Here is a 58,653-nt window from a genome sequence, read left to right on the forward strand (position 1 = left end):
ATGTGTGCTATATAGACGGACCTTATATTGGTAATATGTGAATCTTGTTATGTTAATTGTGGATATATCATTGTAAATTCTGTAGGAGTAACTTGCACATTAATTTTAGTTTTGCTAATCACATGAACAATGTATAAAGCATGGCATGAACGAATCGATATTATTTATGAATGTTTTACTATAAATTTCATTTGGATAATTTATACCCTTTTGAGCTATTAAACCACATGAAAATTGTATATAAATGGACTTTTTGTTGTTAATACACAAACATTTTGATGTTATTTATGAATGTTCTGTTATAAATTTTAACACGATAACTTATACATTCAAGTTCTACTAAACTATATAAATAATGTTCAAAGTACAGATCTTGTTATTAATTTATAAACCTTTTGATGTTATTATTATAAATATTTTATTGTAAATTTTATCATGTGGACAATGTATAAAATATGAATTTTGTGTTGTTAATATATGAACCTTGTTATGTTATTTATAGATGTTATGTTGCAATTTAACCTAGGTAACTCATACATCTCGTTGAAAATAATTTTGCATTTTACACCACAATGAGTGTCTTCCAAATATACGCTATAATATTTGCCCCTACATCCATTTACAAAAAAGCAACTTAAGATAGCAAAGGTACAATTGTCGAATAATCCTAGTTGTGATTATATTTTGTTGATTCAATTAGCTAGATCATCCTATTATTTTTGTTTTCCTTTTGAAGCTATTGTGAGTCTCTCTTTCCTCTTCACTCATATCATTTGGTCTGTTAGTTTCTCGTATAGCCCTTTATTTTTCTCTATATACACTATCATGTAAAAACTTTATAGTAGCACATACACGAGGCCATGGCAATTGTGACATCTACCATGTCACCTCTTGTATGAATATGCAACGGACCAATTGATATAAGAAAATGTTTATATACAAAAACTTAACTTTTATTTTCTCAGTTAAATATTCAACATAAATAACAATGTTCATGATTAACTGTAAATATTAACAGAAGGGGATGGTGCCACGTCAAGAAGGGAGGAATAGTGTCATGTGAGCAAAGAGGGGAGAGGGATGGTGTAGCGTCAGCGTTTGTTAGTCAAACAAATATATCTAGCAGTCAATATTAACGATCGGTTAAAATCATATTTTTTTTAAAAAGTTTCAGTGAGAATATTCTAATAAAAATTTAAATAGTAGACATTTTTTATAAAAAAATTTAAAATATTTTTGACCTTTTAAATATAAATAAATGATGAGATCCAAGTTGAAAGGTATGAAATCTTCGTTCATTGAGACAGTTATCATAAATTTTTTAAATTTCAATTTTTCTTCTAAATAAAAGGTTGAAGAGAACATGTCAATGTGTCATCGTCGAAGAGGTCACCAGTGGGCCCATGTATATGATCCGTCATGGATAAGGAGGAGTCGGATCCGGACATTCAGTGGGGGTCATCATAGCTTTGCGAAACTTTAGTAGCTTTTTTTTTTTTTTTTTTTGGCTAAACGGAAACTTACTAGCTAAGCCAACCAAATCCCATGCAACACGGAAATGAATTTGCTTATATTTTCAATTTTAATATCACTTTTGTTAAAAAATATAAAATATTTTTAATTTAATCTTACTATTTAATAAAATAATCATTTATTTTTAAAGTAATTTTTTTTATATTTATCTTTATTAAACACCCTGTAATAAATATAAAGTTTTGACCAAAAAAATATAAAGTTATTATTAATAAAGATATTTTAAAAAAAAGCATTGATTACACTTCGAAAGACTAAAATGCTTTATGCTTCTAAACATTCAACTTCTCAAAAAATATTTTATATTTTTTAATGAAGAGAGTGTATTTTAAAAAGATATATGTTGAATAATACTCTATTCGTTTTAAATTTTAAGGTAATCTTAAAAAATATTATTTTAAAATATAAAATAATTTAAAAAAAATAAAATTTAATTAAGGTTAAAGTATATTTTTGATCTTCTAATTTTATATAATATTTTAATTTTAACCTTTAATTTTGTAAATTATTTTTTTAATATTTTAATTTTAATTTTAAATAATTTTTTTATGTTGATTATTGTTATTTTTAAAAAATATATGAAAATATTTAAAAATATTTTATTACTGTTTAAAAGTTTAATATAAAAATTTGTTAAAAATTAATAACGTTAGAATTAAATAATTAAAAATATTATTTATAAAGTTAGGGAATTAAAATAAAATATTATATAAAATTAAAGAACTTAAATATATACTTTAACCTTTAATTAATTATACTTTTTTAATATTAATTTTTAATATAGATAACATTAAAATGATATTATAATATAATGATTAAATATAGAAAAGTATTTTTTAAAGTTTATAATTTTATTATAAAAATAAATTTATAAAGTATTACTTTTATATTTTATTGACATGTATCATTTTATTTTAAATTGTTTTATAATTTAGAATTGAGTGAGTGTGATTGTACATATCACTTGGCCTTGACGATAGATATACATATTAAAAAATAATAAATAATTCATGGGCCAGGTACCCGTAGCACATCCTCGTTCAATGTCCTATCTTATATGTCCCATGTGATTAGGTGATGTTAGGAGAAGATTAGGTGATGTATATTTTGAGGGTTTTATACACATAATCCACATCATAACATCAAATAAAAAAAATCTATTATTTTTTTAATTTTAAAAATAATCTTTTTAATATTTAATTTATAATTAATTCATAAAACTGTTCTTTTAATATTTACTTTTTGCAAATACCAAGAGATTCAAAAACAAGAAATATCTAGAACCGAACTCAATGAATGCGAGAGAGAAGATGGAGTTGGACGTGAGAGAGACAATTGTGAGACAACAGACCAATGTGAGCGAGCTATAATCATCATCATGAGAAACAAATGCAAGATGAGATATATCATATATTGACGGTACTTAATAGAACGGAGCACATTGGTGGATAAATAGAGCTATAGATTCATAATTTTTTATTTTATTAGTTTAGGTATTTAACTTTGTAATAAACTAAGAGCTCAAAAATTTTTGTGGACTGTATTTGATCTGTTTTAGACAAGTGATTATGTGTTTTTGTGCTACTGATTCGCGATACCTCATCATTGATATGCTACTGTATATCACTAATATACTACTGCATATCAACATAATTAAACAATCAAGCATAAACTTGTAGTATCGCAGATCAGTAACAAGAAAAATAAATAATCATTTGTCTAAAATAAATCAAACACAGTCTGTAAAAAAATTAATGCAACCGAGAGATGTGAAAATGATGAAAATCTAATGGTAGATAATGAATTTTAGCCTAGTCTTCTACTTTCAAAAATGAAGATTCCTTTTTAATGTCTAATATCCTCTTCATAGTGTTCCTGAGAAAAATAAAGAAAGAAAGAGAAAAAAAGGCTCCACAATAAAGAAAAGCACCGGCAATTTTATATTTAGAGAAAAAAAGAAATGATTTAGAGGAAAAAAAAGATTCAATCAATTAAGAATTAATTATAATAAATATATTATGTTTTAATAATAAATTTAATATGAGGATAAAAAAGTAAAATATATCTAATTAATTTCATGAATGGGTCATGTTTTAAAATATTTAAAAATCTCGTTCATAATTTATAAGAGTTGTATTTTTTAAGATTATTGAATTGATTTTCTCATATGTTTTTGTAGTTAGAATATTAAATCTCACAAATATTGAGAAATTCGTGTTACCGATAAGCACTCCATCGATGCGAGTTGCATCATGCAACACAAAGACTTGTCCTATGACTTATAACCCTCCATTTAATTTTTTCCCCCCATTTCGTCGAAGCTTAAAGTCGTGAAGTTATTTTTTGGCTCTTGTCGGTTGGTGATCATGAATGAGGAAAAAGACATTTATCTGCATATTTATAGAGACGACAAATTGCCATGAGTTAAGGGGCTCTTAGCCTTAGAAGGAGGAGGAGATCTCTATACGCGAAGAGAGGGACACGATATACCATTTAAAACCTGTAATAATAAAAATCATTAAATTGATCTAAAGCTCCAACATTGAGTTACAATGCCATAATGTGCCAATAATCAATAAATTATTTGATTCCGGGAAGAGATACGTGTTCGTAAGAAATTAATTTCTACAAAAGAACAATTAGAAAAGAGCAACATGCAATTTAATTAAATCAAGAGAGGGGGAGCGAGCGATTTCTTCTCTATTTTTTAAATGGTTAATATACAATTTGAACTTTAAATTATATATTCAGAGGTGATTTGAATTTCAAATTTTTATTTAGTACATTATAAATCTTAAATAATTAAATTTAGGATAATTTCACCTTTGCTGTCGAATTTAAACAAATGATGTTGCTTTTTTAAAAAATGAGGTCTAATGTGTTATTTTACTTAAAGAAAGGTAGGAGAGAGGGATAATGAAATTTGATAAAAATTGCACACTAGATCCCACTTTTAAAAGTAATTTCTGTTCATTTAAATTCGATGAAAAGTGCACATTTAACTTCATTTTTTAAAAGTAACTGTCGTTTGTTTAAATTTAATAATGGGGTGAAATTATTCTAATTTCAATTATTTAGAGTTTAAAATGTACTTTCTCCGTGTAAAAATATAAAATATTTTTTGAAGCGTTGGATATTAAAAAATGTAAGATATTTTTAATCTTTTGAGGTGTAATCATTGTATTTTTTTTTTCCAAAAAGCCCTTACTGATAGTAACTTTATCTTTATTATAGGGTGTTTAATAGGAATAAATATAGAAATATAGGATTAGTTTAAAAATAGGTAACTATTGTATTAGAAGGTGAGATGCGATTAAAAATACCTTACATTTTTAAATTGATGGAGTGTCAAATAAAAGTTAAGATTTAAATTACCCTTGAACCTTTAATTCATAGTTCAAATTATATATTGAATTTTTTAAAAAAAAAATTTGGAGTGAGGGATGTTGAGGGTTTTTATAAGAGAATGGATGCTCTAAATTTAATTTGTGAATTTCATGAAATTTGTCTGTTTATAAAAGTAAGAAAATATTTTATATTTTATTAAAAAAATAAAACATGGTAAAAAATAAAAAAAATTATAGACATTCATGAACCTCAATCTTAGAAGATTAAGTCCTTTCAGTAAAAAAAAAAATTGAGAAAAATGAAATCTTGATTGATTTAATTAATAAGAGAGTTATCAAATATTTTCAGCTTGGGCCTTAAAAATACAATGACGTTTACAGTGAAGTTTTCATTTGAAGGGATTCATCCTCATTTAATATGGATTAGCATACAAGCCTTGGTTTAGTCTCATTAATTTGATTTGATGTGAGATAGACTCATGATATCGGATAATTTAGACAAAAAAGAATAAATGGAAGAAAGGAGAGGAGATGCATTTCACCATCTTCTTCTCTTTTCCTTTAATCAAATAACACTTCATTAAACTCCTTATTTTTTTTCCCCATTTCCTTTCTCTCGCCTCCCACAACATATTGATTATTGAACCAAAATAAGGATAATTAAAATATCTCCCCATTTTCCAAACCTCCCTCTGCTAAAATTCCTCTCATTCTTTTCACCGTTCTCAATCAAACAGGATTAAGAACACATGAGAGCAAAACAAAGAACAGGTAGTCAACGAGTGTCACGTGGTAGATTCCTGTTTCACCGGTTGATAGATAGATTGCCTGCAAATTCTACTTAATTGAGTATTCACCCTTCACTTCTCACACTTTTCTTTGTGCTGCAACACTCACCCAACTAACTCCCACACTGCTTGCACTTACCGGTCGTCGCTTTGAAGCATCCGCAAGACGATGAGCGAAGACGAAAAGTTAAGCAAAGGCGGAGATTTCTCCGGCCAACAATATCCCAGCGCGCCGCCTCAATATGGCACATTCTATCCTCCTCCTCCTCCGCCGGCACCACACCCGACGACTGGCTTCCCCGAACCTGTGCCTCCGCCGGGCTTCGTTCAGCCCCCTCCCCCTCCTCCTCAGTATTATGCTCAGGACTACCAAGCTGTTCCCGGTATGGTTAGCACTTTCATTCCCTGTGTTTCAAAATCAATGCGTGGCTGATGATTTTCTATTCGAACATTTTGATTTCTGCGAAAGCAAGATTTAAGATTTCTGAAATAATACTGATTATACTGATAGGTACATGGCTTTGGTTCGTCCTTGTTTGTGTTATGTTGTGCTGCACGCTTTAGTTTCTTCTCTGTGATTGATTGCTCAGAACAATAAAATTTTATATTTTGGCTTTATCTAATTTTATTAAAATAATCGTAAACCTGAGGCAGCTGGGATCGAGAAACTTGACAATTCGTGTAATGCACGAGAAAACTGTTTTTGTGTCTTATTCAGAACAAACACGAATCCACAGTTTTACGAGCTTCTTCTTCTTCTTCTTCTTCTTTTGGGTGAATTTGCAGACATATTATCATGTCAAATCCTTGAAAGTTTAGATTTTTATTTGCACACATCGAAGAAGAAATGTAACAGGAATCTCTCCCAAGGGTGTACTCAAGTGGGTACCACTCAATTTCTTATCTCTCGCCTTCTCTGGTTTAAATCAGTTGCTTCACTCGTTTTGTTGGATTAGTTAGAATGATTAGTGTTAATTACTTAATTGTTGATGATCCTAAAATCTATATAAAGGATATCATATTTCATTAGATGTTAGGGTTGGAAGTTAACAAAGGTTCTCACCTCATTGTTTTTACAGCAAAGTGGTTCTGGGGTTTATTTTTCAAGTGAAGGATTATATTGTAATATTCAATAATCATCATTAAAGAATGTGTTCATTTTCTTTTTCCCATTCAACTCTTTGTAATCTTAACACGTTTAACTTGATAAATTTAGCAAACTTACATGAGCATTATGTGGTTAATATTTATAATTAATTTCATAATCAATCAAATCTGAAGTTACTACGACCGCTCATTGCTGAATCTTACAGCAGATCATTGCTGAATCTTACAGCGTTATGTTGTTCTGATATTGCCCAAGCTATGTTCAGTCCTTCAACGTTAGACAGGAATTCTTAAAATGTGCGAACGGTCTATGGACATGCATTGGGAGAGACACATCACTCCATAATCCATTGTTCCCCTCACTACATTATGAAAATATGGTTTCAGGGTATCCCATTGTTGAAGGAAGACCGGCAAGGCCACGGCGTCTCCGTTGTTGTGGTCTTGGCTGTGGCTGGTGCCTGTAAGTAAATTCTCTGTCAAGTGTTTCATTCATATCTTTGGAGCTGCCTTCTGCTGTTTTCTCATTCAATTTTCTTACTGTTGTTAAATTTGATATATGTGTTAGAGATGATATGCTGATTGATTCCTGAGAATCTGTGGTGTGGTGTGAAGGTTTATATTAGGATTCTTCCTGGCTGCAATCCCATGGTATGCTGGGGCAGTGGTTCTGCTTTGTTCCAGAAGATACGGAATGGACAACAGAGAGAAACCTGGATTTCTTGCTTGTTTTGTTGCGGTGAGTCATTCTAATTCCTCCTTCCTCATGTGTTTGTTCAGAGAAATTAGTTTCTTTTGTCTGAAAATTGCTCCTGCTCTCATCAAATGATTATGATATTCAAGATTTTCATATAAATTATACAGTTAAATAAATTGTTTTTAGAAAAAAATTGAAGACACTGATAAATGTATTTAATTGAATGAACAATAATGAAGTGGTTTGTTATTTCTGTTTCAACCAAACGGTGATGAACTTGAGTTTTTATGGTTGAGTCAGTGTCACAGTAAGTAACTTACTCTTCGATCTTTTATATAAAGTGTTTTGAAATTTTTTTAAATAAATTAAGAAAATCTATATTGTTTTATTTGTTAAAAAATATTCGAATATTTGAATTATATCCTCATTAATTAAAAGGAACACCATGATGCCTTGTTCAAGTTACAGGAAAGCTATTCAAATCATAGGAATAAAGATGAAACATTGTTTAATATTTGGACTAGACAGCTTATAATTTAGATTAATTTTTATTTTTAAAGGAACTTCATACATACATACATATATCATCAACATATATATATATATATATATACAAATCTTGTAAAAGATCACTGATTGGTCATAATCTCTTTGATGCTATTGGTCAATTAACTTTGGTTAAATTTTAATTCTCTTCATTTATTGGTTTATTTTATTTGTCATGTATTTCATTATTAAATTTTAAATATAAAATTTAAGTTTTACGAGAGCAGTAACTCCATACATTTTAGCCTTTTCATTTATCTTGCATCTCTTAATATTCTTCAATCTCTATTTTTAAGAATTCATGTATCTTATTATTAAATTTTAAATATAAAATTCAAGTTTTACTGGAGCAGTAACTTCATTCGTTTCAGCTTTTTCATTTATCTCGCATCTCTCAGTATTCTCCAGTCTCTATCTTTAAGAATTCATGTATCTCATTATTAAATTTTAAATACAAAATTTAAGTTTTACGGGAGTAGTAAGTTCATCAGTTTCAACTTTTCCATTTATCTCATGTCTTTTAATATTCTCTTGTCTCTATCTTTAACAATTCATATATGTCGTTATTAAATTTTAAATATAAAATTAAAGTTTTATGGGAGCAGTAACTCTGTCCGTCTCAACTTTTTCATTTATCTCACATATCTCAATATTCTTTAGTTTCTATCTTTAAGAATTCATGTATCTCATTATTAAATTTTAATAACTTCATCTATCTCAGCTTTTTCATGGAATGCCAATGGTATGAGTTTGAGTATTTAAGGAAGTTTGTTGTACCTCTTGGCGAGTATCTTTGTTAGCACTTATATTGGATGATAGAAAATTCAATCTTTTCAAACTATATTTGTAATTTATTATATGTTTGAGAAACAAAGACAAAATGTATATGAACAAAATATTCAAGAAGAAGGAAAATGATTAAATAGAAGAATTTTCAAAAATTTAATAATATTAAATGTGTCGATATAAATAGTATTCAGGGTGTTTGTTTCAAATTTTTTAAATCCAACTTGTGCAATGCATGATAAACTTTCTAATTATTAATAAATCATGACCGATGTGGCTCATTGTGGATAATGATCATCATGTGGGTTTAACAAAAAACTATTGGGCTGGTTTTGCAGGCTGTGATCGCTACTATTGTTATTGTTATTGCTGTGACGAAGGGAACACATGTCTGGTAATTTTCGTCACTAAGGATGTGCTTTGTTAGTAAAGATGTGAAGGAAGCTAAGACCTTATCATGTGTGCCTCCACATTTATATGTTGTTTTCTTGGAAAACATGTTGTAAGAGATTTAACAAAAATTCAGATGCTACCTTAGTTTATTGCCAAATAAGGACTCATGTCATGGACGATGGAACCACGCACTTGGCTTACGATGTAGCAGGCCTAAAATATACACGATTAAATTAATGCTACTTGTAAATTCAATTATTAGAAACACGTTCTATGTGCCGGAATCCTGGCACATCCACATCAACAAAATCCGAGGCATGTAATTCCTTGTATTCCCCTACTGATAATATTTTTTAAACTATTTGTTTGTTTGGAGAAATATCCAATGCCTTTCTTTTTTAAAAAAGTTGGTCGACAAGAACATTGGACACTCACATGATACAAAAAAAAAAAATAATGATTAATAAATAAATAAATAAATAAATAAGTTGAGCGTAAGACCCGCTATACATCTCTCCCTCCTCCACGATTACATATTTACATGTAACATGATTTCAGATTTTTTTTTGGGGCTAAAACAAATTTTATTTGTCGAGGTAGCAAACAATGCTTTCTAACAAGTCGTAAATCACTGGACAAGGAAATTAATTTAAAGCTGAAGAAAGAGATGGGGAGAGAGAGAGAGCCACAAATCAATAATTTGTGTTTTGGTCAACCACAGCAATATAAAGATCAACCCAGTTCTGTTATAACAAGGTATACTTCCAGCCCCACCCTGTTCTCTTCCCGTGCAGCCATGGCAGCCCAGGTGAATTCCATTATTGCTGGTATGGTTATGGCTATGGTAGTGATCGTGATGGTGATTGCAAGAGTGGTGAATAGGGTGTGGCAGAGGCCTAAACGACTTGAGAGATGCCTCAGACGACAGAACCTCAACGGCAACTCGTACAGACTTGTGTTCGGAGACTTGAAGGAGATGGGTCGCATGATTGAACAAGCCAAATCTAAGCCCATCTCTATAGATGATGATATTGTTCCTCGTATCATTCCTTTTCATCATCAATTGTTTCAAAACTATGGTATGCCCCTTCCTATGTTGACAGTTGACCCTCACCCCTCATGATATATGCACTGTTCCTTATTGTTCATTGCATTAATTGGAAGTTTATATGCACAAGCCCCTCGGTGATGAACTAGTTAAACACATCCTAATGTTTTTCAATGATATATAGCTTGACTCCAACATAATAGAATATTAATAACTGTCAAGTAAGAACTCGTTTTGGTGGTTTTGTCTCTATTGATTTGTTTTATTGTAGGCATGAATTCCTTTATGTGGTTTGGTCCATATCCAATGGTGACAATTGCAAACCCTGAAGACATAAAGGAGGTTTTCAACAACATTTCTGTGTTTGAAAAGCCACCTAACAATCCACTGGGTAAACTTCTAATTACCGGCATATTAGACTACAATGGAGAAAAATGGAGTAAACACAGAAGAATTGTCAACCCTGCCTTTCATCTTGAGAAGTTGAAGGTACATTAGTTTCTTTCTATCCTGGCCTAATTAAGTGCCTTTTTCCAATGATTGAAAATTATGTCTCTGTGATCTTTTTTATTCAAAGCTTAACAAGAAGTTTGTGGCAGCTGATGTTACCAGCATTCTATGAGAGTTGTAATGAAATGGTAAAGAAATGGGTGAGATTGGTGAGTGAAAGTCAGAGAGACTATTGTGAGATAGATGTGTGGCCTTTCTTTCAAAGCATGACTGGTGATGCCATATCCCGAACTGCTTTTGGAAGCAGCTATGAAGAAGGTCAAAAGATATTCCAACTCCAATCTGAACAAGCTATTCTTACCATCAAAGTCCTTCAATCTGTTTATATCCCAGGTTGGAGGTAATTTGAGTTACATTTCTTATAATTTGAACTGTCTTCACCCTGCTAGTTTTACTTGAAATTCAAATTGAATAAAAACTATTGGGAAACTATAACTTTGGGTTCTTGTACTTTGCTTACGTTTTGCTATAGATTCTTGTCCCTAAATGAACAAAGTGTAGGGACATTGAAGGGATCTAGAATATCGAAAAACAAAAGTGTAAGCACCTAGAACATTGAGAAAAAAAATGTAAAGACCTATTGCAAAACACAAGTAAAGTGTATGAATCTAAAGTTATGTTTTTTTAAAAATGTTAGTATATTGATCACTTTCATTATGTCTAAATTGCGTTTGTATAGATTTGTGCCAACTAAGCTGAATCGGAGATTGAAAGAAATTGAGAAGGAAATACAAGCATTAGTGAGGGGAATCATTCAGAAAAGGGAAAAGGCTAGGGAAGCAGGAGAGGCCCCAAGTGATGATTTATTAGGTATACTTTTGGAATCCAATTGCAAAGAAATCAAAGACAAAGGCAACAAGAATAATGTGGGAATGAGCATTGAGGATGTCATCAAGGAATGTAAATTGTTCTACTTAGCAGGACAAGAGACAACCTCTGTACTCCTTAATTGGATGATTGTGTTACTTTGCAAGTATCCCAATTGGCAATCTCAAGCAAGAGAAGAAGTCTTTCAAGTATTCAGCACTCAAACACCTGATTATGATGGCTTAAATCGCCTTAAACTGGTATGATTATATGAATATGTTGTTTTATTATTTTTTATTGATTCCATGTTATTTAGAAGTATCATTATTATTTTTTTATTACACTTGATTTTGTGTGTGTGATAGGTAAGTATGATATTATACGAGGTTCTTAGGCTATACCCTCCAACTCCTATGTTGACTAGGGCTGTGTCAAAGGATACAAGGCTTGGAAATATGAATTTACCAGCTGGAGCTCTAGTTGGGATTCCAGTAATTCTAGTGCAACGAGATCCTCAGTTGTGGGGGAAAGATGCAAAGGAGTTCAATCCACAAAGATTTTGTGAAGGAATCTCTAAAGCAACTAAGAGCCAAGGTTCATATGTTCCATTTGCTTGGGGTCCAAGGGTATGCCCTGGCCAAAATTTTGCTTTGCTTGAAGCAAAAATGGCTCTGTCCTTAATTCTCCAAAACTTTTCTTTTGAGCTTTCTCCATCTTATGCTCATGCCCCTTTCTCTATTTTGACCCTTCACCCTCAATATGGCACTCATATCATTTTGCGAAAACTCCAAAATTATTAGTTAAAGTTTCATCATAACACACTCTTGGAGGGAATTTTATGCATGTCTTGGTGTGTGAAAGAGTTGGTTGTTCATAAATCACAAGAATGTAATGTGATTCATTTAATGAACTCTATTTAGTAAGGTAAAGCTTCTTGTTGTTTATATTTCGATGTCATGACAATATGCATGTATATATATTTTTTGTAATGAATAAATAATCATCCTTATATTCCACAAAGTCATATGCTTATAGATATGGATGCCTCAATTAGTTTGTTCTTTGTTTTAATTTTTTTTTTGTATTTAGAAGAAAATCTTTTGTTTTTTGATTCATATTTACTAAAGAAGAAAAGGTTCTTCCAAAAGGGGATATGAGGGGAGGGATTGGGAGAGGAACTTGGTCAACATCTTGGTCCTCCTTTGCTCTTTATTTGCACACAAACAAGTCTCTTTAGAAGTTTGTAGATGGACATTGACAATGACTCATTTTTACAAGAGCAAATTCTCTAATTTTGTGAAGATTTTTTTAATTATTTTTTATAAACAAAAATTCTCTCTTTTTAAAAAAGATAAACTTATATAGTTAATGGATTTTCAACTTCAAAGAATTCATTCCCCAATTTTATCCAAAATTTCACCTTCCGTCCCCTTTATACAATTTCCAAATCTTTCCTTGCCTTAAAATACCATTTCTATACCTTCTTCACCTCAGAAATCATAGACTGCATTCAATTAGACTTAGTTAACACCAATAAAAAGAAAATTGGATGTTACAATGCACCCACTCCTCATCAAAATGAAAATCAAAATAAAAAAAATTAATAATAAATAGAGACAAATGCAAAGCACAAAGAACCAGAAGACGAACAAAATCATTTTAAAAATCAGCTGAGTAAGCCAATACAAACCCGTAACTATTTAAAAGATAAAATTGTTTTTACCATATTTCCACAGTAAACTCCCATGAAGGTTTCGGTCAAGGAACCAAAAAAAAAAAAAAAAAAAAAATCTCATGAAGGTGGTCTGCAAGACACGAAATTCATTTGAACGGCTCACGAGAAGAGCAGCTCATGAAGGATCCACAAAAAAAGAAAAAAAAAAAAAAGCAACGTGGAAAAGGCGGGGCCACAGAAAGCTTATTTTGACATTTTGTTATTCTAAAATTCCAATGTGTTTTGGCATTTCCTTCTTGATTTAGGACGAAGGAGGGAAACCAAAGTTATGAATAAATAGATAAGGTCACTAAATAATTTAAGAAATTGAAGAAAAATATTTACATGTATAAATAAATTATGATCATTGTGTGATGCAACAAGAAAAAATATATATTTACAAGAAGAGATAAATAAGGGAAAAATGTATTTATAAGTATTGGCCCAGAATGGTTGTTGGCCTCACCAGGTAAGTGCCAAAAACGGTTCATTTTTTAATCCAAACAAAAAAAAAAAGAATAATAATAAAAAGCCATTGAATGACAACCATCCAAAGGAAAATGAATAAAAAAAGGAAAAAACAAGGAAGAATAAATTAAAAAATACCTCTAAAACATGCAAATGACAAAGAAGTATCACAAAATGTGATAATTATTATGTAGTTCCTAGAGACTTGTCCAGCATATTTGTTTTTGACAAAAATTAACAAAAAAGTACTTGTAATTTGCTATCAAATTTTAGTCATCATATCCATTGTAATAGGAATTGGATGAGGCTTAAGGAGGTCATAGTTTCTCTTAAACACAGATCCTTTATTTGCTCCATCAGGTCCATTAGATTCGATCTTGTTTTCTGCCCAAACCACATAAGCGAATTCTTCACATTTGTTACAAGTTAAGTTTGGCGAATGGGAGAGAGAACACCATATATATTATTGTTCTTCACAAAACAATAAAAATCAAGCATGTCAAAAATGTGGAGTCTCAAATATAATAATAACGTTTTTAAGTTCTCTTACCTCAGTTCACATAGATATAAAGAAGCACAGAGATTTAAATAGAAGGTGTATGAAGAAGCACAGGGATTTAAATAAAAGGTGTTTTTAATTAATGATAATATAAAGTATAGAGTTGCACTGGTTACAACTTGAAAACTAGAAATAAATCTAAGCCTAAATTGGGAATATAAGGTAAATAATTTGGGGAAAGCTAATAAGGTCAATAATTTGGGAAAAGCTAATAACTCTGGTGTACTGTCTTTTTGGTGATGATCATGATGATGGTATAATGGTCTGCTTGAACACCTTTTATAAGTGTTCATCTTAAACTGTTGAGATGAAGAATCTGAAGCTTATTTGCGAAATATTAGTAACCATTTAGCACGGTTCTGTGAGATTCATGACACATCAGATAACGATGCCATGTCAACTTAACGGTCCTTAACATCTAGTCATTTCGAGCCCTAAGGATCACGTCGAGTACGTGCGTGGTGTGACTCTTCTTTTGAAAATGGACCAAGCTTTGTTTACATTTGAATATCGGGGTTGTTGTTTCATCTAACTTCCTCTTTATGATTTTGGGATGACATTTCGTTTTAGGCTCAAACAATTTTGACCTTACCATATGTTTGAATGATAAGGTTCGTTTGGAGGTTTTTAGCAACATTTCTATATTTGAAAAGCCTACTACAAGGATGAAAAATGGATGAAACACAGAAAACTTATCAACCCTAGCTTTCATTTGTGATAGTTAAAGGTATAATTTCTTACTTTCTTTGCCTTAATTCTCTTAAGCGTAATTTTCCTTTTTCTAATTGCTAACAATTATGTTTATATGAAATGTGTGATTCAAAGCTTAAGTTCGTGGCAGTTGATGTTACCAACATTCTATGAGAGTGTAACAAAATGGTAAAGAGATAGTTGAGACTAGTGAGTGAAAATGAAAGGGGCTGTTGCGAGGTAGATGTGTGGCCTTTCATTCAAAACATGACTGGTGAAGTTATTTCTTGAACTGCTTTTGGAAGTAGCTATGAAGAAGGACAACGAATATTCCTACTCAAATCTAAACAAGCTCCTCTTACCCTCAAGGTCCTTCGTTCTATTTATATTTCAGGATGAAGGTAACTAGTTTGAGAAAATTTAGTATTAAAATTCTTTACCAAAAAAGTTTATTATTATATTAAAGTCATATCTGTCTTAAAGTCTTAGTAAATTATTAGATATGGCGACAATGTTGACTGATTTACATTGTGTGTCAAGTGGGGTTTGCATGAATTGACTAAGCCTTTTGACTTAGTAAGTTATGTTAGCTCCTGCTGTACAAATACATTGAGGAGCATCAATGGTATAGCTTTGTATCCTTATCATAGCACCCTCCTTTTATTTTTAGACAGATGGAAGCTTTAATGGTCTTGCTGCAATAATGGAAAAGTTTTTTCTAACCCCTTAAGTATATACTCTTTTTGACAAACCTTCAAGATCTTTAGTTACAAAGAAGATTCCATATGGACAAAGACATAAAGCCTTCAATTTTTAGATTCTTTATCTCTTGTAACGCAACAAGCAATTGATTCCAAGATATATTATTATTCGAGACAACAGCACAATTTTTTTTTTAAGTCGTAAATCACTGGACAAAGAATTAATTTAAAGTTGAAGAAAGAGATGGGGAGAGAGAGCCACATCAATAATTGTGTCTTATTCAACCACAGCAACATAAAGATCAATGGGGTTCCTCTGTAGACATTAGACCTATCCAACTCTGTTCTCTTCTTGTGCAGTGACAGAAGCCCCACTGAATTCCATTATTGCTGGTATGCTTATAGTTGTGATGGTGACAGTGATAGGAAGAGTGGTGAATTGGGTGTGGCTGAGACCTAAGCAACTGGAGGGATGCCTCAGACGACAAAACCTTAGGGGAAACTCATACAGACTTGTGTCTGGAGATTTGAAGGATATAGGTCACATGGTTCAACAAGCCAAATCTAAGCCCATCTCTTTAGATGATGATATTGTTCCTCGTATCATTCATTTTCATCATCAATTGATTCAAAGCTATGGTATGCTTCCCTTCATATGTTGACAGCTGACCTCCCATTCTCACTTTTGTCTAATAATTAAGATAGTTTATTTCACTTTTCCCTTATCTCTAGGTGCCATATGCACTGATCCTCATTTTTTTCATTGCATGAATTGAAAGTTGATATGCACAAGTCCTCACTGCTGAACTAGTTAAACCCATCCTAAGAAGTTTCAATGATATATTGCTTGACTTCGAAAAAATAGAGTATTACTGTGTGCATCAAGTAAGAATTCATTTAGGTGGTTTTGAATCTCTATGGATTTATTTTATCGTAGGTATGTATCCCTTTATGTAGTTTGGTTCATATCCAATGGTGACAATTACAAGCCCCGAAGACTTAAAGGAGGTTTTCAGCAACATTTCTGTATTTGAAAAGCCACCTAACAATCCACTGGGTAAACTTCTAATTAGCAGACTATTAGACTTAAATGGAGAAAAATGGAGTTGACACAGAAGAATTATCAACATTGCTTTCCATCTCGAGAAGTTGAAGGTACATTTTCCTTCTATCTTGGCCTCGAGTACCATTTTCCAATGATTGAAAATTATGTTTGTGTCTTTGTGATTCAAAGCTTAACAATAAGTTTGTGGCAGCTGATATTACCAACATTCTCTAAGAGTTGTAATGAAATGGTAAAGAAATGGGTGAGATTGGTGAGTGAAAGTCAAAGGGACTATTGTGAGATAGACGTATGGCCCTTTTCTTTCAAAGCATGGCCAGTGATGTCATTTCTTGAACTACTTTTGGAAGCAGCTATGAAGAAGGCCAATAAATATTCCAACTCCAATCTGAACAAGCTCTTCTTACCATCATGGTGATTCGTTCTCTTTATATCCAAGGCCGAACAGATTTGTACTACTTTGAAATCCTAGTAGGTTTAATGTCCTACTTTGATTGCATCCTGCTCATGCATGTACAGATTTGTAACAGCTAAGCTGAACAGGGGATTGAAAGAAATTGAGAAAGAAATACAAGTGTTAGCGAGGGGGAATCACTCAAAAAATGTTGAAGGCCAAGGAAGCATGAGAGGCCCCAAGTGATGATCTATTTGGTATACTTTTGGGATCCAATTGTAGAGAAATCAAAGACAACGACAACAAAAAGAACATGGGAATGAGCATTGAGGATGCCATGAAGGAATGTAAATTGTTCTACTTAGCAGGACAAGACACAACCTCTGCTCTCCGTAAGTATCCCAATTGGCAATCTCAAGTAAAAGAAGAAGTCTTTTAAGTATTCGGCACTCAAGCACCTGACTATGATGACTTAAGTCGTCTCAAACTGGCAAGATTATATGGATACAAATAATAATATTGAACATATTATGTCAGAATAATAGTTAACATATTTATGTGCGAGCAATAGTTAAGCATGATACTGTACAAGGTTCTTAGGTTATAACCTCCAGCACCTATAGTCTACAGGGTCGTAACAAAGGATACAAGGCTTGGAAATCTGAGTCTACCACCTGGAACTTGAGATGGGATTCCAATAACTTTAGTGCAGTAGGATCCTCAATTGTGGGGAGAAGATGTGCATCTAAAGCAACCAAAAGCCAGGCCTCATATCTTCCATTTTCTTGGGGTCCAAAGATCTGCGCTGGCCAAAACTTTTCTTTGCTTGAGACTAAAATGATTCTATCCTTAATTCTTCAAAACTTCTTTTTTGAACTTTCTCCATCTTTTGCTCATGCTCATTTCTTGATTTTGATGCTTTGCTCAGTATGGCACCCACATCATGTTACGGAAGCTCTAGAATTATTAGTTAAAATGTTTATCATCTTACCATCCTGGAAGGAATATTATGAGGTGGGTATGTACACATTTAAGTCATGAAAATATGCATGTATACACACACACACACACACACACACACACACACACACTCTGTACTCATTGAATAGTTATCATACCATCCATATTGAACTATATACAGTGTTCTATGCTTCTAGATGGCTCAACTAGTACGTTTTGAATATGTAGACTAGAATGTCATATGTATATCTGACGAAAATTCAAAGGAGTAGGAAAAGTTCCTTCATATATATCTGATAAAAATTCAAAGTCATACATATCAGTAATCAAAGTATCCCTGCACTCTACTTAATAATAAAATTAAAAAAATTCAAATAATAATAATATAAAAAATTACGATTTTAATTTATTTTATAAGCAAAAAATATTTTTTCCGATGAGAAGGAGAAGAAATAACTATGAAGAAACAGAATGCATAAAAGCTAAACTAGAGAAATACTCAATAATTATTTTCTTCCAAAATACATTTTCATATATGAAAAAAAATCCTACAAACAAAATTAATATTTTAAAAGAATTACACAATCTTAACACGTACTTTTTATAATCACAAAAAAAATTTATTACATAAAATATTTCAATAAAACAGCCCTGGCCTCCCATTCGTAGGAAAAATTGGACCGCCAAGGCGACACGCTAGTTGACGCTATCTAAGTCATTTGTTTAAATCAACTGATTTATAATTGAAGTGGAAAATGGTGACAATTTGGCCAAAAACAAAACAAAAATGGCAAGACTTTTATAGTTAGTATTATATATGTAATATATTTTTAACCAATCAAATCAATTCATTTCTTGCTTCTAATTCAAAGTCGTGGCGTAATGTATATCCTGGGTTCCTGTAATGAAATAGATGAAATAAATAAAAAACAATTTTTTGGTCAAAAATGAAATCTCATTAAAACTGTCCGGTTTATCATTCAGAATTACATCACATCCCGAATATGATAAATTGAGAAGGCATTTTGTAAATACATGATTATCTTAAATATATTAACTATTTTTCAATTTTCAATACAAGTTTTTCCCATAAAGAAAATGGTGACAAGGGTGTAGGGGAGATTAATATTGGACCAAAACCAAAAATCAAATCAAATTTGTGTCATTTGATTCAATTTATTTAGTTTTTTTATTTGATTTAGCTTTCTTTTTAAATATTTTAGTTGATCAGTTTGATTCTATCAGTAAAATTTAAAATTGAATGGACTAAACTAACTAAAATATTATATATATAATTTATTAATTTATAAATTATATTTAGTATATTAATTACTTTATTTTATTTTATTCTTTTTACCTTTATACTTAAATAAAAGTAAACGTATAATTTGATAAGTTAAAATTCTAACCCTTCATTAAAATAAGTTACTATCAATTTATAAGCTCAATTTTATTTATAAGTTTTGTTTGTTTTAATAGAAAAAATAATAAAATTGGCTCAAGTTTGCGGAGCCCAACTTGAAGCCACAAACTGAATTAACTGATTGAACCGAATTGTCAAATTTAAATTTAGTTCTTGTTTTGGTTTCGTTCGATTCATACTTTTAGTATTGTTCGATTTATTAATTTTATATATTTTGGCATCAAAACGAATTGACTGATACTCACCCTATAAGGGTGGAGACTTGAGCGCAATGGCAATAAAAAGAAGAGAAAAAAAAAATTATATTTAAGTTTCACAAAAAAAGAATTTATTATAAAAATATTTTATAAAATTTTTAACATACCCTCAAATCTTAAATCATGTACATTTACAACTGGACAAATGAAAATTATAATTGAGTAATAGACATTTACAACTTATAAAAAAAAATAACAACTTATAATAATAAGTTGTAAATGTCTATTGACTATTTGTGAATGCCCTTTATTAAATTATAAATGTACAAGATTTAAAATTTAAAAATATTTTATAAATTTTATAAGATTATTTAATAATAATTTTTTTATGTAAAATTTAGGTGTAATTTTTCAAAATAAAACAACCCATTTTTTTAGCTGAATAAAATCACCAATTCATTATTCAATCCGCTCTTGTTGACCCCAAAAAAGGAACGATCGAAAAGTCGGGACCAGTGTCCCTATTCTTCAAAACACTTAATTCTAGTAATTAATATATTGTCAAGAGTGGGAGTACACGTCACGCATGCGGAATCCATTGACAATCCACCATCCTGTCTGTTCAATCTGATCTCTTGCTGTGCGGCCATGGAAGCTCCAGAAATACCGTCACTGAGTGCAGCAGATTCCATTTTTGATGCTGTGATTATAGCTGTGATAGTGGTGATAGTTGTAGTGATAGTGAGAGCGGTGAGTTGGGTGTGGTTGAAGCCTAAACGACTTGAGAGATGCCTCAGACGACAGAACCTCAAGGGAAACTCCTACAGACTTGGGTCCGGCGACCTGAAGGACATGGTTCGCATGATTGAAGAAGCCAAATCTAAGCCTATCTCTTTAGATGATGATATTGTTCCTCGTATCATTCCTTTTCATCACCAAATGATTCAAAACTATGGTATGCCCCTTCATATGTTAACCCCAAATTCTCACTTTTATCCTGTTAAACAGTTTTTTTTTCCCCATCACTGATTTTCTGTTTAAAGTATTATTTTTATAGTGACGTGGTCTTTGCATGACGGATAAACCTTACTCTATGCCATATGCACATGCTCCGTATTGTTTAGTGCATTCATTAATAACAGTAATTCATATGTCGCCACTGAACTCATTGAGCCCATACTAATATGTTCTTTTGTTGGGTAAACGCAATACCGCATACTAGTATGTTTTAATGATATGGAGTTTGACCCTGAAAAATAATTCATGACCCTGTGCAGGTAAGAATTCCTTTATGTGGTTTGGTCCATATCCAGTGGTGACAGTTGCAAACCCAGAAGACATAAAGGAGGTTTTTAGCAACATTTCTGTATTTGAAAAGCCTACTGGTAATCCACTCACTAAATTTCTAGTCACCGGGCTATTAACATACAACGGTGAAAAATGGATGAAACACAGAAGAATTATCAACCCTGCCTTTCATTTGGAGAAGCTAAAGGTATATTTTCTTGCTTTTTATGCCTTAACTCTCTCAAGGATAATTTACCTTCTAATTATTAGTAATTATGTTTGTAAGAACTGAGATTCAAAGCTTAAGTTTGTGACAGCTAATGTTACCAGCATTCTATGAGAGTTGTAATGAAATGGTAAAGAGATGGTTGAGATTGGTGAGTGAAAACGAAAGGGGCTGTTGCGAGATAGATGTGTGGCCTTTCATTCAAAGCATGACTGGTGATGTTATTTCTCGAACTGCTTTTGGAAGCAGCTATGAAGAAGGACAACGAATATTCCAACTCCAATCTGAACAAGCTCTTCTTACCATCAAGGTCGCTCGTTCTGTTTATATCCCAGGCTGGAGGTAACTAATTTGAGAAAATTTATTTTTGAAGTCAAAGTCATACCTGGCTTACAGTCCTAGTAAATTATGAAAAATTAAAAATAAACAGTTATATACTCACTTGGATCGCATCGTGCTTTTATATACATATGTGTAGATTTGTACCAACTAAGTTGAACAGGAGACTGAAAGAAATTGAGAAAGAAATAAAAGCATTAGTGAGGGGAATCATTCAGAAAAGGGAGAAGGCCAGGGAAGCAGGAGAGGCCCCAAGTGATGATCTATTGGATATACTTTTGGAATCCAATTGCAGAGAAATCACAGACAATGGCAACAACAAGAACATGGGAATGAGTATTGAAGATGTTGTGAAGGAATGTAAATTGTTTTACTTAGCAGGACAAGAGACAACCTCTGTTCTCCTTAACTGGACAATTGTGTTACTCTGCAAGTATCCCAATTGGCAATCTCTAGCAAGAGAAGAAGTCTTCCAAGTATTTGGCACTCAAACACCTGAATATGATGACTTTAATCGCCTCAAACTAGTAAGACTCTATGAATATTTTTTTTTTAATTTTTGTTGATTCGGTGTCATTTAGAAGTATCATTAATATCTTTCTTCACACTTGATTATGCTAGAATTAATAATTGTGAATATATTTATGTGTATGCGATAGGTAAGTATGATACTGTACGAGGTTCTTAGGCTATACCCTCCAGCTCCTATATTGACTAGGGCAGTATCAAAGGATACAAGACTTGGAAATCTGAGTTTACCAGCCGGAACTCGAGTTGGGATTCCGATAATTCTGGTACAGCAGGATCCTCAATTATGGGGAGAAGATGCAATGGAGTTCAATCCACACAGATTCTCTGAAGGAATCTCTAAAGCAACCAAGAGCCAAGCTTCGTATGTTCCATTTTCTTGGGGTCCAAGGATATGCCCTGGCCAAAACTTCTCTTTGCTTGAAGCTAAAATGGCTCTGTCCTTAATTCTCCAAAACTTCTCTTTTGAGCTTTCTCCTTCCTATGCTCATGCTCCGGTCTCGGTTTTGACCCTTCTCCCTCAATATGGCACCCATATCATTTTACAGAAGCTCCAGAATGATTAGTTAAAAATTCATCATACTACACTCCTTGAGGAATTATATAGATGTGTGTGTCTGTGTGTGTGTGAGTCATGATAATATTCACGTATGTATACGTTCTGTAGTCATTGAATTGTAATCCTAATATTCAGATTATGCAATTTAATATGCTTTTATATGCAAGTTTTAAATCTTTTTATCCTAGAAAATCATATGTTTTTTATTCAAATTTACTAAGGATGGGAAGTTCTTGTGTTTGTTTGGTTCAGCGGAAAATTTTGATTAGGATTATGTATTAACAAAATGGTTGTGTTTAGTTTTGGTCTGATGAATTTGAACAATATATGATAGGACCTTCGGAAGAAGATCAACAACCTGATCAGACATTAAGGCATAGTAAGGGTGATTAAGAGTATGGTTTGATTTGGTTTTGATCAAAACATAAATTGAATTAAACCATTTGGTTTGCACAAAAAATGACACTTGATCAATTTTTTATTAAGGTCAGTTTGGTTCATATATAAATCAAGTTTTAATATTTTTTTGACTCTATTTTTTTCTTTAATATTCTAACATCAAGTCATATTCTCAACATTATTATTTATGAAAGGAAATGAATATCACATCGAAAATAAAAATATTCAAATTTTGTTGTTAATAAACATCATAGTATATGCATTATAAGTAACATTAACATGAGTTAAATTTCATTAAAAATTATCCATAAAAGAAAAATGTGTTTCACTAGCAAATTGTGAAGTATTTGACTCTTTTTAGTCAAGAATTGCAATACACCTCTTCTTAGTTTGGACTATCTTTTACTCTAAAAACAGTAGCAAAATTGAGAAAAGTAGAATTAGAGATTCTATTAAAGTATGTTGAATTTGGTCTGGACTTTAGTTGAGGTTAAAATTTAAAAATAATAAACACTAATTAATACTCTAATATTAATTGTAAAAAATATGCTTAAAAATATAAAAATGTATGGTTTAGGTTTGGTTAAGGTTTCAAAGGAAAAAAAACTGAAATTTGAACCAAGTCATTTGGTTTTTTTTAATTTATAAAACCAAACAAAACTTTACTGATGATTGATTTATTCAATTTTGATTAGATTGGTTTGGTTTGATCGGCCTACTCATCCTTGAGGCAAAGTTATCCTACGCCTCCTTGATATTTTCTTGCTTGCCAAATTCAAGCCAAACTCTATATGCTTGGTTTTGGCATAGTGAACAGGATTGGCTTCAAAGGGCTGCAATTCCTGTGTTATCAGCCCAAATAAAAGGAATTCCTTCAATTTTTACCTGTAATTCCTAGAGCAGACTGATAACCCATTTGTTTGTAGATCTTGAGACAACTTGTTATTCATCTATCGGTAACGCCTCTCCTGTAATCAGCACCATCAAAGACCAATAAAGTGAGAGATGTTGCTAGTCTAACATTATGTCTGTAGTTGATTGTCCGTTTGAGGTATCGCACAACTCCGTTGACATCCATTGTGTGTCAAGTGGGGCTTGCAGGAATTGACTAAGCTTATTGACTTAGTAAGTTATGCCAGGTCCTACTGTACAAATACATCGAAGAGCATCAATGACACAGCTTTATATCCTTTAGCATAGGACCCTCCCTTTAGTTTTAGACAGATGGAAGCTGGCAAGGGCTTGCTGCAACAATGGAGGTTTATTTTTTCTTTTGTTTTGTTTTGTTTTGTTTTTTTTGTTTTTTTGTTTTGGTGAGGAGATCATTGATCTTGAGGTGTTATGAAAGTCAAGTTCCAAGAAAGTATTACAAACCTTCAAGATCTTTTAGTGACAGAGAAGATGCCATATGGGAGATAAGGCCCTCAATTTCAGATTCTTAATCCCCTGTATCAAGCACTTGATTCCAAAATATCTTATGAATAAAATGATATATGGACAACATGATTGGATTAGTTTAAGCATTTGAGTCTTTTTAAACATTTAGATACCTGATACTATATAAATTAAACCATGCATAAATATTTAAAAGTCTGACAGACCTCTAAACCATACAATTAGATCATTTTTAGACAGGACATATAAAAAGAAAAGAAGGGAGGACGAGAAGAAGGGGCCGGCAAGGAATGTTTCAGAGGTAATCTGTACAAATTGGATAATCTACTTTTTTAAAAATTGAAATTTTTAGGTTTAATTTTTTTAAAAAATATCAAATTAGTCATAAAAATATATAAAATAAAACTCATGTCCATTTTTGTAATTATACATCTTAACTAATTTTTGAATCAAATCATTTAAATAAATTTTAATTTGTTCAATTGACTTTTAAAAAGAAGATATTCAAATATAAATTACGTTATAGTCATAGACATTTTTTTCAAGCACACATGTTATTTGAGAACTTTGACTCTCATTTTCTTCATTTTGCCACAGATTCTGTTGCAAATGTAAAAAATGTTGTCTTCATCAGAAGGTAGATGTGAAGTGGGTGTACGGCCATGGCTTTAGAATTTGACACAGGATGTTATTTCTCGAGCAGCATTTGGAAGCAGCTATGAAGAAGGCAGAAAAATATTTGAACTTCTCACAGAGCAAGTCGAACTTCTAAATAAAAATATACCAAGATGTTGTTGATATATCCTGTAAAAAATATGTTCCTAGTTGTGCCCATCCCTCTGTGGAGTTAAGATTGATATCTCAATAGCTAGACTAGGAAGCAATTTTAAGCCTGTGCCTGTGGATATCTGACTCATCCAATGGCCTTCCTTCTTATCATTACATTACTCAGCAACCTATATATAGGTACTGATTACATCAATTTACAGTGTTATATATGCTAAAGACAAGAGGAGGATGAGGAATGCAAGCTGTTCTATTTTGCAGGTCAATAAACCACTTCAGTTGTGCTTGTATGGACCATGATGCTGTTAAGTAGGCACACTGATTAGCAGGCTCGTGCAAGGGAAGAAGTACTGCAAGCCTTTGGCAACCAGAAACCAGATTTTGATGGACCAAGTCGCCTCAAGATTGTAAGTATCTTCTATATATAGTTCTATCCTAATTAAGGTTACAAGGTAATAAATGTTCATACTTTGCCGTTATAGGTGACGATGGTCTTGTACGAGGTTTTGAGATTATACCCACCAGTAGGATGGGTGGCCCGTTCTCTAAATAAGGAAGGACATGAAACTTGGCAATTTATCAATACCAGTGGGTGCACAGGTTCTCATACCAATACTGATTCTTCACCATGACAAAGAGATTTGGGGTGATGATGCCAATGAGTTCAAACCAGACAGATTTAATGAAGGAATCTCAATGGCAGGCAAAAGTGGTTCGATTGCATTTTACCCATTTGGAGGGGGTCCTCGAATCCGCATTGGGCTAAATTTTGCCTTGTTAGAGGTTAAGATGGCTCTGTCTTTGACTCTACAACGCTTTAGGTTTGAACTTTCCCCAGCATACTCTCATGCTCCGACCTATGTCTTTACTCTTCAGCCATAATAACATGGGGTTCATGTCATTTTACATAAATTATAATATAATTCTATTTATGGGATAAATTTAAATACTCACAAGTCCACTTGTTCATACTTAGAAAATGAACCATGAAATGTTTGATTTGCCTGCATTAGTTAGTTATTCTGTCTTTTCGAGCTGTATAGCTTCGAATTGTTCGGCCCCATTCAAGGCAGCAGGCAGAGTACCCTGTTTCGTACTTTTGTTGAATAGCCGTCCTCTCTGTTTTTCACTTTTTCTAGCCATTTGATCTCTTCATTTACCAATATTGTATAAAATAAAATAAGACAAACGATAAAAGTATTGTGCATGAAATCGTTTTCATGAAGAAGGGCTGTTTGGATGAGAGTGGTTGGCGTGACTCACTTGGAAGATATGTAAGGAAATACAAAACAACATTTTATATCTTTGACCAATCATTGAGTTGAGCTTTAATTGTAATTTATTCAAGTAATAATTTGGAAATAATTGCAAAATAAAGCATCACGATGGATGATGCTAGAGGCGACAATTGACATTGTAGCCAATCAAATTGAAGTTGGAGAAAATAAGTAGCTTTCGAATTTTCATTGCACCATTAGTTCAAGATCCTAAAATAAACTAATTAAGCTCCTTCGACAACCCAACTCCCCTCGCTACATGCCTCACATTCTTGAAATATATTCACATACATTTTATCATGATTTAATGCTCGAGTTTTTTAACACGACTTGGATTGCATTCTCTAGTTTAATATCCACTGCAAATAGTTTCACCAAAATCACAAGCATTTAAACACTGATATAGTAATGAATATTTCTAACTTGGGGAAAAATATTTCAAGTTAGTTATATAATTCCTTTCATTTATATATCATTTTAATTAAAACTAACTTTTCATTTGGAAAAACAAGGTGGATGCCTATTCATTTATTTAATTATTTTTTAAGGTCAGACTTTAATAATTAGCTTTAAAATGATAATCAGACTTTTGAGTTTGAACCTTTATAAGTTGAGCTCATTAGGACTTAATCCTAAAGAGCCTAGGGCCAGCCTATTTTTAATTTTTTAATGCATATTAAATAATTTAAAATTTAACAAATTATTAAAATTTATGGCGTGATTTTTTAGTGTAATTTTATGATCTAAATTTGATGTTTTTTGAAAAATAAAATTAACTAATTCAATGTAATTATATATATTTTAGTTCCTTATTTAAATTTGAATTATCAAATTTTAAAATAAATTTACTGTTTTTTCTATTTATCCTTTTAAAATATATAATTTGTTTTTTTGCCACAAACTATGATTTGTTATTTAAATATTATAATTTAAACATACTATATTTGCATTTGTTAATTCTGTATTTAAAAAATAAACAAATATAGGAATAACTTTATAAGTCCTTTTTTTTTTTTGATTTTTCACCCGATATCCTGAAGAGTGTGGGTATTTTGGATTCATTACCTACCCACCCCATTCCAGACTAATTTGGATCCCTGTGTAGGTTGGGTCCTCAATGTGGTGGTTTTGCAGGTACCACTGGCGAGACATATTTTGTGTGCTCAGCTGCTCGTCTGTATATCTTGAGATTCGAACATGAAATCTCAAGTTAAGCTGTCTAAATTCTTAACCATTTAGACAATTGGTATTATAAGTCCTCATAATAAGGTCTAGATGGCTGAAAAAAAAGACTAGATCTCTTTTTCTAAGAACTGGATTTTAAAAATGGGGCTTGTGGACCAGAGTCTTTATAGCCAATTAAGGCTGAGCCTTTTTCGGCCGAAAAGGTGGAACGAACGATAAACTGGGCTTTCAAGATCCAACTATATGGTTACCAAAAAAAAAATTGGCTAGTGGACATTTTGCTTTTTTTTTTTTCACTAAAAAAGGCGAAAAATTAGGAGGAGGTAAGTTCGAAGAACAAAAAATTTAATACAATCAATCATAATTTCTTTCTTTTTTCCCTTTGGATACAACAGAGAGCAAATTAATCATAATTTCAAATACTGAACAAACCATGCATCGAAAATCCAAACATGGTATTAATTAAGGTAAATATAAATATAAATGCCTTCCTTTTCTCTTCTCTTTTTCCTTAGACGAGTATATCAAATAGGAAAACCACCTCCCGCAGGCAGTATTTAAATGGTGGAATGTCTAGCTCATCTCTTTATCTGTCCAAGCGCCTATGTGAGTGGATAAGAATATTGTCCACTTTGCTAATCTATTCATACATATATAATAAAATCGGATAGTGTTGATTCTAAATTTTAATTGATTAGAACAAATATGCATCTTTACATGTCATCAAGAAAATCAAATGATGTCAAATATTACAGAGAACTCTTAGGAAAGAAACAATTATTTTTGTAATTAATTTTTTAAATAAAATTATGAGATAATGAAGATTTTAATTTCTGAATTTGTCTCAATTATTAATTTGATCTCAAGTTACTATATTTTTATCTATTTAATTTCTTAAGTTTCTTTCAATTACTGATTTTGTCTTTATTATTTAAATGGAAGATAATGTTGAGTTTGCTAACAAGGATAACAAAAAAATTGGGTTGGTAATGATATATAAATTAACGACAGGGAGTCTAATTATTTAAGAAAAATGAAAAAAAAAACAATGTATAAGAAAACTAGGAGAACTAATGGGGTTAGATCAAGTGAAAGGGGTTAGTTTTTATAACGTGATGAATCAATGTTTGAATCTCCCTCCGTTAGAATATATGTTCACATTTAATATTTAATCATATCTCAAACAAAGATTATCTTTAATAAAGTGATGTCTCTTAGACTTGAGCAATAGAAAACAAGAAAGATATAACAAGAAAATGAGGCAAAAGAAGAAGAATATAAAAAACAAAGATATTTTGTTTTCATTTTATCATATATACCTATTAAATTTTTAATATACTTTACATATTAAATTAATTGGAGGACTAATTTGTATGTCTCAAAACTTGAAAAACTAACATAATAATTTAAGAAAATATAAAGAATTAAATTAATAAAAATAAGTTAAAAAACTAAATTGATAAATGAGATACACTTGACCAATAAAATAACTTACAAAAAGAAAAAAAATAAGTATATATACATATTTTGTCACTCTCTAAAGAAGGCATTAACTCAAATTTAAAAGCCATTACCAAAATCAGAAAAATGTATAAGACAGACAATTGTCTATCTGTATATACATGCACAGCCTCGTGTCATTCATGCAGACAAGAAACGGTCGACTTAATTGCTTTATATTCAGGTTCTCTTTCTTCCTCCTCTCACCCACCCCTCTCATCAGTGCCTCTGAAAATCACTGACTCAAACCAGAATTTCCAGATCCAGTTCTCTGCAGAAAAAAATGGTGGTTATGACCAGATCAAGAGCCAGGGCCAAAGCAGCATCTCAGAAGGTTGATTTCATCAGCCAACTCCCTGTCGAGGTCTTGGCCTTCATAATTTCCAAGCTTCCGATTGACGAAGCTGTTAGAACGAGCGTGCTTTCAAAGAAATGGAAGGGAATATGGCGTCTCACTCCCCATCTCGATATTGATGGGAAACGAATGATCATGCCCTTAGCTCAAAGAGAAAACCCTGAAGAAGCCTATGATCGTGACTCACCACTTAGTATGGCCTTGAATCGAAATCTCATGCGGTATGGTCTGAAGATTTCTGTCCTCTTGATTCGTCACTCTGGTGATTTACGCAGCAGTAAATTCACCCACTTCCCGTATAGTCTTGTTTGCGAGGAAGTGGTGTCCTGGGTTAAATTGGTAAAGCTTAAAAACACGAAAAATTTAAGCCTAGAGTGTGAGTTATTTGACATCGGAACATTCGAGAATTCTCTTAACCAAGCTGGTGAGAGGAAATCAAAACCTAATTTTCCACAGGGGATTTTCTCAGGTTTCGATTCACTGCAGTTCATTTACTACACACTGAATAGTTCTGAGCCGTTTGAGGGATGTGAAAATCTCAAAACATTGATTCTGAAGAATGTTTATATAGAAGATGAAATCCTCAATGGAATTCTGGAGAACACTAATGGGCTGGAGAACTTTAGTCTGATTGAGTCTTTTGGGTTTAGGAAACTTCAAATCCATAATCCAAATTTGAAGGTCTTGCAACTGAATGCAGTGCAACTTGATGAAATAGTTGTTTTTGCCGAAAAGCTCGGGCTTTTACTCCTCGACACTGTAACTCGTCCCGGGAGTTTGAAAATTTATTCTCCAAACCTGAGGGTTATCCATTCTTACGACAAATCGATAATTGGATCAATTCTTGCAGCAGGGAGACATGTTCTCAAAGCTTCCGAATTTCTGGGTAATTACCGCCATTTTTGGGTAAGTTCTCTAGATAATTAGTGTTGTGATGTCTCCTGTTTATATATATATATAAGTATATATTGTGTCGTGGTGCTAATTGTTTCTTCATTTTCACTTTGTAGTATTCTAGGAGCGATGTTTTCAAGCATTTGTCAAAGCTCTCAATTGATTTGGATTTAAATGATACACAAGCTTGTCGTCTGGTTTCAACCTTCATGAGATTATGCACCTGTCTGGAAACTCTCGAGATCACTTTACCGGTATGTGACATTAACTTCGCTAGCTAGCTCTCAATTCTATTGTGTTGTATTCAATCATGAACAACGAACCTTTAAGTTTATATTTAATTTACCCGATATTGGAAGGAAAGGGAGGGATTTGGATCCTCTCCATGCCCTCTCCCTCAACACATCTCTCTATATCTAATCTCATATACCAATTTATAATTATTCATTTGGTTTAACGGTGTAAGGTTGTTAATTGTAAAATGAAAATAAATATAGTATTAATTTCATGGTTATCATTGATAAGAATTATGATCTTATTTTCATAAATATTCAAGTGGTGATAGTGAATAACTTATTTATTGTAATGCCATAATTAGCAATTTCACACCATTAAACCAAAACAATAATTAAATTATTGGCTGTGATTGGGTTGGGAGAGATGTATTGAGAGAGTATGGAGAGGATCCAAATGAACCTCGAGGCTGAAATTAAATTTCTACTTATCACGTTTAGCTAGTTTGGTGCCCAATGTGCCACTTAAATATTGAATATTAATTCATTGAATGCAAATTTCTATTGTAGTCCACTCTTTTTCGCTTTTACTATCTACTAATGTCTCTCTGCAATCACTATTTCATATGATGACTTATGTGAAAAGTCAATTTTGTTAGTGCCAGCATCCTATCTCTTTACAAGATTCAGTAAAAGATCATAGTCAAATCAAAATATAGATCGCCCCAGAAAGACTAGTACTGGTTCGATCCCTAAATTGATACTTCAAGGAGGGTATGTGTTGTGACTTGTGGGGGAGGTTAAAAGATAGAGAAATTGTTAGCATGGCAAGCTAGGCCAAACAATTTAGTTCAAGTAGAAATATAGTTATGCCCTTACTAATAGATTATAGATTGTTTTTGTTTCACAGATTCGCAATGAATTTATCAATAGAGGTTTTTACTGGGATCTTCGAGTTGCCTGTAACTGCATCCGTGACCACTTGAAGTTTGTGTACTTGAGGGGATACAAAGGTAATAAACAGGAATTTGAATTTCTCAAGCACATAATAACAAAAGGCAGGAAGTTGGTAAGAATTACCATTCTGTGCCGTCAACCTATAGATCAACAAAGATTATTCAGTCTTAAAAGTGCTTCCCCTGATCTCTCCATCATCCTCAAGGTTAGGATACACAGTGAAATGCAAGAGCTCTGGGAAACTCAACATAGGGCTCTAATTACTTATAATTAATAATTATTGTATGTGATGTGCTTGCAATCAGTATGATTGAAATTTCTGAGATTGTAATGCTCTAATTACTTATAACTAAGTTTCCAATCTGTTACCATTTTGAACACTTGGAAATGATTGAGTTCAATTTATGTTATATACATGCAATGATTCTTTACAGCAATTAACTTTGTTTGTTCTTGAAAGCTCGATTAGTCATGTTGCGAAGTAATTTATGCATGTCCTCAGCACAATGCGTGTTGTTAATCATGAGGAAGGCTGCGTTTAGCAAGAATTATTACTCGTGCTTTGTGAGTTGAAATGATTATATGTTATTAATGCATGTATGGTTGTTGGTTGGTTAGATATATTTGCAGCATCTTTGATTTGTTAAATTTTTAAAATTAGAAGAAAGAAATGCTATGCTATTGTCTTGTATTATTACAAATATTACATCGTATTGTTTTGTTGGACACGACCGTAACCTTGTTAGCAATGTTCTTACAATGTTTTTGGAATATCAATTGACACATTCTAGGCCTTTCTCAGTACATATATGTGAGAAGAAGAAATTAGAAAAGTCGCATTTTTAGTGGGGCATGTATAATGACATTTAAGTCTCTTGTAAAGAAATTATTACACTTTTGCTCTTGTTTCTAGCACATAATTTCTTCTTGATATTGATAACTATGACATGTTAATAATTTTTTTAAGTAGAGATCAAAGTGGTAATAATTCCGCCGCAAGAGATCTAAATATCATTCTTCCTTTGTGGCTTATTATTACGGTTGCCATGCATCTTTACGTGTCCAAATAAACTTCTTTTAAACGAAACTTCGTGATCAATTAATTAGCCTATTATGTATTATTCAACAATGCTGATTGTCCCAAGGTTTTATCGTCATTTCGCACATTCAAAAAATTTAGGGGAGGTTGTTTAAGAATAAAAAAATAAGTGATTTTCAGTACATATTTTATAAAAAGCTGGCATTATTTTTTGTTTGATTACAATAATAAAAAATTATTATTATTTAGTTATTTTTAAATTTTATGATATCTTTCTTAATTTTTATTTTATACAAATGATTTATTATTATATTATTTTAAATTTTTATAATATCTTTACATATTTTGCCTCTTTAAATACTCTCTTTCATCTATCACATTAGATTATTTTTAAAAGCTTTTTAAAATAGCTTCTTAAAATAATTAAAAATATGTTTTTTTTTGACATTCTGATTATTTTTAAAAGTTTAAATAAATATAATAAAAACTTAAAATAATTTTTTTTAAAAAATAAATTTTTATGAAAAAAGCTAAAAACAAGTGGACTCTTATTAATCATTATCTTTTATTTTTTAAAATTTGTTTATTAGGAACCCAGCTGTATATCTATCGTTTTCATTCAAATTGTATGACAACTAACTAGCTAAGGTGTTCAGGCGGCCCAAAAAAATAAAGTCAAAGGTTACATGATCACTCATGCTAATTTTTTTGCTATTTAAAAAAATTACAAGTAATGGGTAACGGCGAAGATTGGTAAGTGAAGGCGAATGGGGTTGTTGGGAGATACATGTCAGGTCATGTCATTTCTAGAACTAGTCCTTAAAAAAAAAAAAAAAAAAAAAAAAAAAACTAAGCGATGGCAATAGGCTAATCAACATAGATGAGTAGCCCTAGCTTGTGTAGCATTAAGGTTCTTGCATATATATGTCCATTTTAAGAATGCATTATTTCCGCAACGTGTAGGAGCAGCGAGGGAGTCAGGATTTTGTGTTAGGGGTGCACATTAATTTTAAAAATTTAATTTTTTTTTGAATAATCATACATTTTATAATTGTCCCCTACTTATTATCAAATGTTATTAAAAATATTTCCTTTCATATAAGTCACTAATTTATGATATTATTTATATATAAAAATATATAATAATTAACTAGAGATTTAAAAAAAATTAAATAACTAAGAATATTCTTTTCTAAAAATTATATTAGAGTTTTGAATTTAGTGAATTCATAACTGAGCTTAAGTTAAAATATTCACAAAAAAAAAGGATCCAGATTTTAAGAAGTTTAAAATTTTATAGCTAGAAAAGGTAAAATAATAAAATATTAACTTTTCTTTTATAATTTCCTCAAAATTGAGGGGTGCATATGCCCCTCTTAAATGTATGTAGCTCCGCCACTGTACAGGAAAAATATCAACCATGAATGATAAAGTTCATGTATGTTCCAACAGTTTATCCATATCGTGTGTGGGAGAGGGATAGAATATCCATTTCTTGCCCTTCCATTTCTTGCGATAGTTTATGAATTTTAAAACCGATTAACGAAATAAATTAGCGCAATTATGGTTGATATGATCATGATGTAGATGATATCCATATATACGTAGACTCTGAGGAAGGACTGGATTAATTTAAAATTGAGATTCCTTTTCGATTATTCGACGAGAAGGAAAACTCCAAAATTCACATATTATATTCGCACGTTTTCACTAAGCACAACAGTTGACCTTCTCATATACAAACACAGTAGAGTGATTTCAATTGACAAGGACTTTCAATATAAACTTCTAAAACTCAAAAAGGACTCTTCGACTCACCAGTTTTCTTTGTCGCGAGATCGATCTCTATATATAGATTTACCAAGTTCAGGTAGACACATTAATACATCAAGCTAGCAGGACAGAGAGAGAGAGAGAGACAGAGAGAGATCAGCAGGAAGATATGTTTGAAGCGTCAGCGTCAGCAATAATGGTGGCCACATTATTGATCACCGTAACGGTAACAGTGATTAGATGGGGATGGAAGATGGTAAAGTGGGTGTGGCTGAACCCTAGGAGGCTGGATAGAGAGCTCAGAAAGCAAGGCCTTAAAGCCAATCCTTATAGATTATGGATCGGTGACTTGCAGGAAATGGTTAAGATGCAACAAGAAGTCACATCCACACCCATGGCTTCTCATTCCCACGATCTACCTCCCTATGTCGCCTCTTTTGTCCACAACTTGGTCGACAAATACGGTCTGCTTCCTCTCTCTCTCTCTCTCCACAAACACACACAAATGGCTGATTAGAAAACCAGTCAAAATAACTGACGTTGGTAAACCTAGGAATAAAAAATGGCTGAATATTTATTTTGGCTTGCTTCAAGAATTATAACTTAGTAAATAACAATTAACTGAGTGCAGGTAAGAATTCATATATGTGGTTTGGAACGAGGCCGAGGGTGATCCTGATGGATGCAGAGCAAGTAAAGGAGGTGCTTAACAGAAGCTATGACTTCCCCAAGCCTGAAGCAATTCCTATTGCTAAGTATATAGCCACAGGTGTTGCAAACTATGAGGATCACAAGTGGGCTAAGCATAGAAAGATCATCAATCCTGCATTCCATTTGGAGCAGTTGAAGGTTCCTTCTTTTCTTCTGATTGAAATTAATTACTCCACCCCTTTTCAAATAATTCTTGTTCAATTAAGTTTATGCATACAGATTTTGTTTTTAAAAATATTTAATGGCTTAAGCGGTTATAATAAAATTTAATTATATTCGACTAAAATATACCCTTAATATTTAAATTTCGATCACCTACCATTATTTTAATTAATAGAGTAAAACAGAACCAAAAAAATTAACTCTTTATTGAAATTTTCAGACAACAATTATTTTGAAACTTAATAAAAGTTAGACTTCAAGTCAGAATTACTTCAGACATACGAAATTAAACAGGTATTGATGATTTATACATTATATTATGTCAAGGGAGAACCACTGATCAAGAATATCCACAGAATTCCTTTTTCTTTTTTCTTTTTTGAATTCTTCATTTTGCCACAGGCCCTGATCCCAAGCTTTTCCCAAAGCTGCAATGACATGATAAGGAAATGGGAAAAAATGTTGTGTTCTTCATCAGATGGAACATGTGAAATGGATGTACGGCCCTGGTTAAAGAATTTCACGGAGGATGCTATTTCTCGAACAGCATTTGGAAGTAGCTATGAAGAAGGTAGAAAAATCTTCGAACTTCTCTCGGAGCAAGGTGATCTGTTAATGAAGAATGTAATCATATATCACAGCCCATTGTGGAGGTAAGATTACTATATATCTAACTCCGCTTGGAAGAACTTAATTTTTAGGTTGTTCTTGATAACCACTGTTTCACCCACTCACTTTCCATCGTATTTAAAGGACCTATTACGGGCCATGGATACTGATATGAACGTAACACACCATAATGCAATACAAATAGATATTTTCATGTATAGTTTTAAAAGTAGCTAACTTTCTAGCAGACTTGATATCTGAACTGAACGATTAAGCTCCAAAGTTGAATATCATATATGCAAATATAGTAGTGAGATGAAATCAATTTGCAGTGTGATACACGCTAAGGACAAAAGGAGGATGAAGGAAATTGATAGAATGGTGAAATCTTCTCTGATGGGTATCATCGAGAAGAAGGAGAAAGCAATAAAGGCAGGTGAAGACCCCAAGAGTGACCTTCTAGGCCTACTTTTAGAGTCCAATCGCAAGAACGTTCTAGAACAAGGAAACAAGAACAGCGTTGGGTTGAGCATGAAAGATGTGATTGAGGAATGCAAGCTGTTCTATTTCGCCGGCCAAGAAACCTCTTCGTCTATGCTTGCTTGGACGATGATGCTCTTGGGTAGGTACCCTGACTGGCAAGTACGTGCAAGGGAAGAAGTCCTACGAGTCTTTGGCAACCAAAATCCAGACCATGATGGGTTAAGTCGCCTTAAGATTGTGAGTAATTAGTATACGAGGCACATGTACATCGAATAACCCTCTTTGAATCATATGGAACTAACTAATATATCCAGCTGAACTGTGTGCTGAGGCTTAATTATATACGCACTTTGTTTCTGCAGTTGACCATGATCTTGTACGAGGTTTTGAGGTTATACCCTCCGGTAGGATGGTTGACACGATCTCCTAAAGAGGACATGAAACTTGGGAATTTGTTTGTACCAGCTGGAGTAGAACTTCTGCTGCCAATACTTATGCTTCACCATGAGAAAGAAATTTGGGGGGATGATGCTAGTGAGTTCAAACCAGAGAGATTCTGTGAAGGAATCTCAAAGGCAGGGAAAGGTGTTTCCGCAGCATTTTTCCCATTTGGATGGGGTCCTCGAATCTGCATTGGACTAAACTTTGCTTTGTTAGAGGTCAAGATGGTTCTGTCACTCATTCTACAACGCTTCTGGTTTGAGCTTTCCCCAGCATATTCTCATGCCCCTGTCTTCAATATTACTATTCAGCCTCGACATGGCGTTCATATCATTCTACGTAAATTATAGGAATTCAGAATTTGCATGGTGCTTAGATTATTAAGCTAGTTCGAGTTATTTATGATGATAATAAATTTGTTTCATGTTAGTCTCCTTGGCGAGTGATGCAAAACTAGAAAAGAATGACATGGATATGGAATTTATATTTATATGGTACTAATTTGTGATTTGATTTATCTCATAACTGCAATCATTTTTTGGCCACACTGGGGGGTTTATATGATCATTTCCTACAAGAGAGGATAAGCATTTGAGGGCCCACTAAGCCTGTGCAGCTTTTAGCCTAATAAATGAATGATGGAAGAGTTATTAATTGCTATAGAAAACATAAAATTAATATCCTTGATCTTTTATCAAATTAAAAGAAAATCCATGATTATATATGTCAAAAGCTGAAGTTCGTTAGTTTATGTGGTTAAGCGGTAGAAGCAAAAAGTGGCGTTTTTGAAGAATAAGTTTCCTGTAATCTTTCACCATCTTAAGCTCCAAAACATTGTGTTACACACAAGGACTGCAAATAAAAGATACATTTTTTATCCGTATCTATAAAATTGGGCTAGTTATTGAATCGAATAAGACAATAATTCAAAAATAATGGTTAGATTGTAATTAGATTGTGGTCAATTTGTGGTTGAACTAGTTATGATTAATTTAATGTGACTCTGATTTTATATGTTAAATATAATGTTAAAAGTAATATTTATATTATTTTTTAAAAAAATAAATTTATTCATTGAAACAAGTATAAAATCACACGCTTTCATTCATTTACCCTTGTAACATTTCTTCATGGTGGCTGCTAAAATTTGACTATAAGCCCACAGTTAAAATTTGGGAGAATGATAGTTAGATGTTAAAAGATTAAATTAATGATAGTTAGATTCTCAACAAAATTTTTTTAAAATTAAATTATAAATATCAATTCAAACAATTGAAAACAAAAATTCATGTTACAATTTAAAAGTTACATTTAATATTTAAATACTTATTTACAATTAAAACTCTTAAATGTATAATTATCCAGATCCATATTTTCAATTTATTTTTTAACAAATTTTGTCAGGACTTAACTGTTATTAATTTAATATTTTAGGATCTAACTAAAGAATAAAGGCGTGTGATTTTATCTAAATTTAAAATACATGCCATATTATACCGATAACATCATCTTATTTTATCTAAATTTAAATTAAAATATTTTATTAAATAATGGGGTATGTAACTAAATGCATCATCATTTTTTATTAAATACACATTTTTTCTTTTTGATATTCCAAAGAAATCATGTGTATTTAACAAAAGTAATAGACTCGTAGCGTGCTTAGAGCGATGTTGGCCACTTAAAAAAACACTCTTCATCATGTGAAATGCCTATGCGTTGCACCATGAATCGTGGTTTCTAGGGATGATGTTAATGCACTTGTTTTGTAAACATTAACACCATTTTATTTTATCCATATCTATATTAAAATATTTTTATTAAATAATGGGGGTATTTATTGTAACTAAAGGCATATTTATTTTTTATTAAATGAACCATTTTTCCTTTTCAATATATCAAATAAATCATTACATCTAACCAAAAAAAAAAAAAGGTAACGGACCCGGATCGTGGTTGGAATGATAAACCACTTTGAAAAACATGTTTCATCATGTGAAATGTTTATGCATTACACCATGAAAAATGTGATTTCTAAGGATGATGTTATGTGCACTTGTTTCGTAAACATTAACACCATTTTATTTTATTTATATCTAAGTGAAAATATTTTTATTAAACATTGGAGGTATGTAACTAGAGGCATAATTATTTTTTATTAAATAAATTTAAACATTTTTTTTTTCTTTTCAATGTATCAGAGAAATCATTGCATTTAACAAAAGTATCAGACTTGAAGCATGCTTGGAATGATATGCCACTTTGAAAAACACGCTTCATCATATGAAATGCTTATGCGTTACACCATGAAAAATGTAAATGGTATTTTTATTACATGATATCTAGGGGATGATGTTATCTGCACTTGTTTCATTTTGTAGGCGTTAACACCATTTTATTTTATCTATATCTAAATTAAAATATTTTTATTAAACAATGGGGGTATGTAACTAAAGGCATAATTATTTTTTGTTAAATAAAACATTTTTTATTTTCCATATATAAGAGAAATCATTGGATTCAACAAAAGTAACAGACTTGTAGTGTACTCAAGTACACTATGAAATGCTTATGCGTTACACTATGACAAATGTGATATCTGGCGATGATGTTATGTAGTGCCATTTTATTTTAACTAAAATCTAAATTAAAATATTTTTATTAAATAATAGGGTATGCAACTAAAGGCATAATTACTTTTTATTAAATAACACATTTTTTCTTTTCAATGTATCCGAGAAATCATTGCATTTAATAATAGTAATAGACTTGAAATGTGCTTGGAATAATGGGCCATTTTAAAACATACATTCCAGCATTACACCACAAAATGATTTCTAGGGATGATGTTATGCGCAGTTGTTTTGTCAACATTAACACCATTTTATTTTATCTAAATATAAATTAAAATATTTTTAGTAAACAATGGGGGGTTTATGTATAGTAACTAAAGCTAAGGCATAATTATTTTTATTGAGTAAAACAATTTTCCTTTTCAATATATCAGAGAACTCATTGCATTTAACAAAAGTAACAGACTTATAGTGTGTTTGGAATGATGTGTCACTTTGAAAAATACATTTAATCATGTGAAATGCTTATGGGTTACACCACAGAAAACGTGATTTATAAGGACAATTTTATGTGCACTTGTTTTGTAACATTAATACCATTATATTTTATTTTTTAAAATCTAAATTAAAATATTGTTATTAAAAAATGGAGGTATGTGATTAAAGGCATATATCATTATTTTTTATTAAATTAATCATTTTTCCTTTCCAACATACCAGAGAAATAATCATTGTATTTAACAAAGGTAATAGAGTTGAAGCGTGTTTGGAATGATTGGCCACTTTGAAAGACACGCTTCATCATATGAAATGCTTATGCATTACACCACAAAAAAAATATGATTTTATGGGATGATGTTACGTCCACTTGTTTTGTACTCCCTCTTTTTGAAAAAAATGTAAGGTAATCTCACTTATTAATAAAATAATTATTTATTTTTAAATCAATTCTATTTTTTTATTTTTATTTTTATTAAACACCTTACAATAAATATAAATTTATTTATTAATATGATATTTTTAAAAAAAGATAATGATTACATGTTATAAGATTAAAAATGCTTTATATTTTTAAATATCCAACTCTTCAAAAAATATTGTACATTTTTAAATGGAGGGAGTAAACATTAACACTATTATATTTTATTTTATCTAAATCTAAATTAAAATATTTTTATTAAACAATGGGGGTATGTAACTAAAGGCATAATTATGTTTTTAATTAAATTAAACATTTTCTTTTTCAACACATTAGAGAAATCATTGTATTTAACAAAAAGTAACATAAACTTGAAACATTCCTGGAATGATAGGCCATTTTGAAAAAACACGCTTCAACATGTGAAATGCTTTTTGCTCAAAAAAAAAAAAAAACATGTGAAATGCTTATGTATTACACCATGAAAAACACGATTTATAGAGATGATCGGTTATGTGACTTCTTTCATAAACATCAATACCATTTTATTTCATCTAAATCCAAATTAAAATTAAATATTTTTATTAAACAATGGGGGTATGCAACTAAAGGCATATATAATTATTTTTTATTGAATAAAATATTTTTCCTTTCCAACACACACACATATTGGAGAAATCATTACATTTAACAAAGGTAACAACAGACTTAAAGCTTGCTTGGAATGATGAGCCACTTTAAAAAACACACCATCATTTAAAAAGCTTATGCGTTATACCACCAAAAATGTGATTTCTAGAGTCGCCTCAAAAAGTTACATACACTGATATCCCAACAACATCAACTCCATTTTATTTTATCTGGATCTGTATTTTTTGCAATAATTATTTTTTGAGTTTTTAGCACTGATGATCTTGTCTCAAGCGAAAAAAAGTGGAAAAATTAGTAAGAGGAAGGTTGAAATGAAAAATAAATATTTTTATGTAAAATTTAAAAAGAAATAAATACTTTGGAGCTAAAATTTTTAATATAATTATTCAGAATCTAGTACAAATCACAAGACCAGTGTTGGATATATGAATATTCATTTTACTGACCCAGTTAAAATAAAATTAGAGAGTCTTGGTTAATAATTCCTGAATTTTAATTAATTAGAATGAATGCGCACACAGGTCCATAAAATAAGATATATATATATATATATATATAATATTGCAGGGAAAATTTTAGGGAAGAATTTTTTTTTTAAAATGAACTTTGCTATTAGAGGAGGAAAATATAATATATGGTTTGAATAAAAACATTTGCTGATCACTCTTAAGGGAAAATCATTAACTCAAATTTTAAACGAATTACCAAAACAAGTAATTAATGGTATTAAGACAGACAATTTACTATCTGTCAACACTCAACCCTCGTGCATTCATGAAGAAAGATAACGGACAAATTAATTGCTTTATATATTCAACTCTCCTTTCTTCTTACTTTCACACACTATATTCTCTCAAAGCTATCCCTTCACTTCAAACCTTTCACTACTCCTAAAAAATGATTATGACCAGATCAAGAACCAAGGCCAAGCTGGCTTCTTCTGATGAAGGGCCAGATCTGATAAGCCAACTCCCAGATGAAATCTTGTGCCTCATCATTTCTCTTCTTTCAATCGACGAAACTGTAAGGACGAGTGTTCTTTCAAATAGATGGAGAGAATTATGGCGGTTCATCACTAGCCATCTTGAGTTTGACGGTAGAAGCATGATCATGCCCTTGGCTCAGACAAAACCCTGGAGAAAAACTCAATCCCTATTTGCTACTTAGTTTTTCCTTGACTAGAATAATCGCTCTCTATGGTCTCATCATCTCTTCCATTTTTCTTCGTCACTCTAATCCCCTTCATAGCTGTCGATTCATCCATTTTCCATATAGTATCTTCTGTGACGAAGTCGTGACCTGGCTCAGATTTATAAAGAGAAAGAATGTGAGAAATCTTAGCCTAGAGCGTGAGTTTTATGACATTGAAACAACCCAAAATTGTCTTGACCATTTAGAAGAATGTGAGAGATTGTCAAAACCTAATTTACCGACTGGGATTTTTTTCAGGACTGTGTTCACTCCAGCTCATTTACTACGCACTGCCTACTTCAAAACCATTTGAAGGATGCGAGAATCTGAAAACCTTGATCCTGATAAATGTGAATGTCGATGATAAAAACCTAGATAGAATTTTTAAGAACTGTAAGGGGTTGGAGAATATGTGCCTCGATGAGTGTACTACTGGGTTTTCAAAACTTGAAATCCATTATCCCAATTTGAGTGTTTTGCAATTGCATGCGATGAAACTTGATGGATTAATTGTTTTTGCTGAGAGGCTTGAGGTTTTACTCCTTGATACTATCATTTCTCCGTGGAGTATGGATATTTATTCCCTGAGCCTCAGGGTTATCCATTGTTACAACCACTCGATATTGGGATCAATGCTTTCTTTAATTGAAGAGAGAAACGTTCTCAAGGCTTTCGATCTTCTTGGTTACTTCCGTTATTATTGGGTAAGTTCAATAATTAATAGTGCTAAATAAATGATGTCTCTCTCTGTTTTAATTGTTTATATTATATGATGGTGCCAATTAACTGTGTAATCTTCATTTTCACTTTGTAAGATCGTAGGAGCAATATTTTGCTGACTCTGTCAAAACTTTCAATTGACATTGACCTGAATGATGCAAAAGACTGTGTTTTATTTGTGTCCTTCATGAGATCATGCACTCGTCTAGAAACTCTTGAAATCACTTTACCGGTATTTGACATCAAGTTTTCTCTCGAGTTCATTGCACATTCATTTGAAAGCAAAGTTGTATATATTATAGTTCACTTTATTTGCTGGTTTACAGGCTGTTCCTAATGAAGAATTGATCGGTAATGTCCCACCTTTTCAATTTTTTTTCTCTTTTAATTTTTAGAAAAATTACTTTTAAGGATTACTCAAACAATTTATTTGTCGATAAGGATATATAACAAGTCTTATTCAAGAAAAAAAAAATCTATTTTCAATTTTCACAATAGTCCATTTCGTTTTTATCCTTGTTTGTATATAAGTTTCTTGAATGGTCCTTAAATGTGAATTTTCCTTCTTCTTTTTTTGAATTGTTAGCTTCTATATAAAATAATGGACATTTTCATATCTTAAATTCCTGAAATGATAGATTTTGTATTTTTTTAAGATTTTTCAAAGATAAAAGTGTGTAGTTCTGATATTTTCTTTAAGAATAAAAAAATACAAAACTCTAATGTTTTGGGACTTTAAAATATCAAAATATTTCTTATTTTATATAAAAATTAATGATTAAAAAAAACAAAATTGAAAAGACAGTATTACAAATGACCCATTAGGGGGGGGGGGGATCGGAGTACATAAGAGGTCCATTATATAGCTCCAATTTAATCTACAAATCAAATGGGGAGTACCATGGCGGATTGATGAAATATAGCTAATGTGTAGAATTTCATAAAAGTACTCAATACAATAACTTGGACAGATTTTCAGGGTTTGTGATAAATGCTACGCACACACACTGATATCTATGTATATTTTGTTATTTCTGTGTTTCGCTGCATTAAGAGTGGCTTTTAGGTGGCGTTATATGGACAATTGTTCAATTAATGTTATAAATTAAATAAAAGCATCTAGTCATTTCCTCAATAGTTACTTTATGAGTTTTAAGGCTGCTCGTCTTGGGAAACCAAAAAAGGTGAAATATTTAGCAAGAGGAAGCTTCAAATAAAAACAATATTTTTGGTGCACGATTCAAAAAGGAAATAAATTAACTTTTTAAAATATTACCCCTAATACTTCGAATAAGTTGATTCCATTTCTTCTTTTTCATTGATTTTTGGACAGTTTTTCTTCAGTATTATTTAATTTTCTGAAATTTTTTTTAAGTCTACATACAAGTCCTCATTGCCTTCAAGTGCATGATCATGGCCTTTACTTTAGTTCTTTGACTAATGAAACTAAACACCGATCGCTCGATTTTAACCGTTGGTCTTAAACTTAAAAAATAAGATCAAAATACATTTTCAAGATTTTTTTAAAGGATTTTATAAATTAAAAATGATAGAAATATAACAATACAGGCCTTTTATTTATTTTAAGAAAATATCTGTAACAATATACTCAAATATACATATGATCTCTTTGTATAAAATGCCTTAAATTCAAAAGATTAATAAACATTTAATGTATATTCTATAAAAGATTAAAAAAATAACACATTTCGAGTATCCGGACCCAGTTGAATCCAATCGAGCTTGATAAGAATTTTTTCAAACCTATCTAAAACAACTTGAACAGGTCTGAATGTTAAAAATAAAAAATAAAAAATTCCCAAACCCAACCCAAAGTTTTAGGACTTATTTAAAATTGACCTGAATTACTAACTCTAATAACTAGCACCCTTCAACTTATAGGACAAACGTGCATTTCATTTATGCCCTTCATTGAAATTAATTAATATTAATATTCATAATAAAGTCCCCTATTAGATTTAAAAGCATATCGATTCCCATGAAACATAATTAGACGATGCCAACAATAAATAAACAGGTATGATTAAAAAAAATAATATTACATCTTTATTCTATATTTTGAATAAAATAAAGGGTAAGTTTTTTGTTTTATAATTAAAATCAGAAGGAGCAGTGCACATATATAAATATAAGTACTGCATCTTTATACATATGACTCTTCGTCGCATGTAAATTGTAATGCTGATATATCCTCGAAAATTTGCATACCTGAAAAACGATGCTTGTGCATTGAAACAATCTTATAACACCTTTCCCCTTTACCCGTCAAATGTATGTTTGTCTTAACGTGTCTTTTCACATGGATTTTGCCTCTATTTGTAACGTTGAAATGTTTCGTTTTCAATCAGAATTCTCTCTGTACTCTCTCTCAATACTCAATCATATCTATTCACTTAATTATTCATTTGATTTAATGGTGACATATTATTAATTATGACATTAAAATAAATATACTATTCATTTAATAATGATCAGAAATAATCATTATAAACTTTTTTTAAAAGCATGTAAGAGATAATAGTAAATAATTTATTTATTTTACTGTCATAATTAACAATATGACATGATTAAATTAAATAAATAATTAATTAAATGGATGAGATTGAGCATTGAAATAGATATTGAAAGGGAGTGTGAAGAGAATTTAAATCCGATTCCTCGCAGAGGGTGGTCAGGAAAATGTGAGATGGCCCACAGTTAATTTTGGGCAACACTACCAAGAAATCATGCACACTTGACGAGGAAAACGGACTTGGGGTGTCATTGGATGCCCTTAGCCACCCAATGTACACGTTGCAGCATGTGAAGTTGTGAGCCGTCACTTTTCTTCTATCACGCACACAAATCTTTTTTTGATGAAAATAAAAGTAATTAATTTCCTCAATACTTAATTTTCTGAGCTCATTTGTTTAAAATAAAAACAAAATAATTTTTAAATGGTTTAGAAATTTTATAAAAAAAATTATTTTGTAAAGATTTTATAAAAACATATACTCCCTTCGTTAAAAAATATAATACATTTTTAACTGACTCTTTCCCTCAATAAAGTAATTACTTACTTTCAAACTAACCCTATTTTTTTATATTTATCCCTATTAAATACCCTATAATAAATATAAAATTATTATCAATAGGGGCATTTTTGAAAAAAAATAATGATTACACTTCAAAAGACTAAAAATGCCTTACATTTTTAAATAGAGGGAATATTATTTTATGTTTGGTTGCAATAATAAAAAAGTGATTATTAATTAGTTATTTTTAAATTTTATATATGATATATTTTTTATTTTATAAAAATAATTTATTATTTAATTATTTTAAAACTCTATAATAGACTCGTATATTGAAATTTCCTTTCATCTATCGCATTAAATTATTTTTAAAAGTTACTTAGAGTAGCTTTTTGAAATAATTAGATATATACTTTTTTTTAGATTCTGATTATTTTCAAAAAAAAATTAAACAAACATAATAAAAACTCAATATATATTTTTTTAAAAAATTAATTTTCCATAAAAAAATGAGCCTGCTATTTTTAGGAAAAATTATGGGTAGGTTACATGGAGTAGATTTATTTATAAATAAATTCTGTAAAATTCAAAAACTATAGCCAAGTTTCTAAGAATTTGAGTATAATTTAAAATTAGGGTGCAAAAATAATAATATCCCTATTACATCACATCAATTACTAACTTTTTGTAATTACAATTTCACATATTTGATAGTTAAAGTGATAATATATTATAAGTTTAATACTAATTGTATGCAATTATCTCATTAGTAATTTATAAATATCACTTCAACATTTTACAATTCTAACTTTATATTTTTAATAGTTAAACTAATTATGTATTACTAACAAAGTTTAATATTAATTTTTTATAATTACTTTATTAATAATTTATAACTATGACTTCAACTTTTTATAATTTTAACTTCACATATCTAATAAATAAAGACAATATTGTCTTTACACCCTAATTTTAAATCATAATCATATCCTTAATTTTTAAATTTTATAAAATTTATTTATAAATAAGTTTGCTTCGAAGGACTTACACATAATTTTCCCATATTTTTAATACAATTGCTCAAACAAAATCAGCTAGTGCATAATTAGTTTCCCATACAACAGAAAACCGCATACGGCATACTCAATGTACCAGAAGCTGGTAAAAAAAAAAAGTATGAGAAAAAAAAAACCCATATTCATTGATTAATCGCCTTTTGGTAAAAACCAGACACGGTATTAAGAAAATTAATCCCAAGGCCAAATAAAGACTAAGAATATCCACTTTACTAATCTATATAAAATAAAATCAGATAGTCTTGATTAACAATTCCTCAATTTTAATTTATTAGAATGAATATGCACTTAGGCGAAGAAAAGATAAGATATACATAAAATATTTGCGGCCAGGGAAGCATTAGGAAAGAAATAAATATTTTCTTAAATAATTTTCCTAATCAAATTACATACAAGGAACAGAAAAATGCATGGTTTTAAAAAAAGATTTGCTGATCACTCTCAAAAGTTAACAAATTAACTCAAATTTAAAACCAAAATATGAAAAACCAGAAATTAAAGGTATCAAAGACAGACAATAGTTTGCTATCTGTCTACATGCAACCCCCGTGGCGTTCATGCAGAAGGATAACGGACAAGTTTATTGCTTTATATTCAACACCTTCTTCTTCTTCTTCTCCTCCTCTCACGCTCCAATCTGATCAGTGCTCCTTTCCTGTTCAATTCTTTCTCTGACAAACACCAACAAACTCAAACCAGACTTTCCAGACACCCTTCACTAATGGATTACATAAGCCAACTCCCAGACGACATCCTATGCCTCATCATCTGTCTGCTTTCCGTCGACGAAGCTGTAAGAACCAGCGTGCTCTCCAAGAGATGGAGCGGACTATGGCGATTCAATTCTCACCTTGAGTTTGACGGCAGACGCATGATTATGCCGTTAACTCAGAGACAAAACCCTGAAGAAGCACATGATCCTTATTCTCCTCTTAGTCTTAACTTGAACAAAGGCATCACGCGGTATGGTGATACGATCTCTTCCATTTTGGATCGTCACTCTGGTGATTTGAAAAGCTGTCGATTCATCCATTTTCCTTATAGCATTTTCTGTGAGGAAGTCGTGACCTGGTTGTCATGTGTAATGGGAAAGAATGCGAAAAACGTAAGCCTAGAGTGTGAGTATTTTGACATTGGAACAACCCAGAATTGTCTCCGACAATTACCACTTGCTGAGAGAGTTTCAAAACCTAATTTTCCGACGGGGATTTTCTCAGGATTGCGTTCACTACAGCTCGTTCACTACGCACTGCGCAGTTTAGAACCATTCAAGGGATGCGAGAAGAATCTGAAAACCCTGATTCTGAGAAATGTGAGCATCGATGATGAAACCCTCGAAGGACTTTTGAAGCTCTTGAAGGGGCTGGAGAGTATTTGTCTGTTTGAGTGTATTGGGTTTCGCAAATTTCAGATGTATAATCCCATTTTGAAGGTTTTGCAACTGCATTCTATGATCCTTGATAAAGTAGTTGTTTTTGCAGCGAGGCTTGAAGTTTTACACTTTGATAGTATCATTTCTCCGAAGGCGGGGATGAGAATTTTTTCTCGAAGCCTCAGGGTTATCCGTTGTTACGACCAGTCGATATATGGATCAATGATTTCTTCAAATGAAGGGAGACCCCTTCTCCGATCTGGCCGTCTTCTTGGTCATTACCAACTTTTTTGGGTAAGTTTAATTTGATAGCTAGTGTCGTGATATATGTCTGTCTGATCTCTTTTGTAAATATTGTGCGATAGTGCTAATTAACTATGTCTGCTTTTACACTATGTAGGGTACTAAGAGCAACATTTTGCTGACTCTGACAAAACTTTCAATTGATTTGGACCTACATGATATACTAGAAAGTACTTTAGTTATTTGCTTCTTGCAAGTATGCCGCCGTCTAGAAACTCTTGAAGTCACTTTACCGGTACGCATGTGACATCAAATTTACTCTCAATTCTATTGTACATTTTCAATTTGTTCACTGCACATGTAAACTATTGAAAGGGAGTCTAAAGGTTTCTACTTAAGTCTAGTTTGTTGTCCACTATGCCTTTTAACATATATTTCATATTCATTTGAAAGCGCAAATTTTTATATATTATAGTCCACTCTTGGAGGCTTTTACTATGAAGTCAATGTAGCCAACATCCTGTCATTAATTACAAGGTTCAACAAGAGATAGAGTCAAGAAGAAATATAATGTTTGAGTTGGTTTTGACATCATGTAAGATTTAATCCAACAACTAATGTTAGAATAATTGGCATGGGTTAGATTCTGAAAAGCTACTTTGTGAAAGGAATGTGGTGCGGAGTATGAGGAAGATATTTTCAATGTGACCATTTACTACTTGTAGCAAGGTCTAATTAACAAGGGACAAGAGTAAAAAATATAGAGTTCAAACTAGCTGTGCTGTTAATTAGTAGAAAAAGTTAACCCCTAAGTAATGTGGATATAACTTTTTGGCCTTGTGTATGTGCTCAATCTAGCAATTAATATACCTATGGACATGACTTCAATACCTTAAAAAACACTTTGTGGAAAAAGCCTGTGTTGATTAGGGGGTTGGAGAGATGGGAAGAAGAAATTCTTACGTTTTGTGCGAACAATAAAACGCCATGACAAGATCTTCTAAGATTTAAAATTAACAATTCTATTCATGACTTATGAACTATGAATGGCTTTTTATAAATTTCACACAGTGTAGATATTTCTTTCCTGACGTCAATGTGCTCATGATCAGAGTTTGCACTGATTTATATATAGATCCATGATATGTACTTCATAACTTGCTTCTGTCTTATTACAGGCCGTTCCTGATGATGAAGGATTGATCGATAGATGTGCTTTCTGGCAGTCTCAAGAGGCTTGTGATTGTGTCAAGAACCAGCTTAAGTTCGTCTACTTGAGAGTGTTCAAAGGAAACACTCAAGAGTTTGAATTATTGAGGCACATCGCAGGAAATGGCAAGAAACTTGAGAAACTTACCATTGTATGCGGCGAAGAAATCGAAACAGAAAGGATGGCGTCTCTGACCAGTGTTGCTCCTAATCTTTCAATCGTCTGGAAACTCCAAAAACATGAAGATGGTCAAGAGATCGATGAACTTCAAGAAAGGGCAATGATAAGTTATAAATAGATCTCAACAAGTCGGTGTTCAGGTGCTTGCAGCTATGTGTGTCAATGGACGTGGTACTTCGAGGTAATTAATAAGTACTCATCAATGTTGCAATGTGTGTTAGAAAGAAATTTCTGTGTTTGTAATTAATGCTAAGTATGTGTGTTGCTATGGAGTAGTTTAATTTGTCTGAATTTATTTGAACACCGGTGACTTAGCTTTAATTGTATGTTATTCTAACATGTCTGCTTCTTTGGTGAATTAATAAATACCTAGTAAAACAACTTCATTATTGTTACCTTAGATTTTTACGATGATAATTACTCGATCTCATGGGCCATAGTATAGGTTATTTTCTAAAAGCCTTTGCTTGATTTAAAATATAGGGGCATTGAGTAGGTTTTATATTTCTTTTCAATTATATATTTTGAATAATTCAAATGTTATATTTATTTTATTTAAGGATATAGTGGAAAATAAGATTAAGGTGCATTTTTGCCTTTAAAATATTTTTCGAGAAGCACTCAATACTTTAATATTTTTATTGGAGCAATTTGCCCTCAAAGTTATTAAAACGGAACATTTTTACCCTTTACATCAAAATTCCAACATTGATTGTTAGAAAATTTGATAAAATGAACAAAAATGTTCTATTTTAATAATTTTAAAGATAAAATTGCTCCAACAAAAACGTTAGGGTATTAGGTGTTCTTCAAAAAATATTTTAAGAGCAAAAATGCACTTTTATTCGTTGAAAATATGTAAAAAAAATTTAGAAAAACAAGATTTTAACCAACTATTTTAGAAGTATAAATTAATTAATAATGACTTATATTGTGATTGATGAGGGAGTATGTGATAACACAAGAATTGCTACCGCTGCTGTGCATTTTTTTTTTAATGAAAAAAACCAATACTGATGTTACATGCAAATTAACTAGAGATATCGTTCCATTTAGGTTAGACATGGAGGAGAAAGAAACATAATTTCTGTTACGATTTTACAATGACGAGAAAAGAGACCACTTACCAAAACGATAATTCCCATATTTCTTACTTTAAAAGAACATTCCGCCGTCCAAGATATAATCTTCAAATTAAAGACTACTGAAAAAAATTTGGCTTGACCTTAATAAGTAGAAAATTAATAGTAAAAAAAGAAATGAGTAGAATAATTCAATAAAATAAGGTTCTACCCTTTCTTCTTAAGTTCTCTTTCCGAACTAGTTATTAACTTCAAATTGTGAAATCCCATTGAAGAAAGAGATAAGGTTTTTTTGCTTATTTGTGATCATTTTTTAATATATATATATATATATATATAGTAACCTCTATTGTTGTCGTTTAATTTTTTAAGTCATTTCAATTGGCCCTCTGACCACATTTATATTATTTAATAATTGTTATGTCTTTTATTTCTATGTATTATTTGTATGATATAATTGACATGCTAACCCTCATGTTTGACATAACTAGATTCAAGTTCAAATATTAATGAAACTCACTTATGAGTTATTGTTCCTGTGAGAATGAGTTTAAAAAGAAAATCCAATCCATTCCAAAAAAGCTAACTTATTGAGTAGAAAAGTCTCTTAAACTTATTATAAACCACATTTACTTTATGAGATTCCCTAATGTGAGAGATAACAATGTACCCATGTTTAAGAGCCAACCTTCTTCCGATTATAACCTTCCATAGGCAGCCATCTCCATAACATTCTCTTAATAAAAGTATCAACATTACAAGCATTAGTTCAAAAAGAGAACATATTTTAAAAGACTAACACATATGTTGAATGAAAAAACTCCTTACTCAACACTCTTCTAAAAGAATGTTTTATACATTTATATGGATTCGAACTTAAAAACTTGTATTTTAAGCGGTCATTGTCTTCTCCAATGTGACTAGCTAATGTAGAACTATAAATTTATTTTTTAGATGGGCCCAATGAAGGAAGACCTTTTTTTTCTTATTATTTTTAATCTTTTATATATACAACGAAGTATTCATTTTTATGCTCTTTTTAGGGGAAAGATGGTATATAAAATTTAAAAATAATAAAAACTTTATTATATATGATTAAAAATACTTACAATACTTTTACTATTATTTATTTTATTTTCAAAAAATACTAGTTTGATTTATTATATTTTTATCTCTTTAAAATATTTCTCTTATAGATAATACGTTTATTTTATATTTGAGATATATAAATAAAGTAAAAATATCTTGAAGTTAGTAAAGAAAATTTTTCTTTTCAAAGTTAAGTTAATTTTTGAGAGAATTACTCTAAAGTCTTACTCATTATAATTAATTACTTTTAGGTTCATTGACAATTGAGTTTGAAAAAATAATAACACATTATTTTTATAATTTCTATCTAACAAGAAACATGAGAACACGTTGTATTATTATTCTCCTAAGCTCAGTTGTTAATGGATCTTAGAGTATTAAATAAGATTCATATGTAATTCTCACTTTTTTTTTTGGTTTTAGTTAATCGCAAGTTGTCATTCATTTTTTTAATTGTTAAATTGTTTAATCTTTGGTCATATGTTATAAACAGTAACTATTGTGGAAGTCGTTTCGAAAAAACATAGGAACAAGCTTGGGTTTTGTCGGCTGAACAAGATTTCCTTGTACATACATACATATTCTTCTCTATCCTTCTTAGTTGGCTTGCTGCATTCCGCGCCCCCCCCCCCCAAACAAAAACTTCTGATACACGCTCTCATTAACAGTGTTTTTTTTCCCACGTTAAAAGCTATTAAAATTATAGTCCAATGGTTTTAAACGGAAAGCACTAAAGACCAGCCAAACACACACTAATTTATCCGGCAATATTGAGTTGAGTTTATTAATTTACGATGAAGTCATGTTTCTTGTTACATAGGAATTATACAAACAAATGTTCAATGGCTGTTCTTGATTATGTACGTACGCACCACAGAAACACACACTATAACACGCTCTTGTCTGTATACTTTTGTAAAGTAAAAATAAAGATGATCTGTGTTCGTCTACCAATCTCTTTGTCATGTATATATGCTTGGAGAACAACGTTCACTTTCTCTGGAATAGCTGATATAGTGTATGGTGCATCGATTCCTTTTGGTTTGCATGCAGAGAACCTAGCGATCAATTCTCATCATACCCATACAATGTTTCAAAATTGTTATCTCCGACTAAATTAATTAGTTACATTACCCTACTGTGGCACTCCACTGATCTCAATCTATATATATGCAAGAATCTACGTATCAATTTCATTGAAACACAACAACACAGGCACATAGAGACACAGACAGTAAGAGAAATGTTTCAAGCAACAACATTAGTGGCGTTACTAATGGCAGCGATATTAGTAGCGATAAGATGGGGGTGGAATATGGTGAAATGGTTGTGGCTGAATCCTAAGAGGATGGAGAGGCTTCTCAGAGATCAGGGCCTTCAAGCCAATCCTTATCGATTCTGGATTGGTGACTTGTGGAACATGGTTCAAATGCAGGAACAAGCCAAATCATTATCTATTCCCTCTCATTCCCATGATCTTGCTCCTCGTGTCTATTCCTTCGTCCACCACATTGTCAAGAAATATGGTGATGGAGCTTTTGTTTTAATTAATCATTGTTACTGATTTTAATTAGAGTGCTTCAAAGATTACTGCTTAGTTATCAATTAATTATGCAGGGAAGAGTTCATTTATGTGGTTTGGACCGACACCAAAACTGATCCTGATGAATCCAGAGCAAATAAAGGAACTGTTAAATAGGAATTATGAATTCACGAAACGTCACATGAATCCTATTATCAAGTATATAGGATCTGGTGTCGGAACCTATGATGGTGACAAGTGGACTAAACATAGGAAGATCATTAATCCAGCTTTCCATTTGGACAGACTGAAGGTTCCTTATTTTCTTCAACCAAACGTTTAGGATCTTCTTAATAAATAAGATATATATGGCTTCATATTAATTTGGTAACTCTTATGTTATGCTGATAATTTTAACTTCCATTAATTTTCTGCTTTTTGCCCCAGACTATGATGCCAACCTTTTACCAAAGTTGCAGTGAGATGATAAATGAATGGGAAAAAATGTTGTCTCCATTAGATGGAACGTGTGAAATGGATGTATGGCCTTGGCTTAAGAATTTGACAAAAGATGTTATTTCTCGAGCAGCCTTTGGAAGTAGCTATGAAGAAGGCAGACAAATATTCGATCTTCTCACAGAACAAGCCGAACTTGTTATGAATAATTTGCAAAGATACTACATTCCGTTTTGGAGGTAATTAAGATTAATATCTAACTCAGCTAGAAAGCATGAATTGGCCATGATACACACATCAGGACGAAACTCTTCAATTATGGAATGTTAGTTAAAAGTCAATTTGCAGGTTTATACACGCCAAGGACAAAAGGAGGATGGAAGAAATTGATGGGATTGTGGAAGATTTACTGAAGGGAATCATCGAGAAGAAGGAGAAAGCTCTGAAGGCAGGTGAAGCCATAATCAAGAATGATCTGCTAGGCATACTTTTAGAATCCAATCACAAGCAGATTGAAAGCCAAGGAAATTACCAAAACAATATTCTTGGGATGAGTTTGCAAGAAGTGATCTACGAATGCAAGGTGTTCTACGTGGCAGGCCAAGAAACCACCTCGGCTTTGCTTGTTTGGACCATGATGTTGTTGAGCAGGTACCCTGATTGGCAAACACGTGCACGGGAAGAAGTCCTCCAAGTCTTTGGCAATCAAAAACCAGATTTTGAAGGGTTTAGCCGCCTCAAGATTGTAAGCATGATCTTTTTTCTACTTTTTTACTTTATAATAAACAGATTTACTCATGAATATACACACTTTGCCACTGTAGGTGACCATGATCCTATATGAGGTTCTTAGGCTATACCCACCAGCAATATGGATGGAGCGATCTGCTGAGAAGGAAATGAAACTTGGGAATTTGACAGTACCAGAAGGAATGCAGTTTTCTATACCAATACTTTTACTTCATCATGACCAAGAGATATGGGGGAGTGATGCCAACGAGTTCAAACCAGAGAGATTTAGTGAAGGAATCTCAAAGGCAGCGAAAGGCAATTCCGTTGCATTCTTTCCATTTGGGTGGGGTCCTCGAATTTGTATTGGACAAAATTTTTCCTTGCTAGAGGCTAAGATGGCTCTCTCTTTGATTCTACAACAGTTCTGGTTTGAGCTCTCTCCTATATATTCTCATGCTCCTTTCGTTGCCATTACTCTCAAGCCAGGCCATGGGGTTCATGTCATTCTACATAAACTCGAACAATAAATTAGCATTGGCGTGAGTCAATATATAAGTATCCTTGCGGGCTTTCTTTCTTTCTTTCTTTTTATTTTTCAATTTCAAGTTTATATATATAAAAGATAAATTTGTCGCACATTAATTTTATCAAGGGTACTCACGCATGATATGTAATGTATCCTCAAGCTAATATGAAATATGCTTGGCCACAATTACGGATTTTTGCTACTCTAATAGATAAAAAATTCATCAATTGTAAATTTAAAAAAAAAAGTTTAGTTACATCTAACAGATTTTTGGCCACAATTATGGATTTTAATTTGGTCCATAGAGGCACGCGACAAGATTTTTTAGGGCAAGACTTAAGAACTTCATTTTATATATCTAATATACTTTCATCCAATCAAATTAAAATATGTAAATTTTAATGTCTTAATAATATTAATAATAAAAATTTGTTATAGGATAAATAATTTATAAAAGATTTAAGTACATAAGTTTTTCCCTATCTTTCTTTTATACTCTCATCATACACGCACAAATCCTTCTTTTCTGGCCGTTTTACAATTTTCTTTTATATTTTGATATATGCTTTACCATTTCAAATATAATCACCGATTAATTTTTTTGTTCAAAATATAAATCGTTTTTAATTGTCTGGATTATTAAATGACATTTTTTAATATATATCAAATTACCACTGGTTAAAATTTGAGATTAAAAAAACTGTAAGAAATAAATTAAATAAGACATTGAGATTTTCAGAATGATTCCATTTACTATGGAGGGAGCAGGCCAACCATTCAATTTAGGGACAAATTTGAAATAAATTAATATCTTTGGTATAAATTAATAAATTAATGAGTATCTTAAACTTTAAACTATTGTGAAAATAATATTCTTAACCTTGAACTCTGAAAATTGCAAAAACTCTCATCAACTTTTAAATTCTAAATGTTTGAAATCTTGTCATTAAATTGAAAAAAATAGCCATTATTTTTATAAATGTGAAATTTAGTGACACGATAATGGGACACTCATCTTAACCCTTAAAAATAATAATCGTTTTCTTCAACTTAATGGTGAAATTTTAGACACTTGAAATTAATAAATTAAGAAGTATTTTGCTTATTTTAAAAGTTTAAAATTTAAAGTACTATATATGCAATAGTTTAGAATTTAAAATTTTCATTAATTTTAAATTAATTAGCTAAACCACTACAGGAATACACAGGGGCCGGCCCAAAACCCAAAAAACAAAAACAAGAAGACAGAGACACACCTTCACTTTCTTTTGTTTATGCACTTTTGTAGTGCAACAATATAAGATTGTTTGTTTTACCGAATCTCTGACTTGTATGCTTAGAGAACAACGATGGCCCCTCACCATGCAAATGTCATCATCTTTCGCTTCCCCTTCCTCTCTGAAATAACTGATATAGTTTGTGCTGTGTCGATTCCTTTTGTTTGCACGAGAGAACGTAACAATCAATGCTCATCATATACTCATAATAATGTACGTTTCAAAATTGTTAACTCTGACTAAATTATTACATTTGCCACACCCTAATATTAAACATATGACCGACATAAAATATAAAATAAACTCATATTTTATAAACTTTAATTAGTTTAAAATTAAGCTAAACTATCAATATATAAGTTATATACAATAATAAAGTTTGTAAATTTTTAAATATTTTATAAAAATTTCGACATAACCTCCCTCAAAGTTTGGACCTCCTGAAATTTCTATAATAATAAAACATGTTAACCAAACTAGAAAAGGAGACTAGTTTCATAACAGCAAGCTACCAACTGAACAAAAATATATAATTATGGTGTACGGGGAGCTTTAATTTTTGATTACAAAATACAATACATAATTTTACTAAAAAAGTTAATTACAATGTGCTTCCTTTTTTCAAAAAAGAAATTGGACCCCTTAATATTTACAAGAGGAGCAGGGTTAGCTACAATATTTAAGACAAAAAAAAAATTTGGTGAATAATGTCCTAATTTATAGTTGAAAGAATTAATAGAAAGCAAATCAATAAGTCAAACATCAAAGACTAGATAAATTTATAAACCCTGAATATATAAATTCAAATAGAATTATAAGGAGTTCAATTTTTCTTTCCTTCTTTAAATTTCTATATATATTTAAACATCTTGGAGCTATATATATATATTGCTCAATATAAAATCAATATATAATAAAAAAGAAGTTTGCTTTTTGAAATTAAATTAAAAAAATAAGTTTCAAAACTCTTTCTTTAGTGGAACTTAATTAAAATGATTAACAAGCGTGAATATACAAACTAAGAGGGTAAATAACCGACAAGCGAGATCAAAAGCCATGAAATAATCAAATGTGGTTAGAAGTCACGAAACAAGCACAGACATGAAGCTCATAAAATAAGCATAAGTACAATACTTATGAATATTCATCCCTTCATTTCATGTACATTGGCTTACACACGGGGCTAATACTTCTTATAAGCATCTTACTAGTTAGGTGTACCATGACGAGTTAAGGACTAATGAAATTGTCATTAGCAATCAGCATTCTGAAATCAGTCCCCCAATTAATTTAAAACAAGCATGCATGGGTTATAAAAATAAACATTTTTGTTCTTTTCAATACAATCATTATAAAATAATATCTTCAATGCTTTTCCATGCATGAATCATAATAAATAATCATTTTCTAACTGAACGATCAATCATCATTAACATAATAAATACTTGTGAACTTTCATTCAATAGATTAATTCCAATTCCTTTCATAAAATTTCATGGAATGCTAGAATTTTTAAATATAATAGTTGATAATAAAATTAAATCATAACATCAAATATGTATATTAAATATGAATATATGTAAAAAATTTCAAAGAAAGTAAAGTGTTTGCATGTATTGAAAAAGAAAATCAAAATTATCAAAGCTAATAAAAATAAATTCACAAAATAAAAAAATTTAAATTATAAAACATCTCGTTATTAACAAAGTTGTTATTAAAATAATTTATAAAAATATAATATTTTAAAAAAATAATTTTATGGATAAATTAGTTGAGACGTACTCATGCATTTGAGAGATTCTCAAGAATTTTAAAATTTACCTCTCTTAACTTTACATTTTAATTTTAACAATGCCCTTAATCTCCTTACAAACACATTAATGTTTTAAAAGCTCGTTCATTTTCACTTCTTACTTTAATTTCAATTGTG

The 58,653-nt window shown here is 31.3% G+C and overlaps 8 protein-coding genes, 1 long non-coding RNA gene and 1 pseudogene across 11 annotated transcripts; all 10 read left to right on the forward strand.

Moving 5' to 3' along the window:
• Positions 1–5,682: 5,682 nt before the first annotated feature.
• On the forward strand, positions 5,683–9,576 carry LOC129316005 (60S ribosomal protein L18a-like protein). The gene is made up of 4 exons (XM_054960233.1): positions 5,683–6,051; positions 7,163–7,238; positions 7,391–7,514; positions 9,143–9,576. The coding sequence occupies exons 1-4, from the start codon at positions 5,838–5,840 to the stop codon at positions 9,200–9,202; spliced, it is 474 nt and encodes a 157-aa protein (XP_054816208.1). The 5' UTR covers positions 5,683–5,837; the 3' UTR covers positions 9,203–9,576.
• A 270-nt stretch (positions 9,577–9,846) lies between these two features.
• LOC129315281 (cytochrome P450 CYP72A219-like) lies at positions 9,847–12,582 on the forward strand. 2 transcript variants are annotated; one of them, XM_054958877.1, is made up of 5 exons: positions 9,847–10,276; positions 10,517–10,734; positions 10,845–11,095; positions 11,435–11,822; positions 11,987–12,268. In XM_054958877.1, the coding sequence occupies exons 1-5, from the start codon at positions 9,865–9,867 to the stop codon at positions 12,125–12,127; spliced, it is 1,410 nt and encodes a 469-aa protein (XP_054814852.1). In that variant the 5' UTR covers positions 9,847–9,864; the 3' UTR covers positions 12,128–12,268. The 2 variants fall into 2 exon arrangements, with proteins under 2 accessions (XP_054814852.1, XP_054814851.1); XM_054958876.1 differs by having other exon boundaries at positions 9,854–10,276; positions 11,928–12,582.
• Positions 12,583–16,757: 4,175 nt separating this feature from the next.
• LOC129314880 (uncharacterized) lies at positions 16,758–18,303 on the forward strand. Its single transcript, XR_008594310.1, has 2 exons — positions 16,758–16,849; positions 16,951–18,303. It is a non-coding gene; the product is annotated as an uncharacterized LOC129314880 (long non-coding RNA).
• Positions 18,304–20,301: 1,998 nt separating this feature from the next.
• Positions 20,302–22,862, forward strand: LOC129315713 (cytochrome P450 72A15-like). 2 transcript variants are annotated; one of them, XM_054959680.1, is made up of 5 exons: positions 20,302–20,686; positions 21,009–21,226; positions 21,336–21,586; positions 21,723–22,110; positions 22,243–22,862. In XM_054959680.1, the coding sequence occupies exons 1-5, from the start codon at positions 20,380–20,382 to the stop codon at positions 22,675–22,677; spliced, it is 1,599 nt and encodes a 532-aa protein (XP_054815655.1). In that variant the 5' UTR covers positions 20,302–20,379; the 3' UTR covers positions 22,678–22,862. The 2 variants fall into 2 exon arrangements, with proteins under 2 accessions (XP_054815655.1, XP_054815656.1); XM_054959681.1 differs by lacking the exon at positions 20,302–20,686 and having other exon boundaries at positions 21,122–21,226; positions 21,326–21,586.
• Positions 22,863–24,293: 1,431 nt separating this feature from the next.
• On the forward strand, positions 24,294–26,206 carry LOC129316736 (11-oxo-beta-amyrin 30-oxidase-like; annotated as a pseudogene).
• Positions 26,207–29,495: 3,289 nt separating this feature from the next.
• LOC129316737 (F-box protein At1g80960-like) lies at positions 29,496–31,925 on the forward strand. Its single transcript, XM_054961124.1, has 3 exons — positions 29,496–30,473; positions 30,578–30,715; positions 31,605–31,925. Exons 1-3 carry the CDS (start codon positions 29,496–29,498, stop codon positions 31,923–31,925), a joined length of 1,437 nt encoding a protein of 478 aa, XP_054817099.1.
• A 2,645-nt stretch (positions 31,926–34,570) lies between these two features.
• Positions 34,571–37,359, forward strand: LOC129316019 (11-oxo-beta-amyrin 30-oxidase-like). Its single transcript, XM_054960248.1, has 5 exons — positions 34,571–34,927; positions 35,095–35,312; positions 35,739–35,989; positions 36,278–36,665; positions 36,791–37,359. Exons 1-5 carry the CDS (start codon positions 34,633–34,635, stop codon positions 37,217–37,219), a joined length of 1,581 nt encoding a protein of 526 aa, XP_054816223.1. The 5' UTR covers positions 34,571–34,632; the 3' UTR covers positions 37,220–37,359.
• A 4,556-nt stretch (positions 37,360–41,915) lies between these two features.
• LOC129316738 (putative F-box/LRR-repeat protein At5g02930) lies at positions 41,916–43,064 on the forward strand. Its single transcript, XM_054961125.1, has 3 exons — positions 41,916–42,108; positions 42,462–42,907; positions 43,026–43,064. The coding sequence occupies exons 1-3, from the start codon at positions 41,916–41,918 to the stop codon at positions 43,062–43,064; spliced, it is 678 nt and encodes a 225-aa protein (XP_054817100.1).
• Positions 43,065–47,755: 4,691 nt separating this feature from the next.
• Positions 47,756–50,157, forward strand: LOC129316739 (F-box protein At1g80960-like). The gene is made up of 3 exons (XM_054961126.1): positions 47,756–48,700; positions 48,807–48,944; positions 49,828–50,157. The coding sequence occupies exons 1-3, from the start codon at positions 47,756–47,758 to the stop codon at positions 50,155–50,157; spliced, it is 1,413 nt and encodes a 470-aa protein (XP_054817101.1).
• Positions 50,158–53,453: 3,296 nt separating this feature from the next.
• Positions 53,454–55,447, forward strand: LOC129316740 (cytochrome P450 72A397-like). Its single transcript, XM_054961127.1, has 5 exons — positions 53,454–53,736; positions 53,828–54,045; positions 54,180–54,427; positions 54,537–54,933; positions 55,013–55,447. The coding sequence occupies exons 1-5, from the start codon at positions 53,454–53,456 to the stop codon at positions 55,445–55,447; spliced, it is 1,581 nt and encodes a 526-aa protein (XP_054817102.1).
• Positions 55,448–58,653: the final 3,206 nt, after the last annotated feature.

Source organism: Prosopis cineraria, unplaced genomic scaffold, assembly GCF_029017545.1.
Source record: "Prosopis cineraria cultivar Desert tree isolate PC_DT_omini unplaced genomic scaffold, ASM2901754v1 PC7, whole genome shotgun sequence".
Classification (NCBI taxonomy): Eukaryota; Viridiplantae; Streptophyta; class Magnoliopsida; order Fabales; family Fabaceae; genus Prosopis; species Prosopis cineraria.

What these genes read in the sequence shown, in the direction of transcription:
- LOC129316019 (XM_054960248.1), top strand. Translation starts at nt 34,633, where the DNA reads ATGTTTGAAGCGTCAGCGTCAGCAATAATGGTGGCCACATTATTGATC. An exon ending in CAACTTGGTCGACAAATACG is followed by an intron (nt 34,928 to 35,094) that starts GTCTGCTTCCTC and finishes AACTGAGTGCAG; the next exon opens with GTAAGAATTCATATATGTGG. An exon ending in TATCACAGCCCATTGTGGAG is followed by an intron (nt 35,990 to 36,277) that starts GTAAGATTACTA and finishes ATCAATTTGCAG; the next exon opens with TGTGATACACGCTAAGGACA.
- LOC129315281 (XM_054958876.1), top strand. Translation starts at nt 9,865, where the DNA reads ATGGGGAGAGAGAGAGAGCCACAAATCAATAATTTGTGTTTTGGTCAA. An exon ending in GTTTATATCCCAGGTTGGAG is followed by an intron (nt 11,096 to 11,434) that starts GTAATTTGAGTT and finishes GCGTTTGTATAG; the next exon opens with ATTTGTGCCAACTAAGCTGA. An exon ending in GCTTAAATCGCCTTAAACTG is followed by an intron (nt 11,823 to 11,927) that starts GTATGATTATAT and finishes TGTGTGTGATAG; the next exon opens with GTAAGTATGATATTATACGA.
- LOC129316740 (XM_054961127.1), top strand. Translation starts at nt 53,454, where the DNA reads ATGTTTCAAGCAACAACATTAGTGGCGTTACTAATGGCAGCGATATTA. An exon ending in TCCATTTGGACAGACTGAAG is followed by an intron (nt 54,046 to 54,179) that starts GTTCCTTATTTT and finishes TTTTTGCCCCAG; the next exon opens with ACTATGATGCCAACCTTTTA. An exon ending in TACTACATTCCGTTTTGGAG is followed by an intron (nt 54,428 to 54,536) that starts GTAATTAAGATT and finishes GTCAATTTGCAG; the next exon opens with GTTTATACACGCCAAGGACA.
- LOC129315713 (XM_054959680.1), top strand. Translation starts at nt 20,380, where the DNA reads ATGGAAGCTCCAGAAATACCGTCACTGAGTGCAGCAGATTCCATTTTT. An exon ending in CCAAATGATTCAAAACTATG is followed by an intron (nt 20,687 to 21,008) that starts GTATGCCCCTTC and finishes GACCCTGTGCAG; the next exon opens with GTAAGAATTCCTTTATGTGG. An exon ending in ACTTTAATCGCCTCAAACTA is followed by an intron (nt 22,111 to 22,242) that starts GTAAGACTCTAT and finishes TGTATGCGATAG; the next exon opens with GTAAGTATGATACTGTACGA.
- LOC129316738 (XM_054961125.1), top strand. Translation starts at nt 41,916, where the DNA reads ATGACCAGATCAAGAACCAAGGCCAAGCTGGCTTCTTCTGATGAAGGG. An exon ending in TAGCCATCTTGAGTTTGACG is followed by an intron (nt 42,109 to 42,461) that starts GTAGAAGCATGA and finishes GATTTTTTTCAG; the next exon opens with GACTGTGTTCACTCCAGCTC. An exon ending in GTTACTTCCGTTATTATTGG is followed by an intron (nt 42,908 to 43,025) that starts GTAAGTTCAATA and finishes GTAAGATCGTAG; the next exon opens with GAGCAATATTTTGCTGACTC.
- LOC129316005 (XM_054960233.1), top strand. Translation starts at nt 5,838, where the DNA reads ATGAGCGAAGACGAAAAGTTAAGCAAAGGCGGAGATTTCTCCGGCCAA. An exon ending in CTTGGCTGTGGCTGGTGCCT is followed by an intron (nt 7,239 to 7,390) that starts GTAAGTAAATTC and finishes TGTGGTGTGAAG; the next exon opens with GTTTATATTAGGATTCTTCC. An exon ending in TTCTTGCTTGTTTTGTTGCG is followed by an intron (nt 7,515 to 9,142) that starts GTGAGTCATTCT and finishes CTGGTTTTGCAG; the next exon opens with GCTGTGATCGCTACTATTGT.
- LOC129316739 (XM_054961126.1), top strand. Translation starts at nt 47,756, where the DNA reads ATGGATTACATAAGCCAACTCCCAGACGACATCCTATGCCTCATCATC. An exon ending in GTCATTACCAACTTTTTTGG is followed by an intron (nt 48,701 to 48,806) that starts GTAAGTTTAATT and finishes TACACTATGTAG; the next exon opens with GGTACTAAGAGCAACATTTT. An exon ending in CTCTTGAAGTCACTTTACCG is followed by an intron (nt 48,945 to 49,827) that starts GTACGCATGTGA and finishes GTCTTATTACAG; the next exon opens with GCCGTTCCTGATGATGAAGG.
- LOC129316737 (XM_054961124.1), top strand. Translation starts at nt 29,496, where the DNA reads ATGGTGGTTATGACCAGATCAAGAGCCAGGGCCAAAGCAGCATCTCAG. An exon ending in GTAATTACCGCCATTTTTGG is followed by an intron (nt 30,474 to 30,577) that starts GTAAGTTCTCTA and finishes TTCACTTTGTAG; the next exon opens with TATTCTAGGAGCGATGTTTT. An exon ending in CTCTCGAGATCACTTTACCG is followed by an intron (nt 30,716 to 31,604) that starts GTATGTGACATT and finishes TTTGTTTCACAG; the next exon opens with ATTCGCAATGAATTTATCAA.